This window comes from Lotus japonicus, chromosome 5 (genome assembly GCF_012489685.1).
Source record: "Lotus japonicus ecotype B-129 chromosome 5, LjGifu_v1.2".
Lineage (NCBI taxonomy): Eukaryota > Viridiplantae > Streptophyta > Magnoliopsida > Fabales > Fabaceae > Lotus > Lotus japonicus.
The window spans coordinates 43,380,965-43,453,053 of record NC_080045.1 but is presented as its reverse complement, the minus strand read 5'-3'; the positions used below and the strand labels follow the sequence as shown (position 1 = coordinate 43,453,053).

The 72,089-nt window shown below is 37.2% G+C and overlaps 3 protein-coding genes, 1 long non-coding RNA gene and 1 pseudogene across 10 annotated transcripts; 2 read left to right on the top strand and 3 right to left on the bottom strand.

The window, feature by feature from the left end:
* Positions 1 to 16,078: 16,078 nt before the first annotated feature.
* On the bottom strand, positions 16,079 to 17,759 carry LOC130718134 (non-specific lipid transfer protein GPI-anchored 16-like). Of its 2 annotated transcripts, none has more exons than XM_057568620.1 (4): positions 17,304 to 17,759; positions 17,126 to 17,181; positions 16,954 to 17,022; positions 16,079 to 16,315 (listed from the first exon to the last, which is right to left on the bottom strand). In XM_057568620.1, the coding sequence occupies exons 1-4, from the start codon at positions 17,653 to 17,655 to the stop codon at positions 16,295 to 16,297; spliced, it is 498 nt and encodes a 165-aa protein (XP_057424603.1). In that variant the 5' UTR covers positions 17,656 to 17,759; the 3' UTR covers positions 16,079 to 16,294. The 2 variants fall into 2 exon arrangements, with proteins under 2 accessions (XP_057424603.1, XP_057424602.1); XM_057568619.1 differs by having other exon boundaries at positions 17,155 to 17,181; positions 17,304 to 17,745.
* A 645-nt stretch (positions 17,760 to 18,404) lies between these two features.
* LOC130721456 (non-specific lipid transfer protein GPI-anchored 5-like) lies at positions 18,405 to 20,363 on the top strand. The gene is made up of 3 exons (XM_057572250.1): positions 18,405 to 18,976; positions 19,264 to 19,386; positions 20,110 to 20,363. Exons 1-3 carry the CDS (start codon positions 18,658 to 18,660, stop codon positions 20,229 to 20,231), a joined length of 564 nt encoding a protein of 187 aa, XP_057428233.1. The 5' UTR covers positions 18,405 to 18,657; the 3' UTR covers positions 20,232 to 20,363.
* Positions 20,364 to 40,137: 19,774 nt separating this feature from the next.
* LOC130721631 (U2 spliceosomal RNA) lies at positions 40,138 to 40,262 on the top strand (annotated as a pseudogene).
* A 2,203-nt stretch (positions 40,263 to 42,465) lies between these two features.
* Positions 42,466 to 49,932, bottom strand: LOC130720735 (uncharacterized). 6 transcript variants are annotated; one of them, XR_009013228.1, is made up of 7 exons: positions 49,336 to 49,931; positions 48,655 to 48,730; positions 48,203 to 48,546; positions 47,996 to 48,124; positions 47,100 to 47,170; positions 46,302 to 46,476; positions 42,466 to 42,805 (listed from the first exon to the last, which is right to left on the bottom strand). It is a non-coding gene; the product is annotated as an uncharacterized LOC130720735 (long non-coding RNA). The 6 variants fall into 6 exon arrangements; XR_009013227.1 differs by having other exon boundaries at positions 47,996 to 48,084; positions 49,336 to 49,929; XR_009013226.1 differs by having other exon boundaries at positions 47,996 to 48,552; positions 49,336 to 49,932.
* A 4,531-nt stretch (positions 49,933 to 54,463) lies between these two features.
* Positions 54,464 to 56,256, bottom strand: LOC130721022 (uncharacterized). The gene is made up of 2 exons (XM_057571746.1): positions 55,867 to 56,256; positions 54,464 to 55,754 (listed from the first exon to the last, which is right to left on the bottom strand). Exons 1-2 carry the CDS (start codon positions 56,089 to 56,091, stop codon positions 54,804 to 54,806), a joined length of 1,176 nt encoding a protein of 391 aa, XP_057427729.1. The 5' UTR covers positions 56,092 to 56,256; the 3' UTR covers positions 54,464 to 54,803.
* Between the last annotated feature and the right edge of the window lie 15,833 nt (positions 56,257 to 72,089).

Here is a 72,089-nt window from a genome sequence, read left to right as displayed (position 1 = left end):
AGACAAATTTAGAAAGAAAAAAAAAATACACGATAAACACAAATGAATAACCCCGTGCATCGCACGGGTAAAAGTAGTAGTAATTAATATAAACTGCTTAACCAATAATTTTATTTATAGATTTTGGCACTAATAAATTTCTAACTTTGTACTTATTTTAGTTAGGGTTAAGCATCATATTAGTCTCTGTCTTTGAGTCGCCGTCTGATCTAGGTCACTCGCCGGAAAAATTATTGTAAATGGTCCTCGTCTTTGAATTTTTTTTGGAGCGGATCCTCGCCGGAGCTCCAAGCTCCGGCGAGTGCTTAAATGGCATGCTGACTGTGTTAAGTCAGCTGACGTGGATTTAAAAAAAAATAAAAAAATAACAAATCATCTCCAGGTAAAATATTTTTATTTTTATTTTTATAAATAATTATTAAATCAATAATTTAAATAACATTTACATTAAAAAACACCAATTCAACCCAAAATCCCAAATTAACATAAAAAACATTAAACAAATCCCTTCTTCTCTCTTACTGTACCTCACCCACCAGATGTGTTCTTCAATGCCACAACCACCGCCGCCAACCACTTCCTCCACCGTCCACAAACGCCACAACCACACCCAGTCCATCGCGCTTTCCACCTCCTTGTGAGTTTCGTTTTTCCTCTAAGATTCCTACCTAACACTGCAAGTAGTGAGTTTCGACCACCCTCTCATGTGCTACAAAAACCGCATCAAGGTCCTCAGTTCCTGCAACGAACTCCTCTACATCTTCCCCTATGCTCTCTGCTGCGCGAGAACCATGGGCGTTTTCGTCGGGGGGGGGGGGGGGCACTGGGTTGTGACTCGGATTTGATGGATTTGGGGGTGGGTTTGATGGTTGGGTGATCTGATGGATTTGGAGGTCGAATTGATGTTTGGTGTTTGATGGATCTGCACTGGGATAATCATTTTCGGTTGGGGGTGGGTTGGGGTTAGGGTTCCGATTGCAGGTGGGGGTTTGGGTGGGGCTGGAGGTTTCGGTTGTAGGGGTGGTGGGGTTGGGCCTTGGGGTTCTGGTTGGAGTAGAAGAAGAAGATGAAGGAGGATGAGATGATGTGATGAATTTCTGGAAAAAAATTCTGGGTTCAATTAAGATGAAGGAGATGATCTTATTTTTTTTGGATAATTCAAGTGGTGGGTACCCAGGATGGTTATGGTGACTTAAATCTCATGGTGGTGTTGATGAAGATTGATGATTTTTTGCCAATATTGTTGAAGATTAATGAAGGGTATTGCTCTTGTTGCTGCATTCCCTTTCTGCTTCAAGCTAGGACCTTACTACTGTTTTCGTTGTGCTGTTTCTTGGCTTTTTTCCGTTGTTGTTGAACTATCTGTAGCTGTTATCTCTTTTTTATCAATTTATTCTTTTTCTTCTCAATTTTTTTTTGAGTTTTTAATTTAATTAATTTTTTTATGTGTAATTTATTTTTTTATTTTTAATTTATTTTTATAATCCACGTAAGCATTTTTATCCCAGTCAGCATGCCATTTAAGCATTCGCCGGCGCTTCGATCTCCGACGAGGATCCGCTCCAAAAAAATTTCAAAGACGAGGACCATTTACAATAATTTTTCCGGCGAGGGACCTAGATCAGACGGCGACTCAAAGACAGAGACTAATATAATGCTTAACCCTTTTAGTTAATTTGAAAACATATGAATTCCATCTAAGCGTGCGTGTAGGAGAAATGGGAAAACAAAAGAGCTAATTAATGAAAAAAAATAAGTTGAGCTGAAAATAGAAAGTGATACAGTTTTTGTGCTGGGACAAACAATGAGAAATGAGGAGAGATTCCTTTCTTCCCAAAGATGCCTAGGGGCTGCACAATCTGCTGCTGCACAAATGCTCTGATATTGATACACACATGACAATGCAAGGGTCAAAGGGGGAGGAGACAAAATGCTAAAGTATGAGAGGGAGCAGCATAACCCCTTTTTGCATTTTTGGTTTCATTTGAACCTACTTCCAAATCTCTAGAGTTTCACTCTTCTAAGAGGATTATGATCGGAAGACAGGGCCCTTGATTTACTTTTACGAATCACCCAGCAAATAAGCAAAGCAAGCCAGTCCAGTATACATTCCTCCCTCTGTCAACGCCCATTCCACCAACCAAGATGCAAACAACTATTATTGCTGCTCATTTGCAAGGTCTGGTTTTCACCACTTCACCCAGAAAAAATCAACATTACTCTTGCTCTTTGCCTCCTCGTGGTACTGATTGTTACTCTGTTTTCTAGAATTTCAAAATGTCACCTATTTTCCTGATCAAGCAAACAACTTAATTCGTTTTTTCTTTCTCTTTTACCAGGTTCTGTTCTTACAACTCCACCAAGGAAAAATCAACGTTATTACTGCTCTCTGCCTCGTGGTACTGCTTCTTCCCCTATTTTCTTTTGGAATTTCAAAATGTCACTTATTTTCCTGATCAAACTGAATTCATTTTATCTATCTTATCTTTTTACTTTACTAGTATTTTTGTATGCATGAATACGTGATCGGTGGTCTACAATCTGCTTCACGCTGCTGTTCCTGAAGCTCTACGAGTTTAGGTTCCTAGCGTTCTTGTTTTTGTTTCCTGTTTTTCTTACTGATAGAGTCTGTTTATGTTATTAGTCTAGTTGTTATTATTTCTCTAGCTCTAGATTTATCTTTCTGTTGCTCTCTTTCTTTTCTTTTGATGACTGCTTTGGACCTTTTGAGTTTTGGGCTTCAAAGCCTTACTCTGTTTTCTGGAATTTCAAAATGTCACATATTTTCCTGATCAAACTGAATTCGTTTTTTCTTTCTTATCTTGTTACTTTACTAGTATTATTTTTTATGCCTGAACACTTGATATGCGATCTACAATCTGCTTCACGTTGTTGTTCCTGAAGCTCTAGGAGTTTAGGTTCCTAGCGTTCTTGTTTTTGTTTCCTGTTCTGCTTACTGATAGAGTCCGTTTATGTTATTAGTCTAGTCAATGGTGGAACTTCAATAAAAATCTTGAAGGGGCTAGCATAAATGTAACTATATAAATTAAAAATATTTTTATATATAACAGCAAAAAATGTCATTGAGTATGAGAGTAATTTAGTCCAGGTACATAATTAATAAGCTACAAAATACACTATTCTTTGTAAACTACAAATGCATAAAAAAATTAATGAAAAAATGCCCCAGGGTTTAAAGCTAGAACCAATCTTTATGCATCCGAACAGAGGCAATAGAAATATAAGAAAATGTTTTGGCGGTGAAAATTCAACAAGTTGTCTTATAGAAAATATATCAACAAATTATAAGCTACTACTAGATTAAAGGCTTAATAAAACAAACAAGTCATTCATAATATTATTTTACACAAGAAAAAATTAATAGAGATTGATGGTACTGCACCACTAACTTTGTTGAGAAGTTTCGAGTTTGGATGGTGATGAACTTGAGAATGTGGTCAGAGAACCAGAGTGGAGATGAGTTTCAAAAGAACAAAACTTAAAGAGGTTTGTTTTAATGAATGTTGTGTTTAGATTTTTAGAGGAATAGGAATTGAAGAGAGATAAATAATTACATAAATGACGTAGTAAAAAAAGATAAAATAATTAGTGGAAATTAGATAGAAAAGATATTGAGTTGTGAATATATTAAAATTGTTTTTATTAACAATGTTTAAGTATTACTAGTTTTTATCTTTTGTAAAGCTTTTGGTAAAGTTTCCTTTACTTTCTTACTTTTTAGTACAACTCCCCAACTCTTACGTAACTTTATGATCAAACATATCATATAATGTTAAATTTACAGAGTATATCATGTTTTTTATGTATATATAAATGAAATTTGCAAAATCTTTGAGGGAGCTACAACTCCTCTATGTCCTCACAATGTTCCGCCACTGAGTCTAGTTGTTATTATTTCCCTAGCTCTAGATTTATCTTTATGTTGTTCTCTTTCTTTTGTTTTGTTTACTACTCTAGACCTTTTGAGCTTTGGGCTTCCAAGCCTTACTCTGTTTTCTGGAATTTCAAAACGTAACATATTTTCCTGATCAAACAAACAACTGAATTCGTTTTTCTTTCTCTTTTACCAGGTTCCGTTTTTACAACTTCACCCAGGAAAAACCAACGTTATTGCTGCTCTCTACCTCGTGGTACTGCTTCTTACTTTGTACTTGTACCTGATTCATCTGCACCAGATGAACTCACTCATGAAACACCAGCATCCGCACCTGCTGGAATACCACCATCAAAGTAGTTTCTGGTTCCTTATCCTTTTTTTATCTTTAATCAATGTTTTCAAAACTGAAACTTTTACTCAATTAAAATATTCTTTGTACAGTGTAATGTTTATCACATTTTAAAGATGATAGAGATGAGCCGGTAGAAGGTAGAATAATTAGGGACGAAAACTGCAAAGTTTTGCTTGCATATTAGAAGAAATTCTACCTCCACTCAAAACATGGATCACTTTTATCTGAAATGGGGTCCATGAAAGAGCCTCCAGATATGCGAAGATTTAGGCCTGAAGAATGTGACTTTGTTTAGCAACTGTAAACAAGTCATAAACCAACTCAAGAAGCCTGAGCTGATCCAAAACATATATACAAAGCCAAATTACTGGAGCTGCTTGCCTTTCAAACAAAAAATAAGATTAAAAACTTGAAGTTTAAATTTGTTTACAAAGAAGGAAATAGAGCGGCCCACCGTATTGCCCAACTAGCTTATAAAATGAAATTCATGGAAGAAGATGAAGTTGTATATACTTTTGTCATCCCTCTTGCATCTGATGAGCCCAAAGGACTAGCTCATGATGAGGAACTGATACAGATCTTGGATGATGACTATAATGAAATCTCAATTCAGAGGGAGGAGAAGAAGAAGAACAAGAAAAAAGAAACGTACCAATTTGGATAATTCAATTTTAATGAGTTTCACAAAAACGCATATTTTTTTCTTTTGGCTCTGTTTAATTTTATTATTTCTTTGTCTTGGCTATATAAAACCTTAGGATCTGTTTGGTTTAAGAAAACATTTTCTGTTTTCATTTTCTGATTTCATTTTTTGAAAATAATTTCCGTTTTCAATTTTCTAATATTTAGAAAATGTGTTTGGTTTAACTTCCTGTTATGTATTGTTGAATGATAATTTAGAATGCACACTTTGAGATTGAAATTAAAGAATTTTGTATTTAGTTAGTGAGAGTAATTTTCACTTTGTATGGATAAACTTTGATCACATTATTGATGTAGAGTAGTCTTCTTATCAAATTGGTGTTGGTTTTACAATGTTGATTGTGAAACGTGAAAGTTTTTGTGAATGCTACATGTGTTCATATTTATATTGAATTGCTTGGTATTATGAAATTAAATATATGAAAGAGTTTTTTTTTTGAAAGTAAATATATGAAAGAGTTGATATCACCGAAGTTGTTTATTTAATTTCATGAAAGAGTTGGGGGAAAACCATTGTTATACTTTTCTCATTTGTGGCTTGGAACAAAACAGATTAACATGGGACATTCCAAGTTTAATTAAAATGTACTAAAGGAAAGATTTTACACCTCCAATTAAACAAACCAAAAGAGAAAGTGTACTACATCTATAAAGCTTAACATTTCAAAATATAAAACACTACTTAAGGTCTAGCAAGTCATTCAAACAAACAAATGCTCTTTTTCTGTACGTTATGTTTTTGTAAGTGTATCAGAAAATAATGGGTCCACGCTACAACGGAAATCGATTACCCCAAGGGTCTTCTAGGGTTTAGGTCAATGATGGCGCACCCTTGCTTTTTGTACTGACGGCGGCGCACCTTTGACCTCCAATCATTGGAGCGATGAGGCCCTCATTGACTAGAACGACTTCCACGTAAATCTCCATCTGTGAGGTTTTAAGAACTCTAGCTCCTGGGGAGATAGCCTATTATACAAAGCTTAGGATGATCAGTGAAAAGATGTTTAGTAGGTATTGTTCTTGTTTTTCTTAAATAAAAACTCTTCTTCTTTATTTGTAAAGCGTTCTCGTGGTTTGCTTTGCTTTGCAATTTTGGCATTTTTTTTTGGTGCTGTGGGTGGTTTTCCCCTTCCCTGTTTTGATTCTTTTGATAGATGTTTAACTTTGATGCGGGGTAGAAAATAGAAAGCGCTATATCGAGTCAACTCCTTTTTAGAATAGCTGTCTTGTTAGTGAGTTTTATTTATGCTCTCGTTGTAGTATGTGTTAGAAGAATTGTTAATTAATGATAGTTTGTGTTGTGCTGTTAGTTGGGCCAAATTTGTGGTTATTTAGTTAGAAGATGCTAATGTTGCCAATACCATTAGCATCTTCTAACTAATCATGTTCTAACATGAAGATTCTAGCTAAGTCACAAGCCCCATTCTATCAATTAACAATTCTTCTAACATGAAGAATGTTGATGTCGTATTAGAAATTAGAAATGACAAAATAATTCTTTCTGAATATATGTAATTTAGTTCATGTTTGAGATATAAGAAAATTTGAGTTTGAGTTGTTGACTAAATTAAGTGATAAGATGAAGAAACAAAATTTTATCTTCTAGTGTTGTGCGCATACTATGAGGGTCCTAGGAGCTGAACTTCTTCTTTTTCATCTCTTATAATTAGAGACATTTATGATGAAGTTTTAATTCAGAATTTTCATTTCTTTCTTCCTCCTTTTTGGCCGAATTTTCCCTTCCTTTTGAGTAGAAAATTCTTCAAGTTTCTTCCTTGTTCAAGAGCAATCTATGGTAGGTTTTCCATGAAGAATTCTTAAAGATACAGAGTATGACTACAAAAGCATCACTTAAGCGGAAGAATTTTCTATTACACAAATGACATGTTTATTTTTTAGACATGATTTGGTACATTAATTGGGAATGAGACTGAACCTTATCTGCCCAACCTAGAGGGGTATGAACATAAAAGTGCTAGTATGATTACACAAAACAAATAGAAGAATAGTAAGAATAGATATCAACTTAAGTTTTTAGATGTGTATTTTCCTCAAGGACATCAAAAGATGAATTGTAGAGCTTGCAAGATATAGGGGGAAAGAAGCAGGAAAAAAAAGCTACTCAATCGCTACCAAGGTTGAAAACACACAGATATTGGTTCACAGAAAATGAATAAGAAATAGTTGTCACCAACTGCGTTAGTGATGCACATCTATCTCTCTATCATTAGACCATTAAATTCAGGATAAAACTTGCTTAATATTTTGAATAATTTTTTTATCATTATTATCCACTTTAAAGTTGTATGTAAATTCCATGTTAAACAGTCCAAGTTCTATAACTGCTACATAATTATTTAAGACAATTAAATTGCATAAATGATGAATTCCTCAATCAAATTCCATGGTAGTTTTAAATTTATTCAAGGCACTTTATTTTGGTTAATTTTGTATCATTATTGTCCACTTCAAATATGTATTTAAATTACATTTTAAAAAATTCTAATTCTTTAACTGCTATATAATTATTGAAGACAATTTAATTTGGAAACTGATGTTATTCAAATGTAACGGAATTTGTGAAGACAATTTGTATAACTATTATACAATTAGTGAAGACAATTTAATTTGGTAATTGATGTTTATTTATTATCCACTTCCATGTCTCACTCAAATTCCATTGCTGCTAATTAAGCACTAATATGTAATCACTAAATTAAATACTAAACCCTCCAACTGAAAAATCATCCAAGTAAATAGTCACAACCGGTACTAAACTATATCTTCTTAGTGTATGTTTAGTTTCAAAATTTGGACATAATCAATCCAAGGAATGTTTCTTATAAGCTAAGACTTAACTGGAAAAGAAAAGGACATGGAAGTCAAATGTAAGACCTAGGATTTTATAATTAAATAATTAATTAATTTCCAGCTCACGCATAGAATTCCGTGTAAGCGTGAGTGGAACTTGACTTGTGTTTGACTTTTTGACAAGTAATGTGAAGATGAAAGTTCGTTGTATGTTTAAGGATGACACTATAGTCATTTTGATTGATATCACGAGCCATATTCGCACCCGACTAAGGTCGAGAGTGTCTGAAAAAGGCTATATCCGCTCCTAGAGCACTGTTTAAGAGAATTTTAGAATTAAAGAGAGAATAAGAACCTCTGAGTATTTTTCCCATGACCATCTTTCGGATACGGAACCCTGGACTGTACACTTGTTAGGTTTCGCTTCCCGGAAGTCCGCCGAAGCTAGACTTTAACTTCTCAGGGACTTTAACTAAGGGCCCGTTTGGTACACCGTATTAGGCCTGATTGTATAAGTTTATACAATACATTATGAGCTTATCAGTTGTTTGGTGCATACATCGTATTGTATAACTCTTTCCATCAATCCCTTCTAATACATTAAAATGATGGATAACTTAATCCATCACCCAAAGGAAGGATAAGACCTGATAAGATTTGATGTATTAGCTACTTAAAAATATTCCAACCCTAGCCCCATTTATCTTTCATCACAGGTTCATCATCGACATTCCTCTTCTTCCTATTGTCACGTTCCTCTCTACTTTCTTCCTCTTTTTGCTCCTGTAACCTTCCTCTTCTTCCTCCTCTTTTCTATTTTTTCTCCTAACCCCAATTCCTATTCTTCCTCCTTTTCACGCTGTTTTTTTTCCTCCCAAATTAAGAGCTAGAGTAATTATTTGTTGCCTTTGTGATGTGATTATTGTGAGGGGAATTTGTTCGATACCATATTCATATATTGTGATACCTCTACAATTTGAAAACTACGCTTGGCTGGGAGGTTGAGATGAGGACTAATTAAATCAATTGTGGGATTTGTGGCTCTCGAACCAGCCCCAAAACCTCAATAAAATCACCACTTCTAAACTCCAACACGAAGAGAAACAACCCAAGAGCGCCTATCGAAGGAAGATCCGCCGCGATCTGGATGCTTCCCCGGCGAGCAACTCGACCTGTAACTGACAATATCTCTCTTCTCCAACCTCAATAGGCCACAAAACTGTCACCATAGTAATCAGATTGAGGAGAGGAACGATCCCCTTTTTCCTTTTCATCTCCGGCGAGTTTCGCCGCCGCTTTCCGCCGTCATCAGCCTTCTTCTCCGGTGAAGACTCGTCGGAAAATTTCCAGAACCTTATTTCTGTAATCTCTTGACCCTCTGGGGTTGTTTTTAACCTTATATCATCAAAGATTCAAAGAAAAATAACACAGTGCTCTATGAAATTTGTGCCTTAGATATTTTGGAGACAAACAAGCTTGAATGTTCCATGGCCTTCCACCGAATGATCTCGAGTACTGTAGGGTCGTACTATAACTTGCATATCCTCTTGGTTTGGTTTTGATCATTTGGTGTTTGGGACTATAGGTGTGACACGTTATTTTAATTGATCAAAAATATTTCTATCTTGCTGTTTAGAAGATTGTTAAATTATTTGTACCTTGAATCTACAAACTATTTTTGCAAGTATTATAAAATTTGTTTAAAGGGCATTTTTGTATAAATAATTAATTTTTATACTATCCATCATTATTCATTACTTCATCAAACATTGGATTGTATTATGTTAAACAATACGATAAATTATACAATGTCACACCAAACGTTGTATAGTATAAATTTTTATCAGGCCTTATACTATCAGGCCTTATACAATCATGTCTTATACTATCAAGCCTTATACAATACAGCATACCAAACGGGCCCTAAGACCTCGAATGAAGAGTTTTTCTATTCGGAGCTTCTAACGAAGTTTCCATCCGCGATGCCTCATTCTTTTCGACGTTTGTGATATTTCTTCAGAAGGAAGTTTCTTCATCCGACATCAACTGCAAAAAGTAGTTTTTCGGCGTAAATCGACCTACACCGTCTTTGAGACGTTTTCCTCAATTAAATGAACCTTGATTTGAGTTTCGACATTCTGTCGCCGAATAACCAATATTTATCAGCAGATGAAAGTACCAAAATGACCGCAACCGCGAAATATCGATTTTTCGGATTTTCCCCTCACCTATAAAAAGGAAGAGAAAATGAGAAATTCCCCTTGTGGCCGTGGCTTGTCTAGAGAGAGAGAGAGTGTGTGAGATTTTCTTCCATCCTTGCCCGATCGTCCTGATTTCTGAAGCTACGCGTAGGTGCAGTTGTAAGGGTGCTAGATCTTGCTTCTGTTTCTACTTTCTGTTGGGTTTTCTCATGCCTTTCTGTGCTCAAAGTTTGGAGCAAAATGTCAAAATGTCTGATAGCTTTGATTTTTCTTTTCAACTATCTTCCCCACTAACCCAACATGCTATAATCGCTGTCAGTTTGTTCGGATTTGCACCGAGTCGCCGTAGATCTTAGTTTTAAAGCCCGAAACCCATTTTCTCTATGAATTTACTTTTTGATTAAAAAAGTCTTGATCTTGCTTAGTGCTTTTATAATTAGTTGTTATAAACGCCCCGATCTACGGCCCTGTCGAATTTTTTTTTCAAAAATTTTAACTTTGAGTTTTTGGTCATTAATTCTTGACCAAAATACCCCTAATTCTTATTTTTAGTCGTTAAATTTTTCTGAGAGTTTCCCTGGCCTAGATATCACCTACGAATACCTAGGAATTAAATTAGATCGAAGAAAAAGTTCGGGAAACCCAATTTTTGAAAGTGGCCGAAGCTTTGTTGTTATGGTACCGTGTCCAAAAATAATTTTTGGGTTTGTATGGCCTGAGCCATAGCGTAGCGCTCTCTATTGTTGAAATTTTGGCTTTGGTTTCGTGTCATTCCGAGTTCTGTAGCTCGAGTTCTGCGCGTTTTAGCGAACGAAGTTCTGTTGTCAATTCGTGCCTAAATAGGAACTCCGAAACTTTAAAGCTTTCTTTCCGGTTTCGATTAGTGTTATTAGATTGATTACTTCTAGTAGGGCTTGTGTTGATGATTGTGTTTCCTTGTTCTAGGTTCGCAACTTCCATGCACAACTTCTACTCACAGAGGTAAGGGTAACTCAGTTTTAGTGCGTCCTTGACTCTTGCATGTATTTATCGCACTGCATGCGTTTGAGATGAAGATGTTTATATTGATTGGCATTTGATTTTGATTATTATGTTGAACTGGGAAAATGTTTTCTGGAGGCTTCGGCCGAGTGAACTTATTGAGACGTGTGTCTCTGTTTTCTGAGAGGCTTCGGCCGTTTACTGGTTTCTGTCGTTACTGCTTTCTAGTGGATAGAACATGTGGTTACTTTGGATTGGTCCTTGGTTGGGCTTTGTTGTTGTCTGACTTGGCATATAGGGCTTAAGTATAAGGGGCGATGAGGAGGTGTGTCTTATCATTGTCCCGTCTTGTGAGACGCTAAGTGGCGATGAGGAGGTGTGTCCTATGATTGTCCCGTCTTGTGTGACGTTAAGTGGCGATCAAGAAGTGTGTCCTATGATTGTCCCGTCATGTATGACGCTATAAGTGGCGATGAAGAGGTGTGTCCTATCATTGTCCCGTCTTGCAAGACGATATTGATCGATCCATTTTGTTAGCAGCATATAATTGCATTATAGAACACTAACATTTGATCTTATATTGTCGATGTTGGATCTGACTTGTTGAGGTTATTGTTATGTGAGTTTGATATATGTTGTTAGGTTGTTAATACCTAGTTTAATTATATGTTGTTGATTTTGTTATATCTGATTTAATTCCATGTTGCTGCTTCTATTGATATCTATCTTGAATTATATTGTTAGCTTACTATTTGTGGTATGAATTAAGTTGCTAGTTTATTTATCATGACTTGCAATTAAATTTGAATAGCATGCTTTTCTCTTTTATATGTGGTAGTTGCATGGAGTTAACCCTTTATGTTTGCTACTTGTTGCTTGGGCACTTAACGCTATTAGGCGAGGAAGAGTCTTCCGACGATGCTTAGCTATGATCGAGATGGAGGAGGGATAGTAAGCGGCGGAGCAGAAATGGAAGAAACTGTTTGTTTTTCTTTTAGTAGTTTTATGCTTTGAGTCTTCTTCAAACCTCTGAAAACTCTTTTACTGGAACCCTGTCTTAGCCACTGTTTAAGTGTGCATACTTATTTTGGAACCAACTTATGTTATTGGAAGTCACTACTATTATATGTCGGGAACGAGTTGTTTAATTAAGGTTATATTATGGTTTCGAGTATGTTTAGTCTGTTTTTGAAAAAAAAATCATGTTTTCTTTAGAATTTCAAATTAGTCCTTAGACTTTGATAGGTTTCCAACGTGATTCCTCAGTTGAGAAATTGGGGCTTTACATCAAACCTCTTGAATGAAGAAACGGCAAACTATCATCGAGATGCTCGAATTTGTCCAGAGACTTTTCCAGATGTATCATCTGAAGAAGGAACTTGGACTAATTGAATTCCTGCACTTTGTCACCCCGCTCCTCAATTTTGGATTATAGTTCACTTATTTGTCTACACCACCAGGATAGACTGTTACAGGGACTGTTCATGTAATGCTCCAGACCCATCACACCTGCTTCGTACCTCTCCTTGCTGAGCTTCTCGTGCACGAATTGATCCGTGAACGAAACATATTCAAATACTGATTACTGGAACAGAGGCAATGGGGCTTTAGAGCATGACCACCTCGCCTGAAAGTCAGGGATGCCACCATCTTCTCTGCCTCGAGCTCCGCCCAGTTCCTCTCACGATTTCCCCTCCTCTCCGGTCACCATTTTCGATCTCTCTCTTCCTCGCGATCTCGCCCTCTCCTCTCCCACGATTTTTCTCGATCTTGCTAGAGCTCACTTCAATGTGGATTTTCAATATCAATGAGCGTGACTCTTGGATTGGTGGGATTGGGAGAACGAAAACGGAAGAACGCCATAAAGGGGTGGAAAAATGAAAACTGAAGGGAGCTGTGAAATGGAAAACCAAAGGTGCGAGGAGTTTTGAAGTGAAAAAGAAAATGAAATCATATGGCTGAGATTGAACGCTATGGACGGCCAAGATCTGATCTCCAACTAATTATATTGAGATTTACTAAATTGTCCATGGAGAAATCCTAATTTATGTTTAATGATCTATTGAATTACACTTTTACGCTTAAGGCTGCAAAAAATTTGCTTTTATATATGTTATAGATAGATAGATAGATAAATAGATTAGAAAAAATTGAAGGTACACCCTCTAGTCACTATTATAAACAAAAAACAACATTTTAGATTCATTGAATACATGATGTATTTAGTCATTATTATAGACTAGATACATCATTTATTGAATGAATTTAAAAACTTATATTTTTTGCTTATAATAGTGATCAGAGGGTGTATCTATTATTAATACCTTTGTGGCCAGGGACATTACTACTGTATCCGAAACCAGATTAGTCACATGGGCCCCCTTTCCCCGTGGAGGCTGGTGGCTAAAGGAAAAAAAAATTAAAGTATCATTTTGTTTGTACAGTTTGAAACATAAATTGTACAGGAATTTTTTTTTATAAGAATTATAAATTCACTCTTCAACGATGTCCAACCATATAATGTCTTGTTCTGGGCGGATTTTAATTTCTAATTTTGAGTTTTTTACAAAATAAAATTAGTCTTAGTTTTTATTTTTGTATTTTTCAATTTTACACAATATTGTAAATTTTGTAACTTCAAGGGCATTGATATCAAATGACCATAACTAGACACACAACAAACCCTCTAAATGCCATTAGTTGTATCTAATGTTTGAGTTTTTTCACAGATTAGAATTCTCAAGGTTAGAGACTTAGAGTTCTAACGTGGATGAATTTGCTTGCTGCAGATACTAATCGACTGATGTCTGATTGAGAATGGAAATTAAGGCACTGAAGGATAAGTTATATAAAAATATGTTCTGAAAAAGGACAAGAAAGTGTAGGTTGCCTACCCCCTCTAATTAAAAGCTAACCATTTCTTAAAGATGTCGACCTATTATGCAATATGTTCTGCATTACCACCATATATGCAAATGAACCATTCCAGATTTATTATATATTTGGATATGGTAGCAAGCCCAAGTGGCTGATTTTTGTTTGGTTGTTTTTGTTGTTACTTCTCTGATTCTAGATTGTTCCATTGATTAAAGGATTATTTAGATGATGTATTTTACATTGTAGGATGCCAATTAGATAAAAGGAAACCTCCCATGAAAACACATGAAAAAAAAGTTGGACATTTACTCAACATACTTTTTTTTAGCTTATTTTTCTAAAGAAAATAATTTTCATAGTTGCCGGAAGGGTTTAACACTTTAACCTCTACACGATATTAGTTGAATGAAACATTAACAAATTTTCACCTCAATTTATAACAAGAGTTTCGCTTCATTTGTTTTGTTTTGTCTTAACGTGAATGTTAATATCTATTTGCACTAGTAGTACCAAGTATTCAAAGATAAGATAGTCTATGTTGAATCATTAAAAAAACTTGTTCCCATGTGTAAAAAAACTTCCTTTTTATTATTAGGGTGCACAACAGTTCGAATCAACTAGATAAAGACCCCGTTTGGAAAAACAGCTTAATTAAGCACTTATGGTCATAAGCGCTTATGACGTAAGTGCTTATTCATAAGCTATTTTAAAAAATTTATTGAAATAAATTAAAAATAAGCTGCATATAAGCATAAGCTGTTTTTCATAAGCTATCCTGAGTAGCTTATGAAAATAAGCTGAAAATAGCTTATGGCAGGTCATAAGCTGTTTGCATAAGCCTTCCCAAACACTGATATAAGAGCTTATGCTGTCAGATAAGCTCAAATAAGCTCTTCCAAGCTGGGGCAAAATCAAGGCGATTTTCATCTCCAAAGCGAGGTTAATGCCCTAGATTCATTATTATATGACTTCTCGGTAATCACACATAATCCATCCTCACCCATCGAAGAGAGACACAATTTCAACCTTACTTATCAACTGTCCTACCTTAACAAGATGCAACCCTCTGATTCTAATAAGATCTTGGACGACACGTCCACCCAGAAAACATATACGCTTATGATTAGACCAAACCAACGAAGTCTACTTTATGAGCTTCTTGGCTCACCTCGTATGATGAGTATACCGCAGGGGCGAAGAGACAATCTTTATTTCCCTAAACCTTCAAAGTTTGGCATTTCAAACATCATGATTCCTCGAATACTCAGACTAAAGGGAAACTATTACAAAATAATATTATAATCTCAACACATTAACCCACTTTGAAAAGGTCTTATGCAAGATTCATGCTGCCTAATTAAGGTAATATAACATATTACTCGAGATATATGTAGCAAGATAATGTCATATTTTTGCATGATTATCTCCGGGTTTGCAGTAATCCTGCCTATTTATACAAATTCAAGATACTCACCCCATGTACATACTCATTTTACCATAATACTAATCCTCTTAGAGCCTTGTTGACTTGCGTGTTAGGGAGCCTTGTAGGTTTTCACATCTAATGCTATCTGATTTTCTTGGATACTAAAAGAATGAGACCTTGCGGAGAAGAGAGCATCCACTCAAAGGATATAACACGCTGATCAATGTCACATTATTAAGGTTTGATAATTCTACCCTCGAACATAAGGGCGACGAAAGTAAATTTATCTTAAAATCTCTCCCGTTCCATACTAAATCAAACATGAAAAGAGTTAATTTCATTTCCTTTGCCTCTCTGCACATCCTCTTAACAAAGCATGATAAAATTTTAAAAAAATCCTCCTCCATTTCCCTCCCCTCCCCACTTAAGGATATGTTCGCTTCAAATGGGGAAGGGGAAAATAGATTTTAAGAAACAAAAATAAAATACATCATATTTGCAAACTAAATATTACATTTTAAAAATAAAGACTATTAAATAAAATTGTTACAAATTAACAATCATCCCCTCATAAATCAAACAAGAAAATGATTAGCTTCCCTTTATCACTTTAAATCAAATATGATAAGATTAAAATATCTCATCTCTCTCTCGCTCAGTCTCTTCCATCCCCTCCTTGGAACCAATCACCCCTATGAGCTAAATTCAAATTAATTCTTTTAAATGTGACTAATTTATTTGTGAACATATAAACTGATATAAAACACGATAATTAATTAGGTGAGGTTTGTGCCTTCTGCCTCTTGGATGAATAAGGTACAAAAGAACACTAAGCACAAACAGGATTATCCATTTATTCATGATCGGGTCCCAAAGACAGAATTCAAAATTTCACATTAATAATGATACATTTCAGTATATGTTAAATATTGGCTCAAGAGTACTGGTTGAAATCTGGACTTTTCTTGGGCGATTATGCTTCATTGGTGTTAATTTTGCTGGTAACGGTGCTGGTGCCAATACATGTTCTAATTTGCGAACTTCAGCTATGGCAGCGGTTTTAGAAACTGCAGTGAAATTTAGATAAATTAACTTCCCACTAGAATCAAAATGGAAAATCTTGTAAGATAAAACTCAACACATTTTTTAACTGTAAAATATCTATAACTATGCTTTTTTCTAAAAATATTTTATAAAGATTTTTTTGTTACATGTGGACACATATTTTATAAAGTTTGAAGACACATTTTTACCTAATAAAAAAATATACAAACGGAATGACAAATAATGTATTTCAAAAAAAAAAAGACAAATAATGCATATCAGCCCACTAATTATTTTGAGCTGAAATGGAAAAAAAGGGTAAACAAACCCTTATTATTATTTTTTGTAAAACACATAAAAATTTTTGTTCACATCAAGAACTCAATAAAATGTTACATTAAAACTGAAATGTTGTAAAGATTACATAAAAATCTTAATCAGAAAACCATGTTTTTTATTTATTTACACTTATTAAATTTTAATCCTCTAATGTACCAAAAAATCTTGTAGTACATATTTATTTTACTCGCTTAGTAATTTTCTTGTCTTTATTTACGCTTTTTGTTGGTCAATTATTTAAGCTCAATATTTCAAACTTGTAAGCATTTTTTGGGACGTTCAAAAAAAGCATTTTTTGGGTCCAAGTAAGCAAATTGACTACCTTGTGGGCTTGAGGGAGCAGCAGCACTTGGTGGAATAGTTGGGTCCTTTGGTACAAGCATAGCGGGACCTGCCAATCCCATAGTAAGTTAGACAATCCCAAAAATAAAATAAAAAAATTTACAAGTTTTCTTTTAATAAGATAAAATATTAGGTTGATTATAAAATACTACCAAAGCAATTAATTGAATAAATGAATCACCTGGAGCAGGTAAAGGAGAACCCGAGGCTGCAATGTACACAAAAACTCTATTAAATATTTACATATCCAATTATTTCATTTACCAAAAAGAAAAATGTGAAAAAGGGTCAAAATTTATCGCCATTTAGTAATGAATTATTAATTTGTACCTTTACACTGTGAAGGCATTCCATTAACGTTACACGCTTGTGGAAGGAAGAGTGCAAGAGCTCTATTAATTGGTAGTGGCAATGGAACATTGGCTGTTACAAGCAGGCAAGCACACTGCATGTTAGTGCCCATCAAAGACTTGAACGCATCACAGCAAGTAGCTGATGGCACTAAGCCATTGTTGTTGGTGCTTCCAGTGATGTAGTTGGCGCAGGGTGTGAAATTGGTGATCATAGAGGTTGTGCAGGGTGTGCTAATCTGCCCTGTGACAGTGACCAAATTAATTACTAATGTGGCTGATAATAGCATCATAATCACCAGTGTCATTTGAAAAGGATTGAGGTGTCCCATTTGTGATTGGAGAATAGGTGTTTTGCTAGAAGATTAATGATGTCAGTCACAGGATGGTGATGGGTTTGACAAACAATGATTATAGGATGTGATTATATATTTGCAGGGGGAGACAACATTCAGGGGGAGAGAACAGGTAGATTTGAAATATGAGAGGAGTTCAACTACCTTAACCAACGTTTCTATTTCAACAATCTTGATTACTTGAATTTAGTATTAGTTTGGTAGGGTTGGCTGGAACAAGGCTTTTTACACATGGGAACAAGTTTTTGTAATGATTCAACATATACTATTTTATCTTTGAATACTTGGTACTACTAGTGCAAATAGATATTAACATTCACGTTAAGACAAAACAAAACAAATGAAGCGAAACTCTTGTTATAAATTGAGGTGAAAATTTGTTAATGTTTCATTCAACTAATATCGTGTATAGGTTAAAGTGTTAAACCCTTCCGGCAACTATGAAAATTATTTTCTTTAGAAAACTAAGCTAAAAAAAAGTATGTTGAGTAAATGTCCAATTTTTTTTTCATGTGTTTTCATGGGAGTTTTCCTTTTATCTAATTGGCATCCTACAATGTAAAATACATCATCTAAATAATCCTTTAATCAATGGAACAATCTAGAATCAGAGAAGTAACAACAAAAACAACCAAACAAAAATCAGCCACTTGGGCTCGCTACCATATCCAAATATATAATAAATCTGGAAATGGTTCATTTGCATATATGGTGGTAATGCAGAACATATTGCATAATAGGTCGATGTCTTTAAGAAATGGTTAGCTTTTAATTAGAGGGGGTAGGCAACGTACACTTTCTTGTCCTTTTTCAGAACATGTTTTTATATAACTTATCCTTCAGTGCCTTAATTTCCATTCTCAATCAGACATCAGTCGATTAGTATCTGTAGCAAGCAAATTCATCCACATTAGAACTCAAAGTCTCTAACCTTGAGAATTCTAATCTGTGAAAAAACTCAAACATTAGATACAACTAATGGCATTTAGAGGGTTTGTTGTGTGTCTAGTTATGGTCATGGTGGCCACAATGTGGACTCAAAATGCAGCACAATCAGGTTGCACCAGTGCACTCACTAGCTTGAGCCCTTGCCTCAATTACATAACGGGAAGTTCATCATCCCCATCAACTTCATGCTGCTCGCAGCTCTCAAGTGTTGTTCAATCTTCACCGCAGTGCCTCTGCTCCCTCCTTAATGGTGGAGGTTCCTCTTTTGGAATCACAATGAATCAAACTCTTGCTCTGTCTCTCCCTGGCACTTGTAAAGTGCAAACTCCACCTGTTAGCCAGTGCAACGGTAAGAGAATCAAAACATGTAATTGATTTTATGAAGAGAAGCTAGTGTTAGTAACTTCTTCGTACCATAATTGATTATGATAAAAGAGAAACAGGTACAAAATCAATTGTGAAGAGAAACTTCTATCAGTAGCTTCTTCGAGCCAAAATTGATTCTTGAGAAAAGAGAAATTGATCCAAATATGTCATCGTAGTTTCCCTGTTAAGGTTTTTTAAATCACAAGTTGAAAAGAAATAAAAAAGTAGCATGAATGAGCAAATTAGTATAATTTTTTGCTGTGGATGTAGCTGGGAATGGACCAACAACTCCTTCAACTGCTACTGTGGGCTCTCCAATTGGTTCTCCATCTGATTCTTCAGCTGAATCACCTCAAGGCTCAATCACACCTTCTGCTTCAAACTTCCCCTCAGGTATAGAAAAATAGATATGAAAATTAAAATTCTGATGTAAACTTGTCCTAAGTTGAGCACACTAAGTTAAAATTAATCAATGTTCAATAATTAAATAAAGGCTTAATTGCAACTTTGGTCCCCGACGTTTACCAATGCCACGATTTTGGTCCCCCACCTAATTTAATTATATGGATGGTCCTCGACGTTGTAGGCCGTGTGCAACGTTAGTCCTACCGTTTATTTCTTAATGGAGGAGGCTTACGTGGACGTCCAGTTGGAGAGAGAAAGGAGGTATGAGGAGAGAGGGAAGCACGTGAGTATCACGTGACCCTTATCTGAACCCATTATACCCAAACCCCTGACCTCCCTGGAACGAAGAAGGTAACGCGATTTAGATCCCTAGGGTTTCAGATTTGGGTATAATGGGTTCATATAAGGTTCACGTGATACTCACGTGCTCCCCTCTCTCCTCAGATCTCCTTTTTCTCTCCAACTAGACGTCCACGTAAGCCTCCTCCATTAAGAAATAAACGGTAGGACTAACGTTGCACGCAGCCTACAACGTCGGGGACCATCTATGTAATTAAATTAGGTGGGGGACCAAAATCGTGGCATTGGTAAACGTCGGGGACCAAAGTTGTAATTAAGCCTTAAATAAATTTGGTGATGTACGAATATTTTATTGTAAGAATGTGATACTCGAACTCACACTTGAATTCTCAACAATTTGGTCAATTGCAGGCACAGGACCAAAAAATGTCCCATCAACAGAAAGTGGCTCATCTGATGGAAGCAATATTAAAGTCCCCTTTCACTTGGTGCTCTGTGTTCTTGCCATTGTGTCTTTGGTCACCAAGTTTTGATTTTGAGCCTTCAGAGATTTGAGTGCTGACATTTTATTTAGAGCTTTCTTTGTCATAGAAGATATCTGTATGCATTTATTACTTGTTCAATAGAGGAGTTTGATATGAAGTTACTTGTTCAAGCTGGGATACTATTTTTTTTTTTCAGTACAAATTAGCTAAACTACTTTGTTATCAGTTGTAATATAAAAGGAAACTAATTGGTCAGGCATGGGAATGCAATTGGTCTGTCATAGAACCAAAATAAAAGTATAAAAGCACAGTACTGCTTAATTTTTTGTGAGTGAACTTGAAAAACGGTGAGTTTGTATCATGTGTGAAGGTACAATCAAGCAACAGATTTAGTATGTTTTATTAAGTTTCTGAGGGGGATTAAGAATGTAAAATAAAAAGAGACAGTGTTTGTAAGTAATACCCAGTCTCAATCTTCAGATGGGACAGAGTAGGTTAATAAAAATTAGACTGATGATAGAAGAGTTTGAGAGAGCAGAAAGAACATTTATCTAGATAGATGGTTCACTTCAGCAGCTGCAAAAAATCAAAATCTCAAGTCAAGCGGAAATGTATGAGCCTGTGATTAGAAGGAAGAAGAAGACAATATATTGATAATAGCAATCAGTAGCAGCATCCTTGTTACGGAGTTAAAGCTGAAGTGAGAAAACCACGTTGAGATGAGAGGTGAAGTTGAGACCGAAGCATAAGCATTTAGTCCCACATTGAGGAAGCCTTAGAGTGAAGAGGGTAGAGTCTGCTATAAGAAAGAAGGTAGGTTTCTACATATTTACATGTGCAGGTCAATAGATAAATCCATTGTTGTCTGTTTGATTTTATATTTTTTCCTCAGTGAGTTCTTATCTAACTAGATAGGAAACTTGATAGGAAAGAATTTACTGAGTTGATTTATAATTCAAACTGTACGGCCTTTTCCAATTACAGTTTCAAATTGTATTCTTTTTTTGAGTCTTTGAAATTGTTCAAAAATTTATATTTGGGCCTGGGGTAAATAAGTCCAATTGTAGCTATTTTGTATTTTTTTTATATTTTTTTTCGAACAATATTTTGTTTATAATCTTAATAATATATTTATATTATTATCGTAAAAATTGTATGCTTTCTCTTATGAAATGTAATATTCTGAATAAGTTTCCTACGTGAGACTTGCATCTATGCAAAAACAAACGTGCAACTAATAAACAAAGGTTAATAATTCAAACCAATGGCCGGAAATAACAAGTTGTCCACTCCACAAATATGCTGGATTGGCAATCTATATCTTTGTATGTTTTATTTCTTTGGAACTGAAGTGCACAATGTATAATCGGGTATTAAATGAGTAATGACTTTTCTACTTTGCTTGCACATATCGATCCAATATATGCCCCCATTTGACAGCATAATTAAGTTCTTAACACGTTGTTTTAGGCTAATGCGGTGCTTCCATTGCACATTTTCCATATAGGTGCTTGGCTATGGTGCTTCCAACATTCAGCTAAGTGAATCATCTTGCTAATAATACGACACTTCGGTTCATTGGTCCCCCTTATGGTGCTCTGATTATATTATAAAATATAAAAAAATTAGAGGAATTTTATATGCTTTCAAAAATCTCAAACTAATTAATCAGCCATAACTCAGGAATACTCACCTAGGATATTCTTTTCCTTACTGTTATTGTTGCTCTTATCACTACAAACAAACAAGGAAGTAAAACAATTATTTCTGTGTTGTATTTTCGATCTATTTGTATGAGATACACACGGGTTGAAAATGAATGATTAGTGTTAGTACTGCATATTGATATTACTCCCTTGTTCCTAATTATAAGAGACTTAATATGAAAAATTGTGCTTATGAAAAAAAATATTAAATGTGTCTAATTAGTGGATTGTTTTAAAAAAAAATGTAAACATTCTTCCATATATACCCTTTGTCATTTTCTCTCACTAGTAACAATTGCATTAATGATAGGTGGTAACTAGAATTTTGGAAATGAAAACACATAATTAATGTAAGGGGTATATATGGAAGAGTATAATATTTTTTGCTAAATTATTGTAAAGGTCTTATATTTAGGAACATGAAAAATATAAAACTAGATCTTGTAATTAGGAACGGAAGGAGTAACATTCAAACTAACACCACTTTCGATGAGGAGAAGAACCTCCATAATGCTGTTGTGTTCATGAGCTTGAAAATGATGTATTTTCTTGTTGTTTCCAAAACAAAATAAAAAGCAGCATAGTCCTAACATTTTTTTGATATACTGTGGATATACGTAAGTATGTACTTAATTTATGTGGTTGATATAATCTCTAACAGCAGTGTTATCCACACACAAAAAGAAGAAATAAAAACAATCAAAGAAAGAACCAACACTATCAACATGCAATTGAAATCATTGTATCATACCTTGCGTTCAACTGAAATTCCTAGCACTAAGGTGTCCATGTAGTGTCGAACCAAACTGAACCCAAGAAACCCGACTATTTTTTATTGAATGGGCCGGTTCGGTTGTGAGCTTGGTCAGTTCAATTCTATGAGTTCATGTGGGTTTGGGTAGTTAATTTCGGATTTGATTGAAGCCCAAATGAACTGACCGAAGTAACTATATTTTAAAAAACTAACCCAACCAAGTTCTTATAGGGAGAGTCCCAGAAAAAAAAAACCTCACATTACAAGAAGATGGACCACCAAACAAATTCTTCAAACTCAAGAGGAAGAGGGGTCATACTCATGTCTATCGTCATGATTATTGCTAAGCAGTGGATTCTTCACTAGTTAATTCTCTGGTTCGTTCCTCACTTCAAAGTTCTTAAAGTGTTCCACATATATTTGATGTGTGTATTAAGGTGAGGAGGAACTCTTAAAGCTTTTTTTTTTTACAAGGGAATCAAACAACTCTTTGTTGTCTATTAAATGTTTTTGAGCGTTTGTCAACTTTGAGATGATCGTTGCTCACTAGTTTGCCCAAAGTAGTGAAGCACAAAGTACTAGGCAGATACAATGGACAATGTTTTCTTCTTTGGTGAAATAACTATGTTGATTTGGGAAGACTAGCTTCTATGTCCCTTGAAACTTGAAACTGTTAGGAAATAACACAGCTGAAGAAGTATGATAAAACACCACATAATCCCAGTACATCCATACTCTCCAAAGTAAATATTTGAACTACATCTCACAATACTCTAAAACAAGAGTATAAGAAAAAAAGAAAACACAAATATAAACTTATAGTGTTTTCATGTGTTACATCTTTGATGTTTTGGTGTGTGTTGAAACAAGGAGCCTAAGATCCCTATATATAACCTTGGACTCTCTCATTCCTCACTAATCTAAGTGATGTGAGACTTCTCAAAGATGCATAACTTGATCTTTTTTCTCCTTCATTAGCAATGTGAGACTTACATTGCAATCAACCCCAACAATCTCCACCTTGATTGTAATGGCCTTCAGTCTTCATTGTCTACACCGACAATCACTGTCTTCACCGACAAACATAATTCTCATTGTCTATTAAATGTTGGCTTTCTCCGGAAGTTCATCAGCCATCGACATAACCACGTACCTTGCATCAAGGCCAACTAATGCTCGCACGCTATCACCACACACCTTGCATCTATATCAACCAATGCACGTGTGCCATACTTCTTCAGCACCTTTCGCAATACCACACAAAGTAATATCCATCGAACTGGAAGCTCTGATACCGCTGTTAGGAAATAACACAGCTGAAGAAGTAAAATAAACCCAGAAGAACAATCAACAACATAAGAATATAACGTGGAAACTCCAAAACCGGAGAAAAACCACGGTCGTTGTCAAAACCGACAACCAGAGAATAAACATTATGTGAAAATTGTTACAACACATGGACTTTACTCTCAACCACCCCATGACCCCAGTACACCCACACTCTTCAAAGTAAATATTTGAACTACATCTCACAATACTCTAAAACAAGAGTATAAGAGAAAAAAAAAACACAAATATAAACTTAAAGTGTTTTCAGGTGCTACATCTTTGGTGTTTTGATGTGTGTTGAAACAAGAAGCCTAAGATCCCTATATATAACCTTGGACTCTCTCATCCCTCACTAATCTAAGCGATGTGAGACTTCTCCAAGATGCATAACTTGATCTTTTTTCTCCTTCATTAGCAATGTGAGACTTACATTACAATCAACCCCAACAGAAATCATTTAAGAATTCCAACTTCATGTGAAGCTTTCCTTGATAATGTTTCAGAACTAGACGCTTTTTTGCAAATACTTAGGATGAACCCGTAGGATTTGTAAGAATCTTAGTATAATATGGACTTGGTTTTGTTGTGATTATTGTTTCAAGCAGTGGATTCTTCACTAGTTAATTCACTGGTTCATTACTTACTTGAAATTTCTTAAGGTGTTCCTCATATATTTTCTTTGAAAGATGTGACTTTTGAGGTGAGGAGGAACCGAGGATCTCTTCAAGCTTTGCTTTTCACAAAGATATCAAACAACTCTACGTTGTTTAGTAAATGTTCTTAACCGTTTGTCAACTTTGAGACGATTGTTGCTCAGTAGTTTGCCCAAAATAGATTCGCACAAAGTAGCTTAGGCAAGAACAACGTACAATGTTTTCTTCTTTGGTGAAAGACTATGTTGATTTGGGAAGACTAGCTTCTATGCCCCTTGAAAGCATTTCAGAATTCCGACTTCATGTGTAGCTTTCCTTGATAACATCGTACTAGGCCTTGATCCTGGTGCCAAGTGTTGGAAGATAGCATTCTTCAATATAATTGTGTCATATTTTACAATTTTACAAGGTAAAAATCTTTCACGGGAAGAAATATTTTACATAAAAATCGTTCGTCTTAAAACCTATAAAAAATAAATTGTCACATAATTTAAATACATTTTTCATAGTTGTAGAAATTACAAGGTAAAAATCTCTTAGGAAAAGAAATATTTTACATGAAAATTCGTTATGCTTAAAACTTATAAAAAATAAATGGCTTAAATATGTTTTAGGTCCCTCTAAAATAGGGGTCCTTTGGTTAAGGCCCCTACAATTTTTTTTGGGTGGAATAAGCCCCTAATGTGAAAATAATATATAGTGATAAGCTCATGCCGTGAGGTTCTGTTTAATTTCTGATGATTCTGCAAACGGAGCAGACGTGGATTTTATTTTGAAAAAAATTATTCAATTAAAAAGGGTGTCACGTAAGTAAATTAGGGTTGAAAAAATTAAAAATAAGATATAAACCAAAGTAAAAAACCAAGTACGTTTGAGGATTTTACTTGGGTTTTTTACTTTGGGTTTTTATTTTTTTTATTTTTTGAACCCTAATTTACTTACGTGGCACCCTAATAATTTTCACAAAATATAATCCACGCCAGCGCCGTTTGTAGAATCATCAAAAATTAAAAGGAACCTCACGACAGGGGCTTATCACTATATATTATTTTCACATTAGGGGCTTATTCCACCAAAAAAAATTTGTAGGGGCCTTAACCAAAGGACCCCTATTTTAGAGGGACCTCCAACATATTTAAGCCAAAATAAATTGTCATATAATTTAAATACATTTTTTTATAATTTTAAAATAATTTAAGAGTAAATATAAATAAAATTATGGAAATTTAATTGTGGAATTATATCATACTGAGCTTAGAAAAGAATTGTAGGGGCCTTAACCAAATGGCCCCTATTTTAGAGGGACCTCCAACATATTTAAGCCAAAATAAATTGACATATAATTTAAATACATTTTTTTATAATTTTAAAATAATTTAAGAGTAAATATAAATAAAATTATGAAATTATATCATACTGAGCTTAGAAAAGAATTAATGTGAATATACACAAAGTTACAATTATGTAAGTTTAACGGGTATAAGACTAATTAATATATATATATTATATATATAAAAGAGTGAATCATTGGCTTTCTATCATAGAAATAACTATGATATCAAGTCACGACCACGCCTTATCATGATGTGATGTTGCTAAGTATATAAAGGATAATTTTCAAATGAAATGACCGATGTGAGACTTCCATAAGCAAAAAGTCCAATGCGCATCTATTTTATAATTATCTTCAGCTTTTCCTTTACTATTAGTAATATTACAAAGAAGCAAAGAATAATTAAAGTTGATGTTGGAAATAAGTGGTTGTCCACAAGTATACTGGCAATTCATATCTTTGAATTTTGTTTCTGCTTTTCTACTATGCTACAAGTTCAGCTCTTAGGTTTTTTTAAATCACAAGTTGAAAAGAAAAATAGAAATAGCATGAATGAATTAGGTAATTAGTATAATTTGTTTTTGTGCTATGGATATTTTTAGCTGGGAATAGACCAACAACTCCTTCAACTGCTCATGTGGGCTCTCTAGTTGGTTCTCCATCTGATTCTTTAACTCAATCACCTCAAGGTTTAAATATTACACCTTCTGCTTCATACTTCCAATCAGGTAAAAAGCACCTTGAGTCATTGACTATGTATAATGAACTCAGGAAAAACAGACAAAGAAGAGAACTTTTGATTTAAACTCCTAAGTTGAGCACACTAAATTAAAATTCATACAAATTTTTGTGCTATCAATTTTTTTATATCTTCAAATATGTCATTTATTGATTCCCTTAATAGTTGTTGTATACACAAGGATCTCTCTTAACAGAATATCATTGCTAGTAGTCATGGAGAAGGTTAGCAGATGAATTACACATAGGATTTTTTTTGTTTGTTTTCTCCAGAGGGAGGATTGGTACCAATGGAAGGAGTTTCAGATGATGAAGAACAAGTATTAAGGGAGGATTGGTACCAATGGAAGGAGTTTCAGATGATGAAGCCATGATAAGAGACGAGAATTTTTTTTTGCTGTTAAGCAAGGATGGCTCTAAAAACCATAAAGAGGCAAAATATAATCAAATTGCTTGCTTTTCATTCATGTGATGTGTATATGTTATATACATAAAAAATGGAATCTTTAGTGTTATATTACAATTAATACTATTGATCACCAATTTGAATATTGTATCAGAAATTCAAATATGTAGAGCTGCAGTTAGGAGCAATCTGTGGAGGCACTTGAGCAGCTGTTTCTTTGACCATAGGAGAGAATAATGGATATAGTTAATAACCATTATTGCCTTGACTTTTACTTGCTATTATTTGTCTGTATTAGTACAAGGGGTAGAATTACACATAGGATACAATGCAGAAACTGATTTAATAGAAGTAAGGAACAGTGTGGTCAATTGCAGGCGCAGGATCAAAAAAGTGTCCATCAGCATATATAGGGTGGTTCATATGATGGAAGCAGTATTAAAGTCCTCTTCCACTTGGTGTTGTGAATTCTTGCCATTGTGTCTTTGTTCACCAAGTTTTGATTTTGAGCCTTCAGAGACTAGAATGCTGAAATTTTATTGAGAGCTTTCTTTGCCATAGAGTATATCTGTACGCAAGTGTTATAAATAAGGGATATTCAATGGAGGAATTTGATATATGAAGCTACTTATTGAAGCTGATGAATTATTTATTATTTACAATCTTCATGAATGAAAAATTGAGTATAATTTGCACATGCAAAATTCAATACTTTCTTCCTTGCAACTTAGCTACACAACTTGTGTCATTTGTCGAATCCTTGAAATTTGAATGGCTTAAAGGGTCCAAAGGTCCCTGAGATTACAAATGGAATCAAATCCAGGACTTAGAAATTTTTTTCATCAAATTGGGTCCCTAAATTTTTTTTTTAATTCAATTAAGGCCAAATGTTGCCACAGCTCAATTTTGTCCTAGTCACATTTGTTAGAGTAATAGAGTTATTCAACTCTCTAAAATGGTTCTAGAATGTAACAGCTCATCCCCTTCTAGAATAGGACAACTCATAACCTTCCAAAATAGGGACAGCTCATCCTCTGCTACTACTATATATGTAGTGCTATTCTCATTGTAGAACTTTACCTTTAATTTCTGAGTACAATATAATCTCATCCTCTCTTCTCTCTCTTCTCCCTTCTCTCTCTTCTCTATCCCTTCTCTGTTTTCTAATATGGTATCCAGAGCTTGATCTGATCCATCCATGGCCGCTGAAGCACTTGCTAGTGATGGAGTGAATCCATTAAATTCCTCCTCAATTTTCACCTCTACTTACTATCAAACTTCATGAGAAAAACTTTGGTCCCTGGAAGCAGCAGATTGAAGGCATTCTTCGTGGTCGCCGACTTCACAAATATGTTGTGAATCCTCAAATTCCAGAGAAATATCTCTCTGATGAAGATCGCACTGCTGGTACAGTTAACCCACTGTATCTCACCTGGGAGGAACAAGATTCGTTGCTCTTCACCTGGCTCCTCTCAACTCTTTCTGATTCTCTACACGCTGTTGTTCTTACTTGCACCCAATCCTGGCAGGTGTGGGATGAGCTGCATCAGTACTTCTATGAACAATCCAAAGCCCAATTGTCTATTCTTCGATCTGACCTGAAGCATGTCCAGAAGGAAAATCGCACGATGTCGGAGTATCTCGGCTACATTAAGTCGATTGTTAACACTCTGTTCACAATGGGTGAGCACATCTCATATCGTGACCATCTGGAAGCCATTCTTGATGGTTTACCCGATGAGTTCTCTCCCATCGTAGCCATCATCCAGAATCGGGAATCACCATGCTCTATTTCTGACGCCGGCGCCATGCTCATCATGGAAGAAGCACGTCTGGACAAGAAGCGCAAGAAGTTGCAGGTTGAATCTGCTGCTCTGGTTAACTTGACGCAGGCAGCCCCAGCACCCGCTCCAACTCCATCTTCCAGGTCTGGATCTAATTCTGGATCGGGTTCACATCAATCTGGGTCGGGTTCAAACCCACACCATTCTCCGGCATCGTATGCTTCCGACGCCTACTCTGATGCTCCGAGTGGCAGCGGCAGTGGTCATCGCGGCGGATATCGCGGCGGTTATCGTGGGGGTCGTGGTGGTCGATCTTCTGTGCAATGCCAAATTTGCTACAAGTATGGACATGATGCTTCTATCTGCTACCATCGTGTTCCTGACTATTATGGTGGTGGCGGCATGTTCAATCGACCTCCTCAGCCACCACCACAACCGCGCTATCCCTCACCATATTCTTACAATCCTGCTCCTCAGTCTCAGTTGACCTGGGATTCTTCTCCATCTGCTAGCCACTACAGGCCCCAACACTACCTACCACCGCCACAACAACAACATCAACGTTCCCTACCCACCTCTCAGTTGCCCCCACTCCTACCCACTCCTGCCTCAAGTGCCTGTCCACAATTTAGAGCTGCCTCCAATCCACAACCACAAGCTTATCTCACAGCACCACCATCCACTCTTACCTCTGAGTGGTTTCCCGATTCCGGTGCCACACATCATGTGACTAATGAGGTTGCCAATTTGCTGGACAATGTCTCCCTGGCTGATTCCTCACACAGTCAAGTCTACATGGGAAATGATCAAGGTCTGTATGTTCACTCTGTAGGTTCTAGCTCTTTTTCTTCTCCTTTTAAACCTGCAACCACTCTTGTTTTATCTCAGTTATTACATGTGCCTGCTATCACTAAAAATCTCATGAGTGTAAGTAAATTTGCCAAAGACAATTCAGTCTTCTTTGAATTTCATGCTGATTCTTGTTGTGTTAAATCTCAGGCCACCGCTGAAGTTTTGCTTCGTGGCACACTTGATTCTGATGGTCTCTACTCCTTTGGCTCATTACTATCACCTACTCAATCTTCCACTCTACCTGTGTCTTCCTCTTCACATAAGAGTTCAGCAGTTCCTGTATGTGTTGCTGCTCACTATCATCGTGTAGGCAATCTGGCATCTGGACCAGACTCAATTTCTATGTCTTTGTCATCTGTACCAACTGATAGTTCAGCTTCTATGTCAGTTTATTCTCTTTGGCACTGTAGGTTAGGTCATCCTCATGTTGAGGTTATGAAAACAGCATTGTCTCTTTGTAATGTTCCCTTTTCATCTAATAAAATGAGTACCAATTTATGCAAAGCTTGTTGTTTGGGCAAAGCTCATCGTTTACCTTCCACTTTATCTACTACTCAATATCACTCTCCCCTTGAACTGATGTTTTGTGATCTTTGGGGACCTGCCCCTCTCAAATCCTTAGGTGGCTATACATATTTGTTGACCTGTGTTGATGCTTATACTCGGTATACTTGGGTGTTTCCCTTGAAGGCCAAGTCTGATACCTATGAAACCTTTCTTCAATTCAAAACTCTCATTGAGCTGCAACTTAACAATAAGCTGAAAGCAGTCCAAACTGATGGGGGCGGAGAATTTCAACCCTTGTCTAGGTACTTTAAGGCCAATGGTATTGTTCATCGTGTTACCTGCCCCCATACCCATCACCAAAATGGCACAGTTGAGAGGAAACATCGACACCTTGTTGAAACTGGTCTCACATTATTGGCTCATGCTAACATACCATTTCATTTCTGGGACCATGCTTTCTTAACCTCTGTTTATCTCATTAATCGCCTTCCCACCTCTAGTCTTGGAAACAAATCACCCTTTCAACTCTTGTATAATCAGCTTCCAGACTACAAGTTCCTGAAAGTGTTTGGCTGTGCATGTTTTCCTTTTCTTAGGCCTTACACCAAGCACAAATTTGACTATCATTCCCAGGAATGTGTATTTCTTGGCTACTCTCCATCTCATAAAGGGTACAAATGTCTCTCCCCCACTGGGAGAATTTATATCTCAAAAGATGTTCTGTTTCATGAGACAAGATTCCCCTATTCTGAGCTCTTTCCAGTGAGCAACTCTTCTTCTCTAGGCAATGTGCCTATGCCTGAGGTGCCACCTCCTATATCTTCCTTCATTCTACCCGAGTCACCCCCCTCTTCCTCTAATACTGAGTCAACACCATTAACACCTATTATAGAGTCTCCCACCTCTTCTACTCATGTTCCAGTTCATGAACCTGTAGATATTTCCTCTCCCACTACAGAACCAAGTATCACTACAACAGCTCCTTCTTCCTCTCAGATTATATCTCCCACAACTCCCACCAACACTCACTCTATGCAAACTAGGTCCAAAACTGGACACCCTCAGCCTAGGAAACATCCCACTCTTCTTCTCACTTATCTAGAACCTACTTCTCATAAACAAGCATTGGCTGATCCCCATTGGCAGCAAGCTATGCAGCTTGAATATGATGCATTAATGTCTAATAAAACTTGGGAACTTGTTTCCTTGCCTAGTAACAGGAAAGCCATTGGCTGCAAGTGGATTTTCAGAGTTAATGAAAATGTAGATGGAACTATCAACAAATACAAGGCCAGGCTTGTAGCCAAAGGGTTTCATCAGCAGAAGGGGTTCGATTTTTCTGAGACATTCAGCCCTGTTGTCAAGCCTGTCACTGTTAGGACAATTCTTTCTCTTGCTGTCTCCAAACAGTGGCATATTCAGCAAATTGATATCAACAATGCCTTTCTAAATGACATCTTGACCGAGGAGGTTTATATGCAACAACCCCCTGGGTTTGAAGCTGCTGACAGGAAGCTCGTGTGTAAGTTAAAAAGGGCTCTTTATGGTCTGAAACAGGCTCCAAGGGCCTGGTATGAGCGACTCACTACTTCTCTGGTTCAGCTTGGCTTCAAGAGGTGCAAATGTGATCCTTCTCTCCTCACTCTTCACCTGGATGGCCATACTGTTCTCATCCTCATATATGTGGATGACATTATAATTACTGGAGACTCTCTTGCTCTCATTCAGAAGTTAATTGCCAATCTGAACTCATCCTTTGCTCTTAAGGACTTAGGTCCACTTGATTATTTCCTGGGAATTCAAGTTAAGCACCTCAAGGATGGCTCATTGCTGCTCTCTCAAACCAAATATATTCAAGATCTCCTTGAGAAGGCTCACATGGAGGATGCTAATTCTCTCCCTACACCAATGGTCTCTAATGCTAAACTAAGCAAGTATGGTTCAGATTTCTTAGTTGACCCTACCATGTACAGGTCTATTGTTGGGGCTCTCCAATATGCTACCATCACGAGACCAGAAATTAGCTACTCTGTAAACAAAGTCTGCCAATTCATGTCCCAACCCCTTGAAGATCACTGGAAGGCAGTCAAACGGATACTAAGATACCTAAGCGGAACCATTCATGATGGGATACATGTCAAACCAATTCCTCTGACTCAGCCTCTCTCTCTCACTGCCTTCTGTGATGCTGACTGGGGCTCCGATCCAGATGACAGGCGCTCCACTTCTGGCTCATGTATCTTTCTTGGACAGAACTTAATTTCTTGGTGGTCAAGAAAGCAAACCTTGGTTGCAAGGTCAAGCACTGAGGCTGAATACAGAGCTCTTGCTAACACTGTAGCTGAGATTTTATGGTTGGAATCCTTATTAACTGAGTTGCAAGTTCCTTATGTGTAACACCCCGATTTCCAGGTGTCACTTTAATAACCAAAAATAAACTTTACGCGGAAAACAGGTAATTTTTTTTTTGATTGTTTCCTTTTAATAAAAGCAATAAAGAAATAAAAACAAAGCCCAACAACTAAACTAACCGATAAACAACATATACAAAGGTACAGCCTCTGCTGCACTATCCCGTCACGCGCACACGCAGTGACTCCAAGGTAACATGCTCGTAGGCGAATATATACAAACCAAAACTGTACGCAAAAGCATCAAATATACCACTATCCAAGAGAAAGTCGGCCTCAAAATGGCCTCAACCCAAGACCCCTATAGTCCGACCGACTCTCTGTGATCCTCAGCAAGAGAACCACACAAAAGCCATATATCGGGAACCTACCCGGTCCCAAAAGTAAGACGAATCAGAGCTATGACAGTGACAACCAACTCAAAAGACTCTAACCACCCATATCCCACACTACTATCATCGACTCTCCCTCGATCAGCCATGAAGTCCGGGTCCTCGTCGAAAGCTTCAGTAATAGACATTTCGCTCCGGGTCTTTCCCGCACAACGAATCATCACGAACCGGCTGACAGACGCCTGGCAGCAGGCCGACCGCCCAAACACAAACATACAAACAAAGCCAAGGTGCTAGGGTCAACTTACAGAATACAATAGATATACAATCAACATGCGATAGAGGGGGGTATGTTTATATGTTGTATATATACATATAAGTTCTGCATTGTATCAAATCTCTAATACAATTCAATCATCAATACCTCAACAAATATAGTTAGAGTGCATGATATGTCAATGCAACGTCAATTAAGAGGGTTCCGGAGGAAATAGGCTGGGCACGATCGAGTCGGTCCTAACACTGGCATTGTGTCGACCATAACCCTCGGGTGTCACTTACAACCTTGACATAGTCGGATCAGTCCTAACCCTGCGGGTCGACTTTTCCCTCCGCTATGCCTGACATCAACAGGTCGATCATATCCCCCATCGAATGGCCGAGTTACCCGAAGGCATGCTGTACCCGAAGGTATATACTGTACCCGAAGGTATATAGATATACTGTACCCGAAGGTATATACTGTACCCGAAGGTATATAGATATACTGTACCCGAAGGTATATACTGTACCCGAAGGTATATAGATATACTGTACCCGAGGTATATACTGTACCCGAAGGTATATAGATATACTGTACCCGAAGGTATATACTGTACCCGAAGGTATATAGATATACTGTACCCGAAGGTATATACTGTACCCGAAGGTATATAGATATACTGTACCCGAAGGTATATACTGTACCCGAAGGTATATAGATATACTGTACCCGACGGTATATACTGTACCCGAAGGTATATAGATATACTGTACCCGACGGTATATGTCGATTCGGCGACAAAAGACAATTAATTATGAAAGGAGTGCGATCACCCTTGATGACTTCTTGAGTCATCTGACTCATCAAATCTCGATGGTCAAAAACTGCTCCGACCCAAACTCAAAACAACCCAAGAGTTAGTGTCGGTCAATACAACACAACTCCACCAACAAGAATACACGAGGGTCTAGTGTAGGTCAATACAACACAGCCCAAACAAAACCCAGAGTCTGTGCCGGTCAATACAACACGACTCGAACAACACTACCAGGAGTACTAGAGTACTCGGTGACTTTCAATCATCACCATAGCCCACCTTGATGGCTTTCCCAATTCCAAACTCTCCAAACCCACAACATAAGTCGACTTTTCCCCGCCTTTCATAAATATTTTTCCCCTTCAGTTATCCTATGCTTAAACGTTAATAAAAATGATTTCAATTCAAATTAGTCAAATTATGAGTTTATTTCTCAAAGTCTAAGTTTCCCAAGTCTTTATTTTTCGAAAGCTCTATCATTCTAAGTTTCCAAAAAATCAACCACCCAAAATACATTTCCCGGGGAAAGTCTAGGAATTCCAACGAATCCCAACAAATGGCTAAGTCTCAAACCCCACATTCGGACTTGCCTAGGGTTGTTCATCCAACCCGAAATGTCAAAGATCACCAGATCAATGAACCTCCACTCCGAAGTTGCGTCGAAACGCTCAATTCAACACATCATCAATATCATAAGTTATGAAAACAATCATAACAATAAATCATCATCATAAACAACATCAGATAAAGCATAAGTCGAATTTATCGACGCCTATCATGCAATCATAGCTAAATATAGCAAGTTGCCCTAACCTCGAGCTGTTCCAGCTTCGCAAACAAAGTTCTCCTCAAACAATTGCTCTGAGTATTCCAAAGTTCCTTCAACTGAACCTCGGAGGAAAACAAAGCAGAAACCAAACAAAATCGATTAGTTCGATCGCAAAACAATACATAAACGATAGACAAAGCATTAAAGCTTCAGAATACGACAATCGGGTACGAAAGGACAAGTTTTCGAAAACGAAAAACTCCCCCCTAAAGGTAATAACCCACGGCCTCAAAGGAAAAAGGGCTTCGACTCTTTTTCTTCGATCAAATCAATTCACAAGGTAGTTTTAGGGTAAAACTAAGGCAAAGAAACTGTCAGAACAATTTTCGGACAATCGGGCCGAAATACGACTATCCAGGGGCATTTTGGTCCAAAATAAAGGCTCAAAACTTCAAAGTTATCAGTTCTGAAAACAAATTTGACAGCAATGATCCTCATGACATCCGTGACAACAAATCCTAAAGGCACGAAGTCAGATTAAGTCTTTTCGACAATAAAGTTTCGAAATGTGAGACAAAAAGGGTTTTGAAACAGTTTTTCAGATCCTGGACAACTGGATCACAATCAGCGTTTACTGACAGAGGTTTTAGACTCAGGGGAACGTAAGGAACATAACCCAACCAAGAAATCGAAGAAATCGGACCATTTTAGAAAAAGCTCAAAACTGTGAGCACAGAAACGACTTCAGAAACGCAACAGAAACAACAATCAGAGGTAGGTATCGTGTTAGTTACCTCGATACCTAGAAGTAGGGACGAACTGCACGAAGATTGGTCAAGTTTTCGCGAAAATATCCTCCCCCCTTGCTCTCCACGAAATTCAGCCACAAAAGGAAGAAAATGAAGGAATTTTTTGCTTTTTGAGCTATTTATAGGCAGGCGAAATCGCGGGAAAATGAAAATTTCGCGATTCCGATTTTTGCAGCACGATCACCGTGGAATTCTAAGAGAGATTCTGGCGTCAGAATTCCAGAACTCAAAACAAATATCTAAGATTTGGGAAAAACGATATCCAAAACGCCAAAAGCGGTGTAAGTTAGTCTGTCCCGAAAAACTACTTTTTGCTGTGATGCTCAGACGACAAAACTTCCAACAGAAGAAAGATTGGAAATGTCGAAACAAGTCTGGCAACGCGGACGGAATCTTCGTTAGATGTCCCGAATAGAAAAAGTCTTCATCCTTCGCTCAAAACTAAGGTTTCGAAGCAAAGAAATTAGCGTCGGCGGACATCCGAAAAGTTAAACCTATCGTGCGTACAGTCCAGAGTTCCGAAATGAAACGCTGGTCGATGGAAAAATAAAGAGAAACTTTAAATTTTCCAAGAGTTCGAAATCTCACGTAAAACGTTGCTTTAAGAGCGAAATAGCCTATTCTGGACATGCTCGCCATAAGGCAGGTGTGCAGACGACTCGCACTAGCTCCGAAAGAAACAACGCCACATTCCTCGAGCAATTCCTGAACTTTCTTCTTCATTAATCTTTCTCAAATATCAAACTCCTGTCACGCTTACACTGATTCCACGCGTGAGTCGGAAATTAACTTGTTTCGAAAATCCGGGTCTTACATTATGCAACTCCTCACATTTTCTGTGACAATTTGAGCACTGTTCTGCTAGCTCACAATCCGGTTCTACATGCTAGAACTAGACATGTAGAGCTGGATATATTCTTTGTGCGGGAGAAGGTTGTTGAAGGAAAGCTAAAAGTCACTCATGTTCCTGCCTGTCATCAACTTGCAGATGTGATGACCAAGCCTCTATCCACAGCTCGTTTTGAAGTGCTCAAGTCTAAATTAAGTGTTTCATCTCGTCCTAAAGCCACTGGCACTGTGTAGTTATTGCTGAATTGTAAGCTTAGTTTCTTTTTCCTGGGCTACTCCCAGGGGAGGGTTCAGTTTGCAGGGGGAATGTTAGAGTAATAGAGTTATTCAACTCTCTAAAATGGTTCTAGAATGTAACAGCTCATCCCCTTCTAGAATAGGACAGCTCATAACCTTCCAAAATAGGGACAGCTCATCCTCTGCTACTACTATATATGTAGTGCTATTCTCATTGTAGAACTTTACCTTTAATTTCTGAGTACAATATAATCTCATCCTCTCTTCTCTCTCTTCTCCCTTCTCTCTCTTCTCTATCCCTTCTCTGTTTTCTAATAACATTTACCACATGACTTTTTTATTTATTTTTAATTAGAAAAATTAATTAAAATTTTAATTTTAATTCCAAGTCAGTTATATAAGGAAAAAAAAAACGTAATAAAATCCTAATCTAAATATAAATCCCTAATCTTAATAAAAACCTAATATAATCTACTCATTCCCAAAAAAACTCAACCCAAAAAATATGCATCTTCAACTAAACTTGAACCTAGTAAATAAATCACCTTCCTCAACCCTCAACATAACCAAGAACATCAATTTACAAAGAAAAACTAACAAGAACATAACAACACAACCAAACCCAGCAACATCACCCAATTTCCAGAGCACAACATCAACCCAAATAATCTATTAGCTCCAAGTCACAAAGTAGGAAATTGAGAAGATCTAGCTCATTTAGGAATGAGAACAGAAGGATATGAAACAAAATTGAAACATGTTATGGACAAAAGCATATGAAATGAAAGCTCATTTACAAAATAGAAGCTCATTTACACAAGCTATAGACATGGATAAAAGCTTGGACAAAAGCTCATCTACAATCCACATATAACAGACATTGCACCATTTTGCAGAAAAAAATCCAAATCCACTGTAAATAGATTCTGCAATGTAAACGGGTTTAGCAAGAAACCCCCACCACCGTGCTTGCATCAGTTAAGAAGAAGAAAGCATATGAAACAACCAGAAGAACCCAGTTCCACTAACGAGTAAAGAAGAACCCAGATCTACCTCTTGAAGCCATGTCGGCAACCAGCAAGCCACAACCACCACCCGAACCCACACCAAAGCAAGATCCAGACGTACCCGAGCCCAGATCGAGACCAAGAGCACATCCGGCGCCAGCGACCCTATGCCTCAGACAAAAGAGCACATCCTCTTGGCGAAACATGTCGGTGTCCCTCATGGCAGAGCACATCGTTTGCTGCAATTTTTTGATTTATGGGTTTTTTTTTATAAGATGGAGGTGGTAGGTTCGAAGAAGGGAGGCCAGAGGAGGTGGTGGTGGTTAATTGGTTCGATGGAAGAAGAGGAAGTGGAAGAAGATGAACAAAATGAAGATGAAGGGTGGATGGAAAATAAAAATTGGGGCTAAGATGAGTTAATTAGGGCTGAGGTGATTTAATTAGGGATTAATATTGATTTTTTCCTAATCATAACATGTGGCATTAGTTTGTAATTAAAAATAAATAAAAATGTCACATGAAATTGCTGACTAGGAAAAAATTAAAGGCTGGCACCATTTGTCCTTAATTGAATTAAATTTTTTTTCTTAGGAACCTAATTTGATGTAAAAAATTTCTAGGTCCTGGATTTGATTCCCTTTGTAATCTCAGGGGCCTTTGGACCCTTTAAAGCCAATTTGAATGCATAATTTTCAATAACAAAGGAAGCAAAGAACATGATAAGATAATTATAGTCAAAGTTTGATTTCATTTCATTTGTAACTGAATACACGTATGCCAGTAAGTCAGTAACAATTTGTGATTCAAGATGTTTGTTGGTCATTTTAATGGTGGTGGATTACAAATGAGTAACATTCTCATATATTGGATTTGTATGGAAAAAATATATAGAAAGATTATTCACTTCAGTAGCTACAGAAAATCAATTAATATCATAAGCGGAGATGTATGAGCCTGAGATTAGAAGGAAGAAGAAGACAATACATTGATAATAGCCATCAGCATCATTGTTAGTTGTTACCAAGCTGAAGTGAGCAGGGCACGTTGAGATGAGAGGTGAAAGTTTGAGAGCCAAGCATAAGCATTTAGTTTTGTCCCACATCGATGAAACATTTAGTTTTGTGCGAAAATTATGAAAGATGAGATGCTGCATTTGGATGCCAAGGTTCTTGCCCTGTGTTTGTTACCGTAAGACACTACACTCTTGTTGAAGAAGCAGCTCTTGTGAAAGTTTAAACCCACTGAATAATATCTTCAACTCCTTATTTTTGGTAAATCAGAGTGTTTAAAACCCGCAGAAAACCAAAAAATTCAGATTAGCCTTTTGATGTCTTTGTCATGATGGAAATACACGCATTAGAGTGATGTGAGTTTTCACTATCACAACAACTGCAACGTTCAATGGTATTTTTATTTGTCACTGTATAAGTCCCACACCGGTTGTGCAGTATAGACGAATCACCTTCAGTGGATATAAAAACGGGTAAATGGTCACATTGGTCCCTAAATGTGTCCACCGACTTCAAAGTCGTCCCTGGAAGAATTTTATTGTGCTCGCGGTCCCTATTATCTTTCTAATTTTCTTTCACTTTGGTTCCTTTCTTCTTTCATCATCTTCATCCCCCTTCTTCCATCATCTTCACCAAAAACTCTTCCCCTTCTTCATCAACCCATTCTTCAACTAGATGTGATAATGGAGCATGACATAGAAATCCTACTATGTGCGTGATAATTACAGATCTGATAATGGAGCATCCCAAACAACTCAAAAATCCTACTTTTACATGCTTCTGCTTGTGCGTGATCTTCACTTTTGCTTATGAAATTGAATCATCCCAACCCAGTTGCAAAACCCAAAACCACAAATCCAAACAATCCCAAACCAGATCGGTGCGAACATGAAGAGGAAGAGATCAAGAAAGTGGAAAATATGCACCTTGGTCCTGTTCTCTGTAAAAAATTGAAAATATCTACCCGTTGATGAATTAGGGACAGTGGAAAGCGATTTCAAGTTCAAACTTCAATCTTTTTGCGGATCTCAACCCCTCTTCCCGTTTTCTTCCTCCCTCATAAACTTTGAACCCAGATGAATGGGTTGATGAAGAAGGGGAAGAGTTTTTGGTGAAAATGATGGAAGGAGGGGGTGAAGATGGTAGAAGAAAGAAGAAAGGGACCAAAGTGAAAGAAAATTAGAAAGATAATGTTGACTTTTATTAATTGGGTTAACGTTCGTTAGAGGTTTTTAACGTCAGAGACTAATATGACTGATTTTTACCACAACTGGGGACCGCGATCCTAATAAAATTCTTCCAGGGACGACTTTGAAGTCGGTGGGAACATTTAGCGACCAATGTGACCATTTACCCATATAAAAACAGAGACACAACTGATTCCAAAGCATACCTTTCTCGGCCTTTTGGCTAAGATCAAGTGTAAGTGTAGTATCTGTTCTTATCAGTTTAATATCTGATATGTGGGCCAATGGCTCAAATGATATTAAATTAATTTTCATGTCTTACACTTCTGCAAGGGCCTGGCGCACCCAACCAATTCTAGTTCAAGATTTTAAAATTACCTAGTTTTATTTTTAAATCAAATTATTTAGTTTATTACAATATTATTAATTTAATTAATATTAACATATATATATATATATATATTTTGAAACAATATTAATATATTTACTCCTACGCGAATATTCGAAAAACTATGTACACTTTATAATTTATGTAACACTTCCATGTGATTTACTAACTAAACTCCTATGAAGGAAGTCCCGAATCGGTGACCTAGTAATGCTGCAAGGGGTTCAACGATTTGTACTCTACTTGAGTCCAACATCGAAAACTCTTATCTTAAATCCTTCCACTTCCTATCCTATTAAATCAAAGTCTAAATAGTGTTGTTGTTGCATATAACCTTGGTCAGCTAATTCTCATCATGATAATAAATTGCCATAATTGCCTTAATCCCTCTCATTACTGTTGTTGCATAATGAGCTTAAGACTTAAGAGAGTATAAAACATGAATTATACTCCCTCCGGTCCTATTTATAAGCATGAAAGAGAAGAAAAATCTTGGTCCTTTTTATAAGAACCAAATGAAAGTTTGAGCTATATTAATTAATTTTTTCCAATGATGCCCTTATTAATTCTAACTTGTAAAATGTGTCTCATTAATTATTCTCTCTCTTTTCCACTTTCCAACACTAATAACAAAGGGTAATTTTGGAAGTTCATTTTAATTTAAGACAAATTTAATGCATTTTATCTAGTTTAACTACATTTCTTAAACTATGTGAATTTTTTTTTTGTTGCTTATAAATAGGACCGGAGGGAGTATAAAAGAAGCTTAGATTTTCATTTATTTGAATTGCTTGATGAGCTCATATTCCTATTAAATCAATACTAATGCTCAGAAAATATATCAGAGCTTGACAATGGTCATGGAGGGAAACATGTACTATAACAAACACTTTCCAAACTCATGGAATGCAAAGCTTCATTCAAATTGTCAATTGATTTTATGCACTTGGATATTTGAAAGAGGTTGATTCATCCCAGAACTCAAACCTTGGCCTTTGAGAGTGAGTTTTTACATATAATTCGATATACTTTCTTGCTAGCGGACTCGCAGTTATCTACACAGCTCGTGTATGCAAGGGTAGTAAGTAAAATTTAGACTGATGATAGAAGAGTTAGAGAGAGCAGAAAAGATTGCAGGGGTAAAGAATAGAAAATGTTACTGCAATGCAACATTTAAAGATGGATGTTTTGCAATGGATCGATGAAGATTTGTCATATGATATGACCCTGTAGTTGGGAAGTGCTGCAATGCAATGCTATGTTTGCATTGTTTTCTTTGATGAAAGGAAAAATATATAAAGAGATGCTTAACTTCAGTAGGTGCAGGAAATCAATATCTCAAGTCATGTGTAAATATATAAGCCTGAGATTAGAAGGAAGAAGGAGACAATACATTGATAATAGCTATCAGTAGCAGTATCCTTGTTACGGAGTTGGACTTGAAGTGAGAAGGGCATGTTGAGATGAGAGGTGAAGTTTAGACCGAAGCATAAGCATTTAGTCCCACATTGAAGAAGCATTGGAATGATGAGAGTGGAGTCCGCTATAAGTAAGAAAGTAGGTTCATTGTCTCAACATACGTTCTTGATGTGTTAATTTTGTGATCCGAATTATTAGAGATTGATTTTAGAAATTTGGGTTTAAACTCAGAAGATCTTTATTTATGTTTTTGTCAAACATGCATAATGCATGGAATAAGATCTCAAGGGTTACCAAACATTACTTACAACATGCGAGAACAATTCAATCGACTATGTCGGAGTTGTAAGCCGTGCTAACATCACGAAAGCAATCCCCCTGCTTTCCAAGAGATGCTTGATTGGCCCCTTTTAATGCTGTTAGAAGATCTTTATTAATATATTGATAAGATATTCTGAGTTGAAACTCTGATGCAAAACGTCTTCATCCAATATTAGTTTCAAATATTGTTCTTAGTCTTCTACGTTGTCCAAAATTTTAAATATGGGCCGGGTTATATAAGTCCAATTGAAGCTATTTTGCTTGTAATCTGGATAAAAAACATATGCTTTCGGGCTTTCTTAAGGTAATATTCTAAATAAGTTTTCTACGTGGGGACTTGCATCTATGAAAAACCAATGAGCAACTATTAAGCAAAGATTCATAATTCAAATCAATGGCCCATCGGTATTATTTATATATTTTATTTCTTTGGAATTGAAGTGTACAATGTCCAATCAGTATTAACTTTACTGCTTGCACATGCATATCGATCCAATATATGCCCCCATTTGACAGCATAATCCTTAACACGTTTTTTAGGATAATGGGGTGCTTCCATTGCAAATTTTCCATATAAGTGCTTGGCTATGGTGCTTCCAACATTCAGCTGAATGAATCATCTTACTAATAACACGACACTTGGGTTCATTAGACCCCTTATGCTTTCAAAAAATTTCAAACTAACTAGTCAGCCACACCTCAAGAATACTCAATTTTCTTTTCCTTACTGTTGCTCTTATCACTACAAAGAAAACAAGGAAGTAAAACAATCATTTTTGTGTTGTTTTTTCGATCTATTTGTATGAGATACACATGGGTTGAAAATGAATGATAGTGTTAGTAATGCATATAGATAGCGTTCAATCTAACACCACTTTCAATAAAGAGGAGAACCTTCATCATGCTGTTGTGTTCATGATATTGAAAAGGATTTATTTTTTCAATTTCTTGTGTTTTCAATACAAAAGAAAAAGCTACATAGTACTAACATTCTTTTGAATATACTCTGAGTATACGTAAGTAAATACTTAATTTCTTTAGTTGATCTAATCTCTAAGAGAAGTGTTATCCACACACAAAAAGAAGAAATAAAAACAATTAAAGAAAGAAACAACACTATCAACATGCTGCATGCGATAGAAATCGTACTTTACATGCAACTAAAACCCCTAGCACAATGGTGTCCATGAAGTGCCGAACGAAACTGAACCCTAGAAAACGAGCTATTTTTTTTTTTCACTGAATGAGCTGGTTCGGTTCAGCCACGAACTTAGTAGGTCCAATTATATGAATTCATGTGAGTTTGAGCAGTCGATTTTGAATTGGGTTGAAGTCCGAATGAACCGACTAAAGCAACTATATTTAAAAAAAAAACTAACCCAACCCAGTTCTTACATAGGGGTAGTCCAAGAAAAAAAAAGACAAGGATGTGACTAATGTTATCAAGTGGCTGCAGTTGTGAAATCCATTCTCAACAACCAATTATGTTCTGTTCTGCAATTCAATTATATCTTCGCACCACCGAAAACAGCGCTCCTCCGTCCCGAATTGCACAGCCAAAGCCACCATCGTGCAAATCGCGCCGTCGTCGAGCCCCAGGCTACGGTGTCCATTCTCTTCCTCTCGATCATGTCACTCTCCACTCTTGATGCCACTACCACTTCATCTCTCCACACTTATGCTCGAATCTGGGACCAGATGTGGGTGGGTTGGGAGAGGCTGAGGGACGAGATCGACGAATTCGACGATTGTGGGTTCAGAGGAAGGGATTCGACGGTGGTATTGGTTCAGAGAGGAGAATCGGTGGTGGTGGAGGTTTTTGAGAAGGGGATTTGAAGGGGTTGGGAATTGGGATGGCAGAAGAAGAAAAAGAGAGAACAAGGAGAGATAGAAACATGATGACGATGAGAAGATGATGATTGAAGAAGATGATGTTTTTTTTAACGTGAAGAAGATGAGATGATATTGTAATCTTTTTTTTTTGTTACAAATGATATTGTATTCTGTTTTTTTTTCCTTCTCCAGAAAACCATTTTCTGTTTTTTAATTTCTTTAAATATTTTAGGATTTTTTATTTTTTGAATTAATTTTATCAATTTAAATTTTATTAAAAATTCCCCATCAGCAAAAACGTTAGTTTTTTTTTTACGGAAAACAGGTGAGGGACCAAAAGTGTTGACAGAGTCTAACGTGGAGGTGGCGAAATGCTATATTTTTATTTGAAGGACCTCATTTGCACAATTTAGAAACCTGGGGGACCAAAAGTGCTAATAAGCCAAAATATTATATAATTAGTAAGTTGGAACGTGAATTTGAGACTATAATGGGTCGGGTTTGGTATGAGAGTGCAGGTTTGGGTTTAGGATCTGATCCGACGTCATCCTAACAAATAAAATCTGTGACGTAATTTTTTTTTACATGAAAATGAAGCTTGGATACAAATTTCTTTATCATTGCTATTAGGGCTGTCCAACCGAAACCGGCCAAACCGTGGCCTTTTTGGCTAAAACGAGCGGGCCGGGCCGGAGTTCGGTTGTTGCGGGTGACAAAAAACATTAGAGAGGCGCAGAAAGAAATTGGTAATTAGCAGCATAAATCTTTAGTGATCACAAGAGTTTGAAGTACTTGTTTGATCAGAAGGATCTGAATATGAGGCAGCGAAGGTGGATGGAGTTCTTCAAGGATTATGAGTTCACCTTACAGTATCATCCGAGGAAGGCCAATGTTGTAGTCGACGCTCTCAGTCTAGAGGCTATACATGTATCCTCGTTGATGATCAAGGAGTTGGAATTATTGGAAGCGTTCCGAGATCTAAGCTTGGATGTGAAGTTAGCACCAGGAAAGCTGAGTTTCGGAATGGTGACGGTGTCTAGTGGGCTCTTGGATGATATAAAGTCGAAACAGGAGACAGACGAAGAATTGATAGAGAGGCGCAAACTTGTGACACGAGGGAAGGCGCCAAAGTTTACTATCGGAAATGATGGCATACTGCGTTGTAAGGGGCGAGTCTACGTGCCGAACGATGCGGAGATGAGGATGCTGATCTTGGATGAAGGTCATAAGAGTCGATTGAGTATTCATCAAGGAATGACAAAGATGTATCAGGACTTGAAGCTTCATTTCTGGTGGCCTGGGATGAAGAAACAAGTGGCTGAGTATATGTCGATGTGCCTGACATGTCAAAAGGCGAAGGTGGAACACCAAAAGCTTGCGGGGAAATTGCAATCGTTGGATGTCCCAGAGTGGAAGTGGAATAGCATATCCATGGACTTCGTGACGGCATTACCGCTAACACGGAAGAGGTTCGATGCGATATGGGTGATAGTTGATCGGTTGACGAAGACTGCTCACTTTGTACCAATCAATTTAAGTTACAAGGTGGAGAAGCTGGCGGAGATTTACATAGCTGAAATAGTGCGTCTGCACGGGGTACCGTCCAACATTGTGTCAGACAGAGACCCGAGATTTACTTCACGTTTTTGGGGAGCTTTACAACAAGCATTGGGAACCAAGCTGAGGTTGAGCTCCGCTTATCATCCACTGATGGATGGACATACCGAGAGGATGATCCAATCACTCACTACAACAAAAAGGGTTTTTGCCGGCAATGAATGTTGCATTTAGCGGCAATAAAAATGGCCGCAATGGCTTTTACCGGTAAAAGCTACTTCGCCGGTGCATCGGGGGTCGGCAAAGGCTTTGCCGGCGCTTATACCGGGCGTCGGTAAAGATGTAATAAACGGTCGGGAAAAGGCGTCGTCGTTTAGCGGCCATATCTAGCGGCATTTACTATTGCCGCTAAATGCTATCGTTTGTATTGGCTTTGTAAAGTCAACTTTGAGGGTTTAGAACCGCCAGGAATTGGTTTCATAGCTGCCAAAAAATAGAACTTGCAACTCAAATACCTACTTGCATAAAACTTACACGAGCACTAAATCTATTAACACTCAATTCATTACCTTGTATAGTTTCAGAACTAGAGTAGCAGAAAACCATGGAAGATAAACACTAAAACTACTATACAAATAAGATTTTAAACTTCATCATTTAACAAGTAACAACACCAAACAAGCTAGGAAACATTTTTGCCAAACAGCGACAAAGCATCACAGTGAGAAACAACAAGATTATCTGGAAACAAATTATGACAAACAGGGAAAGGAAAACCCAATGTGGCAAACAAGGTGATAAAGTATAAGATTAAAATGAACTTTAAAAAAAAAAGTGAAAAATTGAACCTGAAATCTTGAGGAACTCAGGTCCCTTATGCTCCCTTTTGGAGAGGTCAACATGCAGTGCTTCAAACTCAATTTCTTTCTCACTCAGACACATAACCACATCTCAATGTGCCATAAATGGCTTCACTAGCCTGATGATAGAACTTGGCCGAAGTGGGCACCATGGCCCTACAAACTGAGCAAAACAAACAAAATAACAAGAGAAAATCATCTTTTATCTCCTTATACAGAATCAAGTTAATAGACAGGAAAAGACTGAAACAGCCTTGAGCTTTCCATTTGAAGAGGATCTGTTTGTGAAAGTTATTTATATCATTTGAATCAACTCAATCCCGCTACATATTGTATTTCATGCTTCAAATTGCAGACACTTAACATGCAGATTTATTTCTAACTACACCAAACTATGGAATCAGACAAGATTCCTATTCCAATTGATTAATTTTAGCTCTTACTTTTTCAATGACATTGTATTCTTCGTACCAAATGTAGATAATAGAAAAGAAGAATGCAAAACAGGACAAACAAGGTATCAAGATAGAAATTGTGCTGGAGATCATACTATTAATTTCAGAACAGCCTCCCTTACATAACCCTGTAGAATATTTTACACAATTTTCTATCTAAATCATGATCAGAATCCCACATAGGTAAACAACATAACTCAAAAGGAATAATAGAAATGCACCTAAGCACTACCTAGAAAAAGAAAAGTGAAAAAAATTCAGAACAGTGAGAAAAATCAACAACAAAATCAAAGTGTAAATTTATTCAAAGTGATCATGTGCAAAATCTTACTTGTGATCCAGTGCTTAACCCTGTCACTAAATTCCCCGAAGCATAGTTCTGCATGATGTGCAAAATCTTACCTGTGCAACAAAATCAAAGTGTAAATTTCAAAGCAATTAAGATTCATAGTTTGATAGGACAGAGGGATGCTTTCTTACATAATATTTAGACTTAGAAAACTATCATATTCATCTAAGTAAGAAAATATACCAAATATTGTTCCTAATCAGCATATATGCCAATGCCATAAAGAACAGAACATGCCCCTCCATTTTATGTAGCTTGCTTTCATATTTATTATAAATATTTGGTGGGTAAGCTTAAGCCAGTCCAATCTAATTAAGGGACTAGCATGTATCTGGAACTCCAGTATCTACTAATGAATCTGAACAATAAAATTTTGCTCTTGTGGATTCACACGTGTTTCTTCTCTGAAGATCACAAAGACATGTTCACTTAAAATAGATGAGCAGAGACAAACAAAAGCTTTAAAATGCAGAGACAAACAAAAGCTTTAAAATAGATGAGCAGAATGAGTAGATATAGAAACTTCCTGTCAATTACCCTAGATTCAACATGAATTTTTATCAAATAAGTCACTCATAGTTAAACACAGAAGAAGAAGACAGGTTCTGTAACCTATTTTATGAAAAATAAATAAATAGCAGAAAAATCTGCAAGGTCTAACAAATAATCATAAACAGTTACATGAACAAGTTAGAACATAATAATTAGCAACGAACAGATTCAGCATTGAAAAATAAAAACATTGAAAGAATAATCAAACGAGACAAGGAAACTGATGAATAAATTAATAGATAATCAATCCAGAATCTTGATTTTCAAACACTCCAAAACAGTAACATTTTCAAAAAATTAGGGATTTGATAATACAAGTCAATTACCTCTACGTCACGCTCCTCATCTTCATTGTCGTCGTCATATTCTTCTTCATCCTCGTCAAAGTTGTGACTTCGTTTTCCTCCACATGCTCCTTCAACTCCTCATAGCTAATCAGTGTATCATTGAAGGGACTAGGGTACTCTAGTTATAGTGATGACTATGAAGGAATATGAGAAAATCCATCTAGATTTGAGGTTTGAGGATGGTACCTTTACGAGTTCTGCTCCTACTTTGTTCAAACTCTTATCATACTTGTTCTAGTCCTCCTCATAATCAACCAGATATAGCAGCTTCCTATAGACCTAGTTCAGGACTGGCACAACAACCACCCAGGCATGACCAACTGTAAGTACAACCTTTCTTTTTATTTGTACATCAACCACCATGATCCAACAGTTTATGGTTACTCCTCAGTGTCCCATCCAATTCATTACAAATGAAAGTAAGGCAAAAAAAGGTTGCACAAAAGGCTAGTGAGTAAGCCAAATTATAAGAGAAAAACACGCCAGAGTTCTTAAGCAAATACATTCTACTATTGTTGTTTGGCCAGTATCTGATGCTCCAAGAAGAAATAATCCAAAAGAGATATGTCAGTCTCAATGTAGCATAAATGTAAAAACAATAATGCAACATACACATTTGTCAATGAAGTTCTGAATACCTATAGTGCATGTTCCAAACACGAGAAGTTCCAATGTCTTCCATCATTAAGGAAATACCATCCCTTGCCTCCAGTTCTGACAAATGGGGTTCATCATCAAAATTATAAGACAAATTAATTGATATAAATAAGATATTTTGTTTTTATATACTGATCTACTAGAAACTATAGCAGTCTTAACAGAGGAAAATGTTCATGAATTGAAAGAAAACATAAACAAACAAAAATTAATCAAGTACTGATGAATATACAATTTTGATAATTACACATCACAGAGCATACATTACCCAAAAAGATTATCTAACAACATTAATGGATACCATACATGATGGCAATATCAGCGTAATCAGATAAGCTAAGCCTACACAATATATACAATAATTAGTCCCAACAGTAGCAGACAGAATGAAGGGAAAACTTTCCAGCTCACCACAAGAAGCTGCCAGTCTCCACCATCACCCATTCTTGAAGCCACAACACTAGTAGCTCCAAAGGACCATAAGTCCATCCATGAAAGCACAATAAACATAAATTTACAAGGAACCATAGCTAAAATAGCAGATTATCATAGCCTAGCTAGAAGAGCAGATGCTCAGACACTAACTTAGTAAAATCAGAGTTATAAGCCATATTGATATGGCTAAAATTGGAAAAACATTGAAATAAGACTGAGAATCATACCCTCCATGATTACACCGCCACTGTTATAAGCTTGGCTAATCACCCTTTATCCTTTCTCTTTGTCCCTGCACCACCACATCAGTGAAATTCATAGCAATATGTCAGAGTTGTGCAGAAACAAAGACACAATCAGAGAAGAGAGGAAATGTAATTTGCCATGCGATTGGTGACAAGAACAGAGGAGAGAAGGATTTGCGATTCAAGAGCGAGATTCAGAGATCGAGAGTGAAGCCATATCGACAACGAAAGGAGTATTCGTGTCTTCCTCCGCCGGCAACGACGGACCAAGCCGAAATCGGTGATGAACCTCAATCTGTGGTCGACGACGGTGGGAGCGGGCACAATCGATCGGGATTTTTCCTCTCAGGTGAAAAATCTCACTCGATTCGAAGCATGAAGGGGAAAAATCCCTAGGGTTGCGAAGGGGGTCGTCGGAGTTGGAAAGCGGGCGGTGGTGAAGAGTGCTGCCGGGGTGATAGGAATCTCAAACGACGAACTCGTCGGAGACACTCATCTTCTTCCCGTTGTGTCGTCGGAGCCATTGAAGGAGACGCCATCAAAGCATGTGTGAGCCAGATTGAGAGCTAGATTTGGCACCCCACTCATTAGAAATGTCACCCACTTTCAAAAACTTAGTTTCCGAAATATTTCGGAAATAAGGTTTCCGAAGTATTTTTTCACTCAAAAGTGGGGTGTTACATGTATTTTGTACTACAAATCATGAATTAATTTCGGAATATAAGATTCCGAAATAATTCGGAACCCGAAAATCCGAAAATTGGGGGTGTGAAATCTAAGGGTTGGGGTGCCAAATCCAGCTCTCGGATCCTAAGCACTCGAGAATGTCGATCTACACTTCTAGACATCCGCTCACGTGCATGCCCTGAAACCAGAGCTATGGGACTATGTTCCAGTACTCGATAAACATGTTGCACTCCATGCACCTGAATCCCGAACACTCATAATGCCTTACACTTACAACTCTCGGTATACATTCCCCAACATGGCATGGCTCATGGGACTGCTATTAAGGAGCCTTGAGCGAGTACTGGTTATCACCACTCAGCAAATTCAATGTCATGTATTCTGCCACCTGTCTTGAGGTCTCCATAATCTTTGAGCTTGGTATCCGACCTTGTACAACCATATCGGTTGCCACTGGAATATTTAACACCTCGACCTAAGCCGAGACACGGCCATGAGAGCCCCTAAGGCCAGCCCTAAGATGAAAGATGTGTATAATCAACGAACACCCCTCACTTGACGTTGTAACTCCTAAAGAAATCACTAGCGGACGCCCCAACTACAAATATCAATTGTCACAATGTCACTAGTCGGATTTCTCCCCACAACTGTGTCACCACAATCGTTACATGTTATCTCCACAACTGATTGCATCACCATGACTAGTTACATGGCGTCTCCACGACCGATTGTGCCTCCACGTCCAATTGCATTTCCACGACTGGTTTTGTCTCCACGACGACTACCGTTCATAATCACTCGTCTAAGGTGAGAGCGTAACTTGGCGTGCCTTCATCTATCACGTCTCATCTAAAGTCAGTAACTCTTTACTCATGGTACAAGGGCGGTGCTCAAAGATCCCACTACAGTATTCATGCTTACCACCGTCCATCAGATTAAAAGGCCCATCAGAAGATCCTACAACTCCCCATTGCCGTTGTACCTCGCTCCCATCATGACGTTCAACCTCAAATTTCCCAACCACAGATCCCTCAAAGCCCAACCCTATAAAAGGCGGGTTCGACATTGCATAAGATATACATATTTTAATCGTTCTCCTCGTGCTTCTCACTCACGTTCTAACTTAGACGTCGGAGTATCATTGCAGATCCCCCACCAGCATGGCTTGACGATAGAGAAGCTATTTCCTGAGGACCCGAAGAAGCACCTTATTGGCGATAAAAATCCCCATACTTTACCGTCGCCCCGCTCAACACCCTCCTTGAGTTATTTTATCGCTTGATCAAAATTAATTAATATCAACTTCATAATTTAACTACTATGGAACCAGATATCTATATTCTCGAATTCAAACGTATTAGGGAAATCATAATCCTAAGCTGAGTTAAAATAAAAATAAAAAGATTGTCATAGTTGAAGTGGGACAGTATGGATTGTGGCTAGGCTAGCACAACTAGCTTAGGTAAAAACCAAAGTGGAACCTACTCTATTGCTGTTTGCTATTGACCACCGAGAAGGAACTCAATTATATGATCAAGAAAGACAAAAAGAAAAGTTTTGGTTGATATTGTAATAATTGCATCACCAACCAAGCTAATGTAGTTTGAATGATGCTCAAATCATAGGTACTGGATACCAAGGTTCAATGAAACGAGCTAAGAGACACGACTTAATGAAAATCTCTGAGACACTCCAACAGGCCAAGACTGAGTAGACATAAATGAATTTCATTCCTTTTCTAGGAGAATGATGTTGTTTTTCATAACAATGTGAAACTCTGTAGCTAAATTTAGTTCCCACAATTGATAAAAAAAATTTAAAAGCTTCAATCAAATCTAGCTAGGAAGGTATAAATGAGGTTACAATAAATGAGTTATATCTAGTTCTAGATATGATCAACAGTACATTTTGGTTTCAAGGGACTATCTATAGGACCATTTGAAGAAAGGTACTGATTCTGGTGCCTGTTTGAAGGCAGAATCGAAATGTGTACAGTTCTGATATTACCACAGGAAAAAATGTCAGAGAAGCTATGGGCTATGAGGCTGAGAGCTGAGTCATGGCGTAGGAGTTGGCAATGTCCAAGGCCGACAGGTTAGGAAGTCCAAACAAGTCTTAGCATAACCAATTTTCATCAGTGTTGGACACAAGCTGAATCACAGAAGGGGGGGCCTGTCTGTGCTGTGATGCGCGTGCATAGAGACGTCATCTGCTGCTTTCTTAGCCATGGGCATGAAGAAATATTGCATGTTTTGGATACACACCGAAGACAAATTCACTGAGAAACAGTACTAAAAGCTAATGGAAGTTGTTTATATCTATAGAAAATAATATTAAAACTAATGAAGTTGTTTCTGTATAGTAATTTCTGCTCACCGTGGTTTTTCCGCCATCCGAACATGCACAAAGTGGATCAACCTTTGAAGAATTGATTTTGGATAGAAACGACTTTGGCAAAGTTTGTTACGGTAAAAATAAGTTAACGTAAATTAAAAATGATTTGATTTATGTTTGGATACGTTTATAAAAAGTGGTTTGTATAAGAAATATTGTGAAATCCAATTATAAAATCTCAAAATTGATTATGTCATCCGCAAAAGGAACTCTCTTTAGCTTCTAGCTTAATTGACTTTGAGACTTAATTCTCTACAAATATTTATATAACAACATAAAAGTGATTCTAGTTGGTGAGAATTGATTATAAGGCTCACAAACTTTGGGGTAATGTTTCATCCACACCTCTCTTTTGAGGTGGATAGGTGGAATGGTGAAAGAGATAGGAAGAAAAGAAAAAGTAAGAGAGAGAAAATATGAGATGTGATAGATGATAAGATGAGAGATATATAAATAAAAAGAGGTGGAAATTGAGTGTTTAAAAAATGAGGTGTGTATATATCATTACTCCAAACTTTGAACCAAATATACAGAGTCACAAACACAATCTCAGTCACCCTCTTGTAATTTTCTGATGAAAGAAGAAAAAAGGGCTGTGGTAGAAAAGCAGCCTTAACTGTTTGGTTTTGTATTTAGTTCTGCCCATCCATCAGCACTGAAAAAGATTGAAACTTTATTCCTTTTGCCTCGTTTCCGCCATGACAATTGATAATTGCTCTCTTTGGATTTCAATTGCACTTCAAATGTGCTTTCGTGTTAATTTCAGTAGAAAGATTTTCACTCCTCAAATTTACTCACTTTTCTTTACTCTTTTGGACCACTAAAGAATGAGAAAGTGAGACCTAATGCCCAAACTCGTTTGTACAAGCAAAGTACATAAGGCTTCCTTTTTCTTTTCTTTTTTCTTTCTGTCACATCTTTATAAAAAAATAAGGGAAAAATTTCACAAGTCCTTTCTTTTTGCTTTATTTATCAAAGAATAAAGATGACCTCTTGATCAAAACTGCCATACTCACATTAGTTTATGGGTGAGTTGCATGAATTTGTGCTTATTGATATGCTCAAAGGCTCACAAGGTTGCTGGTTAGGTTGCATATTGGATTTGTGAACCAAATTCAATTTGGTAGCCGGTGTTTAATAGGAAAGGATCTGTGTGTTGAACAATTTATACCTCTGCTAACAACTTAACCCTTTGACATGGTGTCTTGTCATATCATTTGATAGAATAGAATAACATTCCCAAAGGGTTGCATAGATGTGTGTTGGGTTTGTAATCTCCATTCAACCTGGTAACACATGATAGTAGCAACAGTTCTTGTTCATATCACTTACCCAAAGTGAAAAATAGTAGTAACATCAAGAGACATTTATATGGTTATATGGGTTATGCAGCAAAAATGCTTGTAAGCAAAGGCGTCATCCAGAGACGAAACTTCCCTGCCAGATATCTCCTGACACTATCAAATGTAAGCCAGGAAAAGGCTGAAAGTGTAAAGGCATAAAATTCACGTCTACTCTATACTGGTAAGCAGCTGGAAGATAAAGCATTTTGTCAAATTGCATTGCATGAGAAGTTCCTTTATTTCCGCTGTTTTTCTTTTATTTTATTTCTATGTAGAGGCTATAGAGCCTATAGGAACAAAGTTGAAGATTGGTTTCACATGTAGAACCACTATGAATCAATCTTAGTAGAGTATAAACAAAGGTTAGGAAGGGGGAGACAAAAAGGAAAAGGCAAATATAGCTCTCCGGTGTCAAGCACTCTAGCAGGCCCTCAAATTCATTACCATTGTCAATTGTCTAACTTTTTTGCAAATATAAAATAATTCAGTTTGGGGGGAAAGTAGTGGTCAGCAACATTGAAGAGCAGGGTCAGCAACATTGAAGAGCAAAGAACATAAACGTGAATGAGTTTTAATTTGGTGGAAAGATGATGATATGAACACATAAGTATGAAACTTTTTTCACAATTGAGGCAAAACCAAGCAACGTAGAAGAGAGGGGTAAATACATGGGGTTATGGAGGGAGTTACAAAGGGGTAAAAGAGTATTTTAATAATTTTATTAGACATCAGTTTTTTGCTCCATCCCATTCCACCCAAATTTGGGAGGAACAAAAGTGGGGGAGAGTAGTGGTATCTGATGGAATGTGTGCCACTAGGATTCATCCCTTTCCATCCATTTTTAATTAATCCAAACAAGGGACATCGTGCTCCATCCCCTCCACTCCATTCTACTCCATCACCTTCCCCCAATCCAAACAAAGTCTAAGTTACCAAAATACATAATCACAAAGGTTAACCTCTAAAAATCTATTACTTTGGATGAAAGTATACATTGAAACTGGACCAGCCAGAAACAGAAATTAGTCATCTATTTGATTGCAAACCACTACCACCATAATACTGCTTTGTTGTTTCACGTGAGAACTCAGCAAAAGTCATCCCATCTCTCAACCGCGATGAAAGTGGGGGAACAATTTTCTGAATCTCGTGACTTAGTTCATTCTCGTCCTTCTCAAACTGTTGTCCATCATCAGAGGCAACTAAACACCGAGGATAATCCGAGACGGAGAATGTTTTAGTCCATGCAGGCTGCAGAAACACAACAAAAGTTTCTCTGCTCAAATTCTCAAACTTGGAAGGTCTATAAACAGAGTGCAGGGTTGATCTAAGCTTCCCTTTCGAGATTATATCAGCAGATTCCCCAACTTGAATGATAAAACTTTCAGGAGGGGCTCTAACCCTAAATACCCTTTTCTTATTCGGATCGTATATCTGCAAACATGTATGCCCAGTTGGCGACGGACATTGCTCCCAACACAATGAACCTTCCGCACTACTTGTCTCTAAACAAGACGGCGTTAGAAACAAGGGAGCAGTCAGAACAGTGAATATACCATAATCATAATGCCACTGCTGCCACAAATTAGCATCATTGGCAATTGACTTGCATTCTGACCCAAGTAATGGTTTCATACTCTTCACCCCTCTTTTGCTACTTGTCTTGCTCCTCTCATTAAGGAGGATTGCATCTAAATGCGAATGATAATGAATAAGACGACCCTTCGCAGCACAAGATTCTAACAAGCTCTGCTCTAAATCATTTCCACCAATAGCCTTATCACACACACGCGCAAGGCAAAGCCCCAGCTCCATCATGCAAAACCCTAACTCCCGGAAAGCGCTTCCAAGATTCTCAAATGAGTCAAATTTCGCACCGGAATCGCAATGTGAATTGGAATACTTCAGTTGCGCAGCGAAGGAGGACACACTCCTATCAGGGTTTCTCAGAGGAACATCACTACCCAAATTGTGCTCCTAGAAAAGCAAAACTGAATAATGCAATTGGAATCGCGTTCATACAAAACTGAATTAACAACTGTAAAACCCTAAACCCTGATGATGCTAATTGGCAGTGATTGTGAATTACCTTGAGGATGCGTTTACGGGTTTCGTGGTCGAGAAGAGCGAGTTTGCGAGCGAGTGGGAGGAGGTAAGAGCGGCAGAGGTTGGGGACGCCGGTAATGGCGAGGAGGCCGGGACCGGTGGCTCCGAGGGCTTCCATGATGGAATCGACTTTGGTTGAAGTTGAAGAGGATAAGTCTGAATAGTGAAGCTCGAATAGGTCTATGATCTCACCTTCTTCTATCTCCATTTCTTGCACTGTGCTATCGTTCTCGATTGAACTCGGTGGTGTTGCAGAGAGGAAAACGACTTTTTTTTTTATGGTCAACAGTCAGTGAAGGACGACGACTTCAACGACGACGACGAAGACGATTGCTATGGGCTTGGACTGTTGGGTTTCATTTTTGTTTTTGGTCAATGCTGTTGGGTTTCGTTGAACTCCAATCTTTGACCAAAACCAAAATTTCAGTTCAATCTTTATTTTAAACTTTAGACTATAAAGGTTTTAAATGCATAATTGTATTTTTGAGGAGCGCTAGCAATGAATTTTAACCAATCAATAAAAGAGTGTTGAAAAGAGAGTAGTCCTTTGTCGAGCTCATGCGTCGGTTTTTGCTGGAAGGACGGTGCAGCCATTGACATGGTCCCGGAGATGGCTTATGCTTTATGGGAGGCCAGGAATAAAGCTCTTTTTGAGGACAGAAAGGTGACTGTTGCTGCTGTGATCATCGACTAGTGATTTGTAGTTGGGGCGAGGATTCTGATTATTTTAGCGACTTTTACCCCTAATTGCGGGTATTAAGAAATTATCATCGACCAATGTATTGTTATCACAATTTTGTCTGCTTTGTTAGATAAATTTATGGCAATAGCACCATTGCCGCTAAACGATTGTCGTTAAATGTGATTTTTCTTGTAGTGACGGGAGGATTTGCTAAGAGCTTGTGTTTTGGATCACAAAGGGATTTGGGAGGAGTTGTTACCTTTGATCGAGTTCACCTACAACAATAGCTTCCATGCGAGCATAGGGAAGGCGCCTTACGAAGCTCTATATGGTCGGAGGTGTCGTACACCCTTATGTTGGCATCAAGATGGGGAGAACTTTGTTATTGGGCCTTAGTTCAACAGATCACAGAGGAGGTGAAGCGAATCCAGGAAAGGATGAGGATTTCACAGAGTCGTCAGAAGAGCTATGCTGACAATCGGAGTAAGGATATGGAATTTCAGGCGGGAGATCATGTCTTCTTGCGGGTCACCCCGATGACAAGTGTCGGAAGGCCGATCGAGTCAAAGAAGCTTACCCCAAAGTTTATTGGACCGTATCAGATTACGGAGTGTGTTGGACCAGTGGCATATAGGATTGCGTTACCACCATTCCTATCCAACATCCATGATGTTTTGCATGTGTCGCAACTACGGAAGTAAATGACTGATGATTCTCACGGGATTGAACCGGATGATATTCAGCTGAAGGATGATCTAACGATGGAGGTGCCACCCATCAAGATAGTCGATAAAAGCACCAAACACTTGAGAAACAAGGAGGTGTCCTTGATGAAAGTCGTTTGGAATTAGGCAACAGACGATGCTACATGGGGATTAGAGGATAAGATGCGGGAGTCACATCCCGAATTATTTGTAGAACCTTAAGTTTCGAGGGTGAAACTATTTTAAGGGGGGTGGTATTGTGAGACCCTAATTTTATTATTACTAGTTGAATTACCCGTGCGAGGCACAGGTGACTTTTGTTATATGCTGTTTTATTAGCTTTTAAGTTTAATGTCTAAAGTCTTGTAGTGGAAATTGTGTTTAGTTATAGCGTTTTAAATTAATTATGTTGTCCAAGTGGAATTACCCATGTAAGGCACAGGTTAGTTGTGTTTAATAAAATTGTTAATCTAAATGTTGTGTTACACTATATATGTTTTTTTTTAGTAAATACATCTTAACCATTGTTTTAAATATATGTGTTTTGAACATTTTTTTTTTAAAAATTCAATGTGTTTTAATCTACCGTCATTTGTTTTTCCTTATTTCCTTTTTTATATTGTTTTAGTTTTTTATAATTAAAAAAATTAATTTTAGTCTACTTTTCAAGTCAATCTTATAATAATTCCGTTGAATCGTCAAATATTCTTTCCCACCACAGACTTATTCCTCCGAAAAGTCGCTCACCCAGCTTTCATTCTATTTTTACACAATCATTTCTTTCTCATTCTCCAAGAACCTCTTTCTCTAATAAAAATTGAAAATAGATGTTGTAACACCCCGATTTCCAGGTGTCACTTTAGTAACCAAAAATAGACTTTACGCTGAAAACAGGTAATTTTTTTGTTTGATACCTTTTAAATCAAGCAATAGAAAATAAAGACAAAACCCAACCAACACACAAATATATACACATGTACAGCCTCAGCTGCACTCCCATGTCACGCGCACTCGCAGTGACTCCAAAGTAGTGTGCCCGTAGGCAAATAGTTACAGATCCAGAAGTGTGAGTGAAAAGGTTATAATTACAATCCACTGGGAGAAAGTCGGCCTCAAAATGGCCTAAGCAAAGACTCCTATAGTCCGACTGACTCACTGTGATCCCTCAATAAGAGAACCACACAAAAGCCATGCGTCGGGAACCTACCCCGTCCCAAAAGCAAAACGAATCAGAGCTCTACACAAATATGACGCCTGCCTAACTCTACCAACCCATAACTGCTCACACATCCGAGTCCTCGGCGAACTGAAGACGGCAAGTTGAAGCTCAGCTCCATGCGTCGTAGAACTTCTTTCGCCAGATGTTCACACTCGTCAGTCCGGTCCTCCATGACCCTTCCCCGGTACGTCGCTCGATGACCCACAACATCGATCACCCAAGCGGTGGGGGCATCCCGATCCACAAGCTCATATCTGATCCCCCCCGAGGGAGAGACCATCGAACACCAGTCGGCCATCGACATCTGGCAGCAGGCCGACCGCCCAAACACAAACATACAAACAAAGCCAAGGCGCTAGGGTCAACTCACAGCAATAAGTAGATATACACTCAACATGTGATATGGGGTATAGATATATGTTGATATATATACATATAAACAATCCTAGCATGTTATGGCTCTAACATTGCTTCAATAAACAAACAGCACACAATCTCAGTCAGCATGAATGTATGCGTGAAATGCACAATATGTATCCGGATTTGTGACGCGTTCCCGTTCGCCACAAGTGAAGCATTTTCACTATGGATGGACCATTCCCGTTATCCATCCTGGATGAAATCCATCCTGGATGAACCATTCCCGTTATTCATCCTTGGTGAACCATTCCCGTTATTCACCGAATGATGAACCATTCCCGTTATTCATCATTAATGCAAGGTGAACCATTCCCGTTATTCACCATGATATGCACAGGTGAACCATTCCCGTTATTCACCCGATTGAATGCAACGTGGTTAGCCAAACAACGAATCGTCCTTACCACGAAAGTGTTTAGCTCACAACCCAATCTCAACAAACCCATGAGTTAGTGTCGGTCAATACAACACAACTCGGAGTAAGTGTCGGTCAATACAACACAACTCCATCCACAGAATACACAAGGGTCTAGTGTCGGTCAATACAACACAGCCCAAACAACAAGAGCACTAGGTGTCGGTCAATACAACACGGCTCCACAACAATCCCCAAGAGTACTAGAGTACTCGGTGACTTTCAATCATCACCATAGCTCACCTTAGTGGCTTCCCCCAATTCCGATAACTCTCCAAACCCACAACAAAGTCGACTTTTCCCCGTCTTTCGTAAATATTTTCCCCTTCAGTTCTCCTATGCTTAAACGTTAATAAAAATTGTTTCAATTCGAATTAGTCAAGTTATGAGTTTATTTCTCAAAGTCTAAGTTTCCCAAGTCTTTAGTTTTTCAAAGCTCTATCATTCTAAGTTTTCAAAGATCAACCACCCAAAATACATTTCCCGGGGAAAGTCTAAGAATTCCAACATATGGCTAAGTCTCAAACCCCACATTTGGACTTGCCTAGGGTTGTTCATCCAACCCGAAATATCAAAGATTACCAGATCAATGAATCTCCACTCCGAAATTGCGTCAAAACGCTCAATCCAACAAAAGCACAACATCACAAGTATGGAAAAGCATCATAACATCAACTCATCATCAAAAACAACATCAGATAAAACATAAGTCGAATTTATCGACGCCTATCATGCAGTCATAGCTAATATATAGTAAGTTGCCCTAACCTCGAGCTGATCCAGCTTCGCAAATCAAATCTCCTTCACAGGAATGCCTTGAAACTTCCAAAGTTCCTTCAACTGAACCTCGGAGGAAAAACAAAGCAGAATCCACACAAAATCGATTAGTTCGATCGCAATACAATACATAAACGATAGACAAAGCATCAAAGCTTCAGAATACGACAAACAGGTACGAAAGGACAAGTTTTCGAAAACGAAAAACTCCCCTCCCCTTAGGAAAAACCCACGGCCAAAAGGAGAAAAGGGCTTCGGCTCTTTTTCTTCGATCAAATCAGTTTACAAGGTAGTTTTAGGGTAAAACTAAGGCAAAGAAACTGTCAGAACAATTTTCGGACAATCGGGCCGAAATACGACTACGCAGGGGCATTTTGGTCCAAAATAAAGGCTCAAAACTTCAAAGTTATCAGTTCTGAAAACAAATTTGACAGCAACGATCCTCATGATATCCGTGACAACAAATCCTAAAGGCACGAAGTCAGATTAAGTCTTTTCGACAATAAAGTTTCGAAATGTGAGACAAAAAGAGTTTTGAGTCAATTTTTCAGATCCTGGACAACTGAATCGCAATCAGAGTTTACTGACAGAGGTTTTAGACTCAGGGGAACATAAGGAACATAACCCAAGCGAGAAATCAGAGAAATCGGACAATTTTAGAAAAAGCTCAAAACTTAGAGCACAGAAACGACTTCAGAAACTCAGCAGAAACAGAAATCAGAGGCAGGATTCATGATAGTTACCTCGATACCTAGAAGTAGGGACGAACTGCACGAAGATTGGTCAAGTTTTCGCGGAAATCCCCTCCCCCCTTGCTCCCCACGAAATCAGCCACAAATGGAAAGAAAATGAGAGGATTTTTCTTTTTCGCGCTATTTATAGGCGGGTGAAATCGCGGGAAAATGAAAATTTCGCGATTCCGATTTTTGCAGCACGATCACCGAGAAATTCTAAGAGAGATTCTGGCGTCGGAATTCCAGAACTCAAAACAAATATCTAGGATTTGGGAAAAACGATATCGAAAAACTCAAAAGCGGTGTCGGTTAATCTGCCCCGAAAAACTACTTTTTGCTGTGATGCTCAAACGACAAAACTTCCAACTGAAGAAAGATTGGAAACGTCGAAACAAGTCTGGCAACGCGGACGGAATCTTCGTTAGAAGTCCCGAATAGAAAAAGTATTCATCCATTGCTCGAAAATAGGGTTTCGAAGCAAAGAAATTAGCGTCGGCGGACATCCGAAAAGTGAAACCTATCGTGCGTACAGTCCAGAGTTCCGAAATGAAACGCTGGTCGATGGAAAAATAAAAAGAATCTTTAAATTTTCCGAGAGTTCGAAATCTCACTCAAAACGTTGCTTTAAGAGCGAAATAGCCTATTCTGGACACGCTTGCCATAAGGCAGGTGTGCAGACGACTCGCACTAACTCCGAAAAAAGCTACGCAACATTCCTCAAGCAATTCCTGAACTTTCTTCTTCATTAATCTTTCTCAAATGTCAAACTCCTGTCACGCTTACACTATTTCTACGTGTGAGTCGGAAACTTAACTTGTTCTGAAAATCCAGGTCTTACAGATGTAATGTTAAAAAATTTTTTTTTTAATGAAATGGATTTATAAGAGGGTTCGCCTAGGCCTCAAGTATCCATTCATGTTTGTTTTTTAATTTATATTTCTCTATTAATTTACTCTTGAAAATAAAATTGAAGCAACATTACTCAAAGAGAAATAAAGTGTGTTAATTTTCTTATGTTTATTTCACAAAACTGATAGTGGAGGTTTGCTGTTATCCTGCGCCCCTCTGTTTGCCTGACATACCCACTTCAACATCCCACAAAGCGTTAGATCTGATTCCTCATTCTTCATACCTCGTTCGTAATTGCTCATCTTTTGTCTGTCATGAGCTTTTGATTTTTCTCCTTCTGAACCTGAGTTCCGATCTCATTCGTCATGCTTCTTCATGTATTGCGCTACACAATCATTTCTTTGAATTCGAGGTGATTGGTGCATCCACAGGAGCTAACATCGTATTGTAATGATTCTCATGTCCTTGTTTATGTTGTTCAGATTGCATTGGATCAGGTTTCAATACGAAAGGGGCAATGCAATGGGCAAATTGCCGCAAGGTTGAGAAATGTCAGTGGCTTTATGCTAATTATTATGTGGGATTAGCTACTTTTGATAAGTGGTCTCTTTTGAGAAATATTTTTTTGTACATTACAAACTACTTATGCGGTTCTCATTTTAACTATAATTAAGATGGTTTAAGAAGTATTACTTTTATGTCAGATAATGTATTGCTTTTGAAATTACATAATGATTCTGAAGTACTTGTAACAGTGCATCAAATTATTTCAGGAATTCTCTTTCAAATCAGTAGCTGGAGTTGCTTTGGTTTGCTTGAATCTATAGTTTTAGTAATCTCTTGATTCATTTTCTGTTTTATGATTTTGCCAACCATAATGCATTCAATCTGCTGGATAGATACAACTCACGTGATCTTGTTTTTAACGATGATATACAGGTAACATTCTAGAAAAGCTTTTGGCTTATGCTCAATTTCTTATTTTAACTTAGGTCATTGTCTCTGATTTTTTTTTGTTATATACATGAATTCAGCTAGTAACAAAAGAAATTTCATGTTAGAATGAATGGAATACCATGTAAATGTTTATAGTACTAAATATAAATGAATATGTAGAACTCCATAAAACTGCACTTTATGGAGTTATATTGTCAAACACTTCTTCATACACAGCATTAATTGTTGTATTAGAAGGGAGATCGTCGTGGTTTTCTATGAGGATCCTTAGCCCTTGTTTGCTTTTGACTCTTGATAGCGCCACATATAATTGTCCGTGGCTAAAAACCGGTCTTGGAAGATATAACCCAACACACCCTAGTGTTTGTCCCTGCGCTTTGTTTATCGTCATACCGAAGCAGACACATATAGGCAACTGCCGTCTCTAAAATTGGAACGGTAGATTTGTGTTATTTGTATTCATGGTCATCCTAGGAATCAGTACAGTAGATCCAGCTTTAGTCCCAGTTAGAACGGTGCACTGAATGACATGGTCTCCAAATCTCTTCACCGTCAATCTTGTTCCATTACACAATCCGTTGGACTGGTCGATATTTCTCATTAATATTACTGGGACTCCAATTTTCAAACTCAACTTATGCGGTGGCAGTCCTGAACAGTTCATCGCATTCAATACCTCGGGGGAAAATGCATCCAGCTCACTCTCAACATTGCCGTCTTCTTTGTATATTGAATCAGAGCTCAAGTATTCCCTTTCTTCTGCCGAGACCCGAGACATCATGTAATCATTGACCTTTCCAACCAGTTCAATCGTGGGGGCCAAAATGGATCTTTCCCTGAAGTATTCAGAGTTAGACATGTTACACAACAAATCAGGGTAGGTAAAATTGACCAAGTCTTCAAAACCGGTTTCTGAGTTTTTTATAAGGATTTCAACTGGTATTTGAATTTCTGATTCGCCGTTAACTGGCTGTCCGACCTTGCCATCACCTATAGTCAACAGCCATTCTGAAAATTCTGCTATATCTGATGCACTTGAGCACGAAGATCCTTGCAGGAGTCTCATGTTCTTTGTCAAACAAAGAACTTCACAAAAAGGCCATAGATAGGATGAATTTATTGTTGCACTGATGACATCTTGCATGGATGCCCTTGGAATTACAGGTAAGATTTGCCTGAAATCACCGCCCAGAACCACAACTTTTCCTCCGAACGGCAAGCTGGAGTCATATCTTGGGGTGAACCTCAAAATGTCTCTCAAGCACTTATCCAAAGCCTCGTAACACCATTTACTCATCATAGGAGCTTCGTCCCAAATGATCAGTTTCGCCTTTATCAGAAATTTAGCATGAGGGTTGTTATGCTTTATGTTGCATGTTGAATCCTCAGTTATAGGTATGGGAATCTTGAACCTGGAGTGCGCCGTCCTTCCTCCAGGAAACAACAGTGCAACAATACCACTTGAAGCCACATTGAGAACAATATCACCTCTTGATCGAATGGATGCTGAAAGCGTTTTCCAGACAAAGGTTTTACCCGTCCCACCGTAGCCATACAGGAAGTAAAATCCACCTTTGTTTCCATAGACGGCGTTAATTATTTTGTCATACGCATGCCTTTGTTCGTCAGTTATTGAGGAGAGACATTGGTCCAAGTATTCACTCATTTCATTCCTGTCGTAATTCAACTCCTCTACAATCAGTCTTTGTCCAACGTCTTCGACAACAATGTCTGAAGGATAAGGCATGGAAACAAAATTGTGCAGGCTCCTGCCATTGTTTTGTAGCATGTTCTCAATCTCAGCGAGCGCCAGGTTTTTTTTTTTCTGATCATCTGTTAGATTCAGTCCTGCAGACAGATAAATTAGATGAGTTTGGCAGGTTATTCGCAATTTAGAATGATCCAAAATGAAGGAGGCTTACCTGGGTAATCTAAGCGTCTTCTTTGTCTGTAGAGAATATCATCTGAAAGCTCTTGCCAGCACTTATCCCAAACTACCTCGGGATTTGACATGTTGTTAGACATCAACAACACCACAAACAGTCTTCTAAGATACTCTCCTGACCCCCAGAAGCTGGCCTCTTTTATTGCGTCTACAAATTCTTTGTCATCTTCTAGCAAACCAAGAGCACAACACGCATCCTTAAAAGTACTGTAGGTCACTTCTTTCACAGTGAGAATGTCTTTAAAACTCGTGCAACCTTTTTGAACGTTCAGAAGGATCCTTAAGTAATAGTCCTCGCCGCATGATGGAGGCACATGTGAAATTCTACCAATTGAGAAACCCTGTTTTCTAGGGCGCCATTATCTTGTGTCGTCTTTCCAAACAAATTTGGTGGGATATTCTGAATAAGTAATGTCTCGTCCAGCCGCATAAAGTTGGTTAGCCTCCATCCAACCTATAAACTTGTTTTTCTTAATGTCGGCCTTTTCAATTGCATCCTGTACTGTCTCACCGTCCTTGTACACTACGCTTTGCTCACCCGGAAGATGGAATGGCAACCTCACAACTGGAGGCTCTCTATAGTGCACTTCAAATCCAAACAATCGCCATGCCGCCTCACACGCAGAGTTGTATCTGCAGTCATAGTAATTTTTTATTTCATCAATCACCTGGGATGGATTACTTGAATCCGTAGTTCGGTAAAATTCAGCCGTCACTCTGTCGTTGCCTTTATGGACATACTTGAAAAGATATTTTATTGCACTTGTCTGGCACGTGTACTCAACGCTAATGTGAGCTCTATATTTTTGGAGTAGCAATGGATTGTATGGTACAACATATCTATTATCCAGCACAGTTTTGCCCTTTTTGACAATCCTGCCATCCTCTCATCTTCTATATTTAGGAAAACCTTCATCATCAATAATGGTCCTCGTCCTAAACTCTTTAGGAAAGAACTTGGAGCATTTTCCATTGTTCATACATGGTGACTTCAAATTTAGTACACCGCATGGTCCGTGAATCATATACTTCTGCACAGCCTCAAATAATTCAGGATTGTTGGTACAATCTGGAATTTCTGCGGATATAACTTTGTCGATGTCTTCGGGGGTCTTGGGCTTGAATTTGGCATGGACAAAGACCAAAATGTGTGCGTGGGGAAGACCTCGCTTTTGAAATTCGATGGTGATTGAATCTGCAAGAATGATAGAGGAAGGTAATAAAAATCTGTGAATTGATTATAAATTTAGGCAAATGACATGATTTGTACATTATTAGATTTAAAAGTATCAGTAGGCTTACATCCACTAATCTTTCCGAACACTTTTCCGCTCTTCAAGTCATCAATTAGTTCGTCCAACTTCATTTTGAAAACTCTACAAAGTATGTCGGGTCTATCCTCAGGCTTCAAACCTCGTGTTTCAACAAAACGTTTGACTTCAGGCCATTCTGGATTGCATGTCATAGTGATAAATAAGCTAGGATATCTGATATATCTACAAATGGCAAATGAGTCCTTGCAATTGTTGAACATGTATCTCGGCCCTCTAGTAAATGATCCAGGCAATATGATTCCCTGACCTGTTGCAGCTGCATTTGTTTCTCCACGGACCAAGCACTCGTGCAATCCCTTGTAACGTTCCACTCGCAGTTTCGGCTGTATTGTCCTATAATATCGCATTCTATCAGCTTCAACCATGGTATAAGAGTCCACCAGAAATTGCTGGAACAGTCTCCTAGATTGAAGAACAATAGGTGATTCCCCTTTTCTTTCTTGCAACCTATATGCAAACCACTCGCGCATGGCAATGTCATCCTTTTTTCTCGTTCTTCCAGGTGCGTCATAATCTTTAGTTAAAATACCCCGTCTCCATCCATCCTCCCCGTATGGAAACAATAGTGGATATTGAAGTGCAAGAAATGACGGATATGTAGGGTCAATATGCTTGATCAACCTGGATTGTGTTTCAACAATGATCTCTCTCTTAACAGTAGCATCTATGTCACCCACCACCAACGCAGCAACTTCAGATGCTGTGGGAAGGTTATAAGTTCTCCCATCTTTGTCCCTCCGCCGAATTAACCTTAGCTTGACATTAGAAAAATCACCACATCTGTATCGTTCCCTAGCATATCTGTATGACTTAACCAAAGGGTTCTCTGCATCTAGCATGTTTTTTAAGTCTCTGACAATTAGCTCATCCAACTTATGAGCATCACCGCTTGGCCTTCAAATTAAAAAGTAATCGGTTAACATAAGGTGTTCAGAGGATACTTGTGTATTAAAAATACTATATAAGAAGATTGTAAATTCATAACGTTATGTATACCTGAGAGCTTGTATCCTATTAGCAACCTCATTTTCAGTGTCAAAAATATAAAGCTGAGCAAATTTGGGACTTTGACCAACTGGAGGTATGAGACTACCAATAGAATGGTAATTTTGTCCTCCGAGCAAGAAGATTGGAGGACCACGTCCATTGTTTATGTTTTTGTCCACCTTTCCAGCCATAGACGTGAATGCAAACATTCCATTGAACATCCTTATGTTCTTTAAGAAATGTCGGCTTTTATCAGTTTCATTTGCGTGCAAGTCTTGGAGAATTTTAGGTGCAGCTTTGAGCAATGGTAGTTGAACCTTCCCATGCAAACAACGTAGAGGAAATTTTGGTGTTCTTGTAGGTACTTTCCTTCTCTTTCTTTCATCATACCAGAACATGGCTCCGCAATGCTCACACTCGTTAGTAGGATCTCCCATGTCCCACATGGCTTAGATAGAAAATAAAAAAAAAATGTTAAAAAGTTGTCATGTTATTAATGATTAAGAAAGCTATATTGATTATCAAACTGTGATACGATCACAGTAAATACCTGTTGCATGACCAGCTGCAGCAACGTCGTTCATTAATTCATCTGAGTTAACATCTGCAAATTTTAATCAATAGAAGAATATGATTTTTTTTCTCACAGCAGCTGTCATTTTCATAACAAAGAATTATCTGTGTGCATAGAATAGTTAATTCCCTCACATGGAACAATTTATTACCTTCCAAATCTTCATTGTCAATTAATGGATCATCGTCAGCAGGTTCATTCAAATTTATGTCATCGAAACCAACGGGATCTGGAATGTGAATGTGGTAGTTTAAGGTCCAAACTCAATTATAGTTAAATATTGGTGTCAATGATGGTAATCAAGTTTATGCTTATGAATAGTTTGACACAATACCTTCATGTTCTGCTGGAGGGTCAATGTCATTTGCATTGTTGTTCACAGGTCGTCTATCAACTTGACTTGTTGAAGCAATGTTTGGTGATGTTGAATTGTACGAAATTGTTCCAGATAAAGTTGTTGCAGGAATGACACCTCTGTCCATAGTTGTTGCGTCACTGCTTTGGCACAGGTAATACATTATCTGGCACCCTTTCCAATACTTACATATTTTGTTCTATAACGAATGACAATTTTTTGAATTGTAAAGCATAACTACTTACCATCTATTGATGTCTTGCTGTTGAGGAGATATGGTTGGCTCTATATAAATGTTGTTAGAACCCTTATCAAGCATATTTGGAGGACGAAATGATACTCCTAAATTGTTTGTGACAGATTCGCTAATTCTTTTTTTTTTAACAATCTGCTTGCCTGCTGTCATTGGTTCTCTGGAATAATAAAATCTCACAAAGTCATGATCTAAGGTTTTTTGTTGAAAGCTGTTTAAGAAATAAATGGTAATTGTTGTAATATAAGGTTACATTAGTGTTGTCTTCTCCCTTCTCTGACTTTCAATAGGGGACACATCTTCACTGAATGGTGATCTCGCATTGTCATTGTTTACTTTTCCTGCTGGAATTTGCTGGCTAAAGTTAGTAATTGTTATTTTGAGTGACATTATATTCATGTAGTAATTTTGTGAATGAAGTTTGAATGCAAGTAATTACCATTAGTCACTGTAGTTTTGCTATGACTGCAGCTTTCGTGTGGAACATTAGGCTTTTCAGAAACAGTTGTTTGATAACCTGCATCTTAATTTTGCATGGCATAAGGGTGAATGAGTGAGAATTTCATGAGGTAGTTGACGGTTTTTTTATAAGAAAAAGTAAAGTAGATTATATAGTATTGTTTTCATGTTTGACTATTTTTCTTTATATTTCCTTTTGGACTTCAATATAGTATTATCACATACTAATAGTTAGGTTATAATGGTTCTCTATATAGGATTTGTTGGTGTTGGTGTCATAGTTCTTTAGATTAAAAGTAAAGATTATAAAATTTATACTTACAAACAATGATAAAAATTCATACCTGGAACAATTATGTTTGGATGGTTGATGAGATGCTGTCTTTTTCTTTTATTTCTCAATATTAATTGTTTGTTCCATCTAGCTTGTCTGGCGTCCATGTTTGAGTAATTGGTGTTCAAGTTGGAGAAATTATCAAGTAGGTAAGAAGGTACTTAAATTAAATTTTTTAAAAAAACCACAATCAAATTGTTAGTTCAAAACAAAATAGATTGATATATGTTAGATTTACTGGAAATATGAACAAAAATAGACTGATATATGTTAGTTTCGTTGGGACTTGGAGTGATATATGTTAGAAATAGATTGATATATATATTAGAGTGTTATTACTTGGGACTCTACGAAATCTATTATTCATCAATATAATTTTGTTATTTTATATTTTAAATTTGATTGTCTTATAATTACTAACTCAACATTTTAACATAGCCCAGCTATTGTTGGATACCGTAAATTTTAATATTAAAAAAGTAAGAAGTAGGAGTATAAACGCAGCTATTGTTGGGAACCGTACATTTTACCATAGCCCAGCTATCCGATATAATTTTGTTATTTTATATTTTAAATTTAATTGTCTTATTTTGTTTTTAATAAATATTTTTTAATATTTTGTTTTTAATAAATATTTTTTTAAATCAGTCCATATTTTTTAATATCATCCCAATAAAAAATATACAATTTTGTTTTAAACTTATATTTTTTAAAGATTTTGTTTTTAATACATATTTTTTAAATCTGTACATATTTTCACCTCATCCATCCGCAAATATTTTTTTTCTTTTAATATATCTTTAAATTCATACATAATGAACTTGACAATATATATTTATATATGTCTTTTTCTTTAAAAAATCTTTATTTATATGTTCAGTTTTTTTTAATATAAAATTAGATTTGTTTTTGCTTTAAAAAATTTGAACGTAATGGAAAACATATAAACCATATGTGATCAGACTTCCTTTTAAAATTTCAACCTGGTTGTCTTTTTTTTTAAAACAATCAAATTTCAATGTGGATGTCTTTTTTTTTTAAAACAATCTTTATTTATTTGTTTAGTTAAATATTTACAAATTATTTGTTATTATATATTATAAGTAAAAATATTTGTTTTCTTAATGCAGATTTAATATTGAAAAACATGCAGATTTAATATAAGTAAAAATATTTGTTTTCTTAATGCAGATTTAATATTGAAAAACATGTAGATTTAATATTGAAAAACAAAATTTGTATATTTTTTATTGGGATGATGTGGGGGTGACACGTGGCAAAACTGTAAGGCCCAAGTTTTAAGCTTATGCTAAGTGAATAAACTTCTTATTCACGATTAGGGTTGATGTAATGTGAAGGGAAACCTGAACGAAAGTTTATTAAATGAAATATATTTATGAAGGAGAAAGTTCAGGAAAAGTTCAAGGATTGCATTATGATCGATAAAAGTTATAGCACGAACGTTTTACGCTTAAACCTAGGTCAGAAACCCTAGTATATAGCTAATTTTCACTTTTAGGCACGACGGAAGCTAATTCAAAAAATCTTCAGAGAAATGTTAGAACTTCTCTTTTTCCATATATCACCATCGTTTCGAGGCGAAACTCTAGGATCTACGAACGTCCGATTCCAATCATCGGAAGTTTGCCGAAACCGAATCCCTGGTATTTCAAAACCCTAGAATTTCTCGACAATGAAGACTTTATCTATTCAGAGCTTCAAATGAATATTCTACACGCGTACACCCATTTCTCTTGATGATTTCAATCTTTCTTCAGAAGGAAGTTTTCCATTCCGACATCCGATGCAAAAAGCAACTTATCGGGTAAAATAGTTTTATACCGACTATGCTTTAGTTGCCAAAAATACAAAGAGACTTCATTTTAGTTTTGGAATTCTTTCGCCAAAACCTATCTTAGAATTCACGGAGAATGACGCCGGAAAAATCAGATTCGCGAAACTTTCATTTTCCCGCGAATTTCCAACCTTTATATATAGCAAAGAAAGGAAGAAAAACTCAAATTTTCCTCCATTTTCTTCATCAAGGCCGCGAGTTCTACAAGGGAGGGAGAAGAGAAGATTTTCTTCATCGTTTGCTTGATCGTCGATCAATCAGTTGCTACTTCAAGGCTTCGAGGTATAGTCGCTAATCCTTACCTCTGATCGCTTTTTCCATAGCTTTTCTGTAGAGTTTTCTGAGCGGATAGTTTATGGGTTTTTGCAAAACTATCCTGAATCTTTCATTTCTGATTCTAAACCTCTTCCTTATGCGCCCAAGATCACTTCTGCCGGGTTAGATTTTCCGTTATGTCGCCGGAATTCCGCCGGAATCAATTTGAGCCTAAAATACCCATTTTTGGAGTTTTTGGTGTAAAGCTTCAACCTTTAGGCTGAAAACTATCACCTTAGCTTAGTGCTAGTAGGATTAGTTGTCATAAACGTCGTTGGTAACGTCCCTGCAAAATTTTATTTTTGGGATTTCAGTTTTGAAAATCCTAAGTTAAAAATCATGACCAAAATACCCCTGCGACAGTTTTTGATCCGATAATTTTTCCGAGTTCAGAATACCCTTAGTTACGGCTAATGAAAGCATAGGAACCAAGTTTGATCGAAGAAAAATCGAGCCCCATAATTGTGAAAAGTGGCCGAGCCTATTAGGGGGGAGGAGGAAAATTTCCTTTTCCGAAAACTTGTCTTTCGCGCTAGTTTATCGTACCTTAGGGTATAGATTACTTCGAGTAACCTTAGTAAGTATCGATAGCTTAGTTTCCGATAGATTCTGATAGTATTCTGTGATTTTATTGTAAAGGTGCTTTTGAGGATTTCCCCGAGGACCAACACTTTGAGTGCGAGGAAGCACTAGTTGATCATTCTGGAGAACTTTCAGGTGAGGGCTTCTCACTGAATCTCTAGTTAATGCTTAGGGTCGATGTTTTCGACATTGTTTACTGTTTATTCACTGGATTGTGTGTGATTGGAAAATGTTTTCTGAGGCTTCGGCTGACAATGTAGATGATTCATCTACTGAATGTTTTTGAGATTGACTTACATGCTATGTGCTATGTGGGTAATCTAGGATGTGTGGTGCATGCTTTATATGCTAAGTGCTAAGTGTTTATGATGAGATGTATTGATATATGACATGTTGTTGACTGTGATGAGTTAATTATGCTGCTGCTATGAAATCTGAGATTCTGAATCGTGAGAA

What these genes read in the sequence shown, in the direction of transcription:
- LOC130721456 (XM_057572250.1), top strand. Translation starts at nt 18,658, where the DNA reads ATGGCATTTAGAGGGTTTGTTGTGTGTCTAGTTATGGTCATGGTGGCC. An exon ending in ACCTGTTAGCCAGTGCAACG is followed by an intron (nt 18,977 to 19,263) that starts GTAAGAGAATCA and finishes CTGTGGATGTAG; the next exon opens with CTGGGAATGGACCAACAACT. An exon ending in TGCTTCAAACTTCCCCTCAG is followed by an intron (nt 19,387 to 20,109) that starts GTATAGAAAAAT and finishes GGTCAATTGCAG; the next exon opens with GCACAGGACCAAAAAATGTC.
- LOC130718134 (XM_057568619.1), bottom strand. Translation starts at nt 17,655, where the DNA reads ATGGGACACCTCAATCCTTTTCAAATGACACTGGTGATTATGATGCTA. An exon ending in AATGCCTTCACAGTGTAAAG is followed by an intron (nt 17,182 to 17,303) that starts GTACAAATTAAT and finishes TGTACATTGCAG; the next exon opens with CCTCGGGTTCTCCTTTACCT. An exon ending in TGCTCCCTCAAGCCCACAAG is followed by an intron (nt 16,316 to 16,953) that starts GTAGTCAATTTG and finishes ATTTCACTGCAG; the next exon opens with TTTCTAAAACCGCTGCCATA.
- LOC130721022 (XM_057571746.1), bottom strand. Translation starts at nt 56,091, where the DNA reads ATGGAGATAGAAGAAGGTGAGATCATAGACCTATTCGAGCTTCACTAT. An exon ending in CCCGTAAACGCATCCTCAAG is followed by an intron (nt 55,755 to 55,866) that starts GTAATTCACAAT and finishes TTGCTTTTCTAG; the next exon opens with GAGCACAATTTGGGTAGTGA.